Raw genomic sequence first — 60,948 nt, 5'->3', positions numbered from 1 at the left:
TTCCCACCCTACTCAAGATCAACAAACAATGAAATTGTTTTGGGCTCGGGTACAGAGTGGCTTAGAGACGGTTAAAAAAGACCAGACCTCAGATAAATAATAATTGCAGAATTTAGAAACATCAATGTATACTTGGTCACTAAGATCCCATCAACTAACTTAAATATATACATAAGTCCTTAAATATATAACATAAAAAGAAAGAGATTAAATTATATACTTAGCAAAGAGATTCAGCTTAGTATATACATAAGCACTAAAACAAAATCATAGGCACATCATATGAGCTAATAATGGCAAGATTACAACTCTAAGCCAAAAGTAATAAATTCCTCAGCATCAAATTCTGGCAATGCATCTAACATGGCCTTAAGATCTTCAACATTTTCATAAGTCCTTCCTAAGTATGTGACCTTGACAACTTTCAAGCCATGCCACCAACACTTAAAACTCCTTGAACAGCAATCGCACTTGCCCTTCTTGCTGCCCATCAGCATCTCATAGAAATACTGATGTTTTTGTGAAATAACCAATAATGTTAGAGGCTCCATAACATTTTATTTATGTTGACAAGTACTTGATATTATAAACGCTCAACAAATGAAACTATTGGAATGAATCTTAAAGTTGTAAATGGGAAAATAAAGCAGAAAATTGGGAGACAATGACATACCACAATAAATGCCTTCATCTTAAAATAGGACCGCAAGCTGAATGAGATACTTTCTGGAAAGCAGCTTGAAAGCAACCAATTCATAAAGGGGAAATAGGGAGCTTCATTATCCCAAAGAACACATAATTCCACACATTTAATACTTGGAGGAGAGGATGAAATTCGCAATATACCTAGGCTTTCTGAAATCTGCAGAATTCAGGGTACAAAAAGAAAAATAAATAACTAGATTAATTTGGCAAATATGCAAGCAGAAGTAACCAATCGAGTAGAAAGTGTATGCTTACTGAAAGTGGCTCAAAGATAAAAAGGGACAGCGATGCCAGAACCTTTTGGGGTTTGATGTTTTGGAAAAATTCCCTCAATCTAGAAATATGCCGATGATTAATGTGCATATGAGCATTGACTTCCAATTGATCAGAAATTCTCTGAAAAGATATAACAGGTTTGTCGATTCCCATATAGTCGCATGATAATAAATTAGGAGCATCAATGTTGACCTCCTTCAAGTTATCATAGAAATGTGATAACGTAAAGAACTTGAGTTGAGGACCTGAAATATTAATCCTCTCAGACGAACAGCAATTATGCAACATCAAACTTTCAAGGAAAGGATTCTTGTACAATAGTTCGAGTAACCACTTGTCTGGGCTCATCAAATGCCACAAGCTCAAGCATCTCAAATTTGTGCAACTATCTAAACTCAGTTTGAAAGACCCATCCGTAGCAAGAGCACGATAGGATAAGTCCTCAAGATTCGGAGCATCAATATATACCTCTTGTATTCCTTTAATATCAACTCCCTTCAGCTTTTGTAGACCATGCAAGCTTAACGATTTCACCCAAACGGTCCTAAAAGTATACAACTCAAAGTTAAGAGTTAAATGTTCAAGAGTTAAATGTTCAATCAGAGGACAATGCGAAATGAAATGCTCCATAATCCCTTCACCTCCAAAAAGTATACAACTCAAAGACAATGTTCTCATTGAGAAAAACTTGAGCGAATACTTTAGGAATGCTGGGTCAAGTCTGATTCCCCCAATCAACACCAACTTAGTAAGTGTCTTGGCTTCAGCAACGCAAAGCGGAAGGTTATACCACTTGTCCATACAGCCACTGGCGGCGAGGTGAAGCTCTAGTACTTCGACACCATTTTCAGCAGCCATCTGTATCCATTGATCAACATGGTGGGACACATGCATACGGTCTAATCTATATTGCAAATTGAGCTTAAGTTCTTTGACCGCTAAGCCTTGGTCACAGAGCCTCCTCAATCTTTTACCGACATAGCCAATGAATATATCTAATTTGCTAAGCCAAAGAGGATGTTCTATAGGTAATGTTCTTGCTAGACTAAAAAAATTCTCGCTGCAAGCAGACAATATGGGAAATGAAAACCATGTTTCGCTCCACGACTTTGACAAAACACTAGTCCTGGCAGCATCTTTGTCGGGCAACCTTCCGATGATGTCATGAAGTATAGCTTTTGGCAGAAAAGATATTCGGTCTATTTCCATTACTTTCTCCTAAGAGCAAGTGTAACATCAAAAAATTGAATAATCCGAAAAGGAAGCATTTGAAGTCTATATGGCATCGGGTAAGAATGGACGAGGTTTTCATATTAAAAAAATAATCAGAATTTTCCAAAATAAATAAAAAGTAATAAACATTAACATTAAGCACTACAAGATAAATTCCAGACACGAACAAAAGAAAGCGATGTTTGAAGACGTGCTAGCTGAAGCTATATTAAGTTATTAAGATTACAGGATTGAGGAAGGAGTATTTACCGAAAAAATGTTTCCCCTTCTTTGAATCTTTCACTGCCAGTGCTGTGTGTTAGGGTTTCTTTTAACTGTTGAGCAGTAACCACTAGTCCACTACTCTATGGAAATAAATCCTCTCAATTGTAAAAAAAATTGAGAATATAAAATACGATCTTTAACTTTTCATTGCTTTATTTTATATTCATTTTTTATTCTACTTATAAAATTATTGGTCAGAAATTACACTTTACTTTTTTAATTGTTAAAAAAAAATCTATTTTCTAACTGCGCAAGTGCAAATCAAGGGTTATGCAATATGCATTATGTGGTTATAGTTGTAGTTATTATTATTATTATTATTAGAGAAATATTAAGTTATCAGAATTCTGATAATAAATTCTTATAGTTATCTAACATTTTTCTTTTGAGAAAGTATAGGGAGCCAATGGCCTAAGCGTACAATGTGTACAATGGAGGTTTAAGAAGTATTAGAGATATGACCATTAGTGTTACATTGTCCTATTAGGTTACGCTTTTGGGATGAGTGGTTTCAGATATGGTACTAGAGTTCTAGATTCAAAAGGTCAAGAGTTCGATCCTTAGTGAACTCCAAAATTAGTTTAATTTTTTATTGAGATGTTTATTATCCTTGGTATCCAGATGGTTATCCTTGATATCGGATGGTTATTCTAGATAGTATGGTGATGTTCATTAAGCCATTGGCTCCCTAGCACTACCTTTTTCTTTTACTTAATATCATATGTGTTTTAAAAGCAGTTTGGTTAAGATTTAAAATTTAAAATATTTTATTATTCTTTTTAATAACAAATTAATTTTTAATGAATTCTTTTTTAGCATATTAACATAATCATTAAAAATGTAGGTTAAAGTTATTCTTAATTAAAGTTTTTAGATTTTATTCTACGAAAAACCCTCTAAAATAAAGTTTTTAGCTTTTAGATTTTTAATGTTTTTATAAAATTTTTAAAAAAATATATATACTTTACTTTTTTTATTATATATACATTATATTATTATAATAATTTATCTTTTACTTTATCAAATTTTTTATTTTAAGCCCTATTTTATTTTCTCTATTACTAAATATTGGTGTTTATAAACAAAGTTAATTATGACACCAAGAAAAAAAAACAAAGTTAATTATGTTGCTATAGAAAAAGTTCGAGTGTTACACTATAACATGTTTGATGTTCTTTATGATAAGTTTGATTATTCTAAATCTCACAAGTGATTATTTTATTCAAAAGTATAAAATAATATGTATAAAAATATTGTGTATATTAAAAGTCACTTATTACGGTATGTATTTGTATATATTTAAATGTGTTTTATATCATTTTTAATAAAATAATGAGCTCCTAAAATAATCAAATTTATCATAATACAATTATCGAATCGTTTGTAATATATTTACACTTTTTCATCAAATACCAGAGTTCAGAGCCGGTTAAAAAGGAGCCCAGATAAATAATAATTGCAGAATTTAGAAAATTCTAAGAAAAAACATCCACACCTAGCCACTCATAAATCACATCACTTAACTTGAGCAACTTGAGCAAAGAGATTTAGCTTCGTATACACATAAGCACTAAAATAAAAGCATAGGCACATGATACAAAGCAGCAACACCTAAGTTTTAATTCAAACGAGGAATGTCTATCATCTAATAATACAAGATTACAACTCTAAGGTAAAAGTGATAAATTCTTCCTCGGAATTATCAGATAGGGGCAATGCATTTAACATGGCCTTGAGATCTTCAATATTTGCGTAAGTCCTTTCTAAATGTGTGATCTTGGCAACTTTCAAGCCATGCCACCAACACTCAGGACCCCTTGAATAGCAATGGCACTCGCCCTTCTTGCTGCACATCAGCATCTCATAGAAATACTGTTGTTTTTGTGAAATAACTGACAAAGTTAGAGGCTCCATAACCTTTTCTTTATGTTGATAACTACTTGATATTGAACGCTCAACAAATGAAACACGCTATTCGAATTAAAGTAAAGTTGTAAATGAGAAAATAAAACAGAAAATTGGGAGACAATAACATACCACCATGAATGCCCTCGTATTAAAATTGCAATCCAAGCTGAATGAAATAGTTTTCGGGAAGCAACTTGAAAGCAACCAACTCAAAACGGGAAAATACTGAGTTTGCCTATGCGAAACAGAACATAATTGCATGTGTTTAATACTTGGTGGAGATGATGAACATGGCAATGTACCTAGGCTTTCTATAATCTGCATAATTCGGGGTGCAAAAAGACAAATAAATAAATAAATAAATATGGCAAAAATACAAGCAGAAGGAACCAATTAAGTAGAAAGTCTATACTTACTGAATATGGATGGAAGATAAAAAGGGACAGAGACGTCAAAACCTCTTGGGGTTCAATGTTTTGGATAAATTGCCTCAATCTATCAACATGCTGACGAGTCATGAGTATATGAGCATTGACTTCCAGTTGATTAGAAATTCCGCGAAAAGATATAACAGGTTCGTCCTTTCCACTATACTTGCATGATAATAAATTTGGAGCATCAATATTGATCTCTTTCAAGTTAGAGCAATTTGTTAACTTCAAGAACTTGAGTTGAGGACCTGAAATATTAGTCCTCTCACACAAAGAACAATGGTTCAATATCAAACTCTCAAGGAAAGGGATCTTGGGCAATTGTTCAAGTAACCACATGTCTGCTCTCTTCACAAACCATAAGCTCAACCATCTCAAATTTTTGTAACTACCTAAATTCAGCTTGAAAGATGTATCCAAAATAGCACCATTGTAGAATAACTTCTCAATATTCTGAGCATCAATATATACCTCTCCTATTCCTTGAACTTCAACTTGCTTCAGCTTTTGTAGACCATGCAAGCTTAACGATTTCACATAGTCGGCCCTAGAACCGGGTGGATCTCCTACACTTGAAGGTTTATATAGAAGACAAAGAATAAGAGTTAAATTTTCAACCAGAGGACAATGTGAAATGAAATGCTCCATAACCCTTTCATCTCCAACAAGTATACCACAAAAAAACAATGTTCTCACTGAGAAAAACTTGAGTGAATGGTTTAAGAATGCTGGGTCAAGTCTGATTCCCCCATTCAACACCAACTTAGTGAGTGACTTGGCTTCAGCGAGACAAAGTGGAAGGTTACAAAATTTGTCATTGCTACGAGTAAGGTAAAGCTGTAGTACTTCGACACCACTTTCACTTGCCATCTGTATCCATTTATCAATATGGTGGGACTGGGACACAAGCATACTAGCACATGTATCTTCCATACAGAGCTTAAGTTCTTTGACCGCTAAGCCTTGGTCATGGAGCCTCCTCAATCTTTTACTCACATACTCAATGAATATATCTAATTTGCTAAGCCAAAGAGGATCTTCTGGAGATAATGGTAATTCAGGCAAATTAAAAAAATCCTTGCTCCGAGCAGCCACGACGGGAAATGAAAACCATGTTTCACTCCACGACTTTGACAAAACACTAGTCTTAGCAGCATCTTTGTCTGGCAACCTTCCGAGGATGTCATGAAGTATAGTTTTTGGCAGCACAGATATTCGGTCCATTACTTTCTCCTAACAGCAACTATAACATCATAAAAATGCTAATCTGAAAAGGGAAGCATTTGAAGTCTATATGGCATCTGGCAGAAAGGACGAGATTTTTCATATTAAAAAAAAAAAAAAATTGCATATCTATGGTGTTTATCCGAATCCGATTCGAAAGTTGCGGATATGAATCCGACCCGCTTGGCTATCGGATCCGATCCGATTTGCACACTAATAGGATTGGATTGCATATGTAGTTATCTGCATATCCGATTCAGATATCGGCATATCGGCAAAAATAAATAACCAGTGTCTCTATAGGCATGATATATGATAGAATTCAATGCCGTTGTCTGATGGACAAGGCTTTGTTTTTGTTATTGTTGTTGTAGTATTTCAACTAATAATTATTATATATATTGTATTATTTTAATTTTATTATTTAAGAAAAAATATATTTAATTTATGTTAAGAGTAAACATATTTAAAAAAAAAATTATTAATATTTTTTTAATAAAAATAAGTTTTTAAAAATATCTTTGGGTTTTGTGGATATATCCCATATCCATTGGTTCGAATCCAAGCTTTAAAAACGGTAGATATTGAATCCAATCGAAAATTTTATTCTAGATTGAATCGAGATTTTGGCCATCCGATCCGCCTTTACCCCTATCCAGAATTTTCCAAAATAAATAGAAAGTAATCAACACTAACATTAAGGGCTAAAAACTAAATTGCAGAGACGAACGAAAGAAAACAATGTTTTAAGTTATTAAGATTATAGGTTTTGAGGAAGGAGCATTTACCGAAGAATCGTTTCTCCTTCTTTGAATCTGTCACTGCCAATACACTGAGTTAGGGTTTCTTCTAATTGGAGATCATCCCACTCCAAATCCTCTGCTGAGCAGCCCTAAGCCCCAACCCATTGAAGATTTTGAAGACAACATCCTCACTCCCCAGCAAACGCTAGCAGCAGCTTCATCATCTATGGAGGAACTAGCTCATCTTTCTTCTACATCAACTTTGTTGTCTCTCATGCATCTATGATTCTATGTTTATTACTTGGGTTGTATACTTGTATTCTTCCAACAATTGTGAGTTCCCCATTTTACCCCTTCTACGTTGTCCTATTTGGACCGGCCTTGTATTCATTTGCTTATTCAATGAATTTATCTTTGAAATAAAATAAAATAAATTTAATATTAAATTAATTTTTAAACAGTATTGTATTTTTTATGTTTTTTTTTTAAGTATATAAACATTTGTTTTTAAAATAAAAAATTGATAAAACAATTACATAAAAATTAATTATTATTAAATTATAATTTTTATTATGTATACGTTATCTTATTGTAATTTAAAAATAATTAAATACTTTTTACTTTATCAATTTTTTATTTTAATATTTATTTTATTTTTTCTATTACTAAATATTATTTAATTTTAAAAGTTTAGATAATTGTATAAATAATAAATTTAAAAATTAATTATTTTCGAAGGTAGCTTGCATGCTTTGCGTAATTCGAATCTAAAAGGGTTTGAAGTTTCAACTTTGAACTTAAAACTTCATGGTTGCAGTTGAGTTTGAAAGTTGGGCACGGATTCCATGTGCCGTGTGTGTTTGGTGTTTTGGTGTGCATAGCATTTAATTTTGGCATATTGGTGTGCCAAAGGACGAGAGTCGTTGGATCTTTCTTGTTTTTTTATTCGACGGTATAGCATTTAATTTTTTGTTGGTTTTTTTGTTAAATCCGAAAACTAATGGAGTTATATAAAAAAAAAATTATAAATTCTTAAGTTGAAATTGATTACCGTTAATGATGGTGTATTTTGTTAACTAAGACTATTTCTTCTTAATTACCAAATTGAAACAAAAAAGCACTCTCTCACCGCCGTATTTCAACGCACTCAGCTACCTCTACCAGGGGAGTGAGCTCACATTTCAGGTCGTTCCAACCCAAATAACGGTTAAATTCGGTTACATGTTCGAATCATCAAGCTTCTCGCAGGGAGTCGGGTCGACCCGAACGGACTTGCAGAGCGCATGCGCCATCCTATCAAGGTCGACTCTCAGAACGATGACTCAAACTCCGCAGCTGCCAGAGAAACATAACCGCCGTGAACAGCCACAAATTCGCCGTAACAGACCTGAACCTAGTCCACGTCAGCGGCGAGAAAACGCTTCCTCCAAATCCGCTCACGATCTCTGACATATCGCCAGCACCGATGCACGGTTCGTAGCTACACGTGGCATACCAGGAAATCCCGGTGCGTACTCTGAGGCTGCCGTTGGCAAAGCCTACCCTAACGGAAAAGCCATAGCTTGCGATCAGTTCGAGGTTGCTTTTCAAGCTATTGAGCTCTAGATTGCCGATCGCACCATTCTATCCATCGAAAACTTCTTCGACGGCTATGTATTGCGTGTTGAAAATACATTATCATTGTACGAAATTGTGAAAAAGACCCAACAAAAACATGTATTTTTATTTTTGTCCTTTTCTAACTGACCAGTACGTCAAACATCAAAATGGTGTTTCGGTGCGCATAGTCCTCCTGTGTACCAAATTCGTGTCCTTGAAAGTTTTCACACAGAAAACGAACTTCGGAATAGTATCGGATGGTTGGTTGCAGTATTATATTATTACACATTTATCCTTCGAATATTACATTTTGTCCTAGTCTTAGCAAATAGATACTCTTAATAGTTATAGTCGTATAAATTACATTAGTGGCATCTTATCGTACTTTATTCTTTTTAAGTGAAAAAAATTGAAAAGATCTAACTTTTAAAACCGCATTTGTTATAAGTATAGAATATTGAAATAAAAATATTAAGCAGTTACTTAGATAAAAATATTAAAAATATCTCATTTTTTAAAGAAATATTTTAAAAATTAAAATTTAATATATATAATTAATTGAACTGTATTATTTTTATTAAAATTAAGAGAAATTCTCCATATACAAGCGTTTTTTTATACAAGTCTTTACAAGTTATTATATTAACGCGCTTGAACGCACGTTCTTCTTCCTCTTCCTCTTCTTCTTTTTTTTTTCGTTTCTTACTTTCTCTTTCTCCTTCTTCAACCGTTACTGCACAATTTCACTGCACCGTCTTCTTCTTCTTGCTGCACATTCTTCTTCCTCTTCCTCCTCTTCTTCTTCTTCTTTTCTTTCGTTTTTTGCCTTCTCTTTCTCCTTCTTCATTTACGTGCTTTTCTCTTTGTTTTCTTTTTTCGTTATTCTTGATTTCCATTATTTTTTGATATCAAGCTCTGAAATCATTTTTGAAGAAGAAGAAGCAGCAGAATATGAGGAGGAGAAAGAGAAAGAGTTCTGAATTATGCATAAAGTGTCCTTTGGGTGTATTTTCTATAATCGTTTGGGTGTATTTTCTGTAATCGTTTGGGTGTATTTCTGAAGTTTCATTATTTTCAAAACGATTTCAAAGCTTGATTTCAGAAACCATGAAAATCGAAAAAAAGAAGTAAGAATACCAGTAATAAACGAGTAAAACAACTAATGAAAAGGCAAAGAGAATAACGAAGAAATATCGTTTGGGTGTATTTTCTATAATCGTTTGGGTGTATTTTCTATAATCGTTTGGGTGTATTTCTGAAGTTCTATTATTTTCAAAACGATTTCAAAGTTTGATTTCAGAAACCATGAAAATCGAAAAAAAAGAAGCAAGAATACCAGTAATAAATGCAAGTAAAACAACTAGTGAAAAGGCAAAGAGAATAACGAAGAAATATCGTTTGGGTGTATTTTCTATAATCGTTTGGGTGTATTTTCTATAATCGTTTGGGTGTATTTCTGTAATCGTTTGGGTGCATTTCTGAAGTTTCATTATCTTCAAAACGATTTCAAAGCTTGATTTCAGAAACCATGAAAATCGAAAAAAAAAACGAAGCAAGAATACCAGTAATAAACGCAAATAAAACAACTAATGAAAAGGCAAAGAGAATAACGAAGAAATACATGGAGGAGGAGGAAGAAGAAGAAGAAGGAGAAGAAGAGGAAGAGGAAGAGGAAGAGGAAGATGAGTTGTTCATAATTCACGGTGAGTGAAGAAGAAGAAGAAGAAGAAGAGGAAGAGGAAGAGGAAAAGGAAGATGAAGATGAGTTGTTCATAATTCACGGTGAGTGAAGAAGAAGAAAGGAAGAGGAAGATAAAGAGGAGTCGTTCATAATTCACGGTGAGTGTAGCGCTTTGGAAATTAAATAACGCATTAAAAGACTCTAATGTGTAGCAACTTGTAAAACTTGTAAGTCAAAAAGACTTGTATGTGTAGCAAGCCTCTAAAATTAAACTGAATAAATTAGTTTAGCAAAAAAATTAATAAATTAAATTTTGAATCGATATAAATTAATATTTTTTATAAAAAATTGCTATAATATCCTTAACTAAAATATCTCTATTATATAAAAATTTTGAAAACTCTAAGACGACAGAAAATAAAAGGATTATAATTTAGAATTTTTAAAATTAATATATATAATAAAAGTATTTTAGTCATTTTTTATAATAAGAGTATTGTAGTAATTTTATATAAAAAATAATATTAATTTGGACTGATTTAAAATTTGATTCACTATTTTTCAGTCAAATTAATTTGTCTAACTTAATTTTGACAAAAATAATACGATTTAATTAATTATATGTATTAAATTTTAATTATTAAAAATATCTTTAAAAAAACATTTTAGACGTCTTTATTGAAGTAACTCCCAAGATATTAAGACATAAAATCACATTTAACAGATAAAACATAAATAAAAATATTATATCTAAAAATATTAAATTAATGTATTTTGTATTTATTTTAACAAAAAAATACAAAATTATTAACAAAAGACACAATATATTTTTTATTTTTTTATTATTTTTATTAATTATATTTTTTTCTAAATTTTTTAAATAAAAATTAAATAAATTAAATTTTTATAATTTATTTTAATTTATCATCAAACAAAATACAAAAATCTATATTTTTTACACCTTATTCTCATTGTTATTTTATTATGTTTTCGTAACCAATCACAACCTAACTGATGGACCATGGTATCTTACTACCTTAACAGAAAGAAACAAAGTATGCAATAACCACAACACCGTCACTAACAACAATAATCTCTATCAGGTATTTATTTATACAATAATCTCTATCAGATATTTATTTATAAACATATCAATCTGACATCAAATAAGATTGTTTACTTTCTTTTTATTTTATTTCCCAAGTTTTTAATTAATAATAATATGCTTTACTTCTTTTTTTTTCGTTTGAATTTAATTTTAAATCTGTTTGTCCTCCTAAACTAATCTAGAGGAGAACCACATTTCAATTATTGAACATGCAAATTGTGTTTTTAGGATTTGAATATGCCATAGTTGTCATTTAAGTTCTGTATATTATGTTTTCGCGTATTATAACTTGATGTTAAATTTATTTGTTGAATTTACTAGTAAATTTGTTAAATTAATTGCATGTCTTATAATAAGTAAAAAAAATTGCCTACATTGATTGAATTTTATAATTTATTACATGTGTAATTAATCTATATTTTTTTAGAGTAATTCTTCGCATACAAGCGATTAAGGCTTGTAAGCCTTATAAGTTCAATTAAAACTAACGCTCAAAACGCGCTTCGAACCATTCTTTTTCCTCTTCGTCTTCTCCTTCTTCTTTTCTTTCGTTTATTGCCTTCTCTTTCTCCTTCTTCTTCTTCTTGCTATACGTTCTTCTTCCTCTTACTCTTCTTCTTCTCATTTTCTTTCGTTTCTGCACGTTCTTCTTCCTCGTCTTTCTCTTCTTCTTCATTTACGTTCTTTTCTCTCTGTTTTCTCTTTTTTTTCGATTTTTCATGGTGAAATCGTTTTTGAAGAAGAAGAAGCAGCAGAAGATGAGGAGGATAAAGAGAAAGAGTTCTGAATTATGCATAAGATGTACTTCAACGAATTTTGGGTGTATTTCTTTAAATCCTTTGGGTGTAATTTTGTAATCTTTTGGGTGTATTTTCTGTAATTCTTTAGGTGTATTTCTATAATCGTTTGGGTGAATTCCTATAACCGTTTGGGTGTATTTCTGTAATCCTTTGGGTGTATTTCTGTAATCATTTTGGGTGTACTTCTGTAATCGTTTGGGTGTATTTCTGAAGTTCCATTATCTTCAAAAGGATTACAGAAATACACCCAAATGATTACGAAAAATACACCCAAAGGATTTAAGAAATACACCCAAAATTCGTTGCATAATTCAGAACTCTTTCTCTTTCTCCTCATCTTCTGCTGCTTCTTCTTCTTCAAAACGATTTCAAAGCTTGATTTCAGAAACCATGAAAATCGAAAAAAAAAAAACGAAGAAGAAGAGGAAGAGGAAGAGGAAGAGGAAGAGGAAGAAGAAGAGGAGGAGGAGGAGGAGGAGGAGGAGGAGGAGGAGGAGGAGGAGGAGGAGGAGGAGGAGGAGGAGGAGGAGGAGGAGGAGGAGGAAGAGGAAGAAGAAGAAGAAGGAGAAGCGTTTTGAGTGTAGTGCTTTGAAAACAGGAAACGTTGAATAACGCATTAAAAGGCCTAGTATGTAAGTCAAAAAGACTTGTATGTGTAACACTCCTCATTTTTTTAAGTAAAAATTTACATATAATTATTTTTATGTAAAATTATCTGCATATGATTGTTCTTCTATTTCAGAATATACATATATTTTTAGTCTATTCCTCCTTTCTCCGAACTCCATATATTACAATTCTATGGGAAAAACTTTTACACATCACAACTTTAATCAATTATTTTTACACAATTTTTTCTCATTTTTTAATTTAGATATAGAAGGAGGAATGGTGTAGGACACAGTTATGGAGTGTATGGATGCTTTACGCAATTGTGGTGTCAAGAGCAAATCGGACCGTCCGATTTGTGTTTAAAAAATTAAAAAAAATTACACTACACAAATCGGACCGTCCAATTTGTATTTTAAACAATTAAAAAATTTTAATATTGAAATCGGACCATCCGATTTTTGTTTTCAAAATAAAAAAAAAAATTTAAAAGTACAAATCGGACCATCCGATTTTTCCTCCTACACAAATCGGACCATCTGATTTGTGTTCAAAATTTTTTTAACAAAGAAATCGCACAGTCCGATTTTTTCACTTTATAGTTCAAAAAAATTATCCCACATTCATGTCTAGCACCACCCACCTCCACACCTATACACAACACACAGAATCTGCATATCCAAAAAAATTAGCCACTTTTTCTTTAATCTTCAAATTCATTAAAGCCTTTCTACAATTCTCATATATCGAAATGTGCTTGCAAAAAAGTAATGGCCAAAACAGGTTATTCCGCTGAAAAAGGTTTTTCTCTTCTATGGAAAAAAACTTTTTTTAGATTTAAAGTTTCAGTAATTCCAATATCAGGAAAGAATAAAGAAAAGAGAAATCCAAGTTCTCATCGCAAACATAAACAACAGTACCATATAATTTTACTCCTATGTAAGAATGTCTTTCGGTTCATAACAGCACCTTCATCATTCTGGCCTAAAACTACCATAATTTCCTTTTAAAGCAGCAGAAGAATAATTTGGCAATACATAAAACATGGTCCTAAAATCAGTAACACTATCATCATTAGCCTTGTTGAATGAGCTTGTGACCTTGACATTCTTCAAACCATGCCACCAACACTTAAGTACCACTTGAACAGCAATAACACTTGCCCTCTCCTCTTCCCCTAAGTGCCTCGTAGAGAAACTATTGTTTTATCATAAACAAACAAATGAAACTCCGTTACGAGCTCCACGGATTTTAATTTTCCTAAAAGAGTTTAAATAAAAAAAAATCAATTTGTGTAGTTTGTTTTAAAATATAAAAATATTTACCATTTTAGGTATACTTTCTGTATTTCTATATTATTAGCAAAATAAATATAAAAATCTTGGTCATATTTTTCTGCAAGCTAAATGTGTAAATCAGATACATTTCACAATATTATGAAATTGAATACATTATTGATTTTCTTATGTTAACTTGCTATGTGTAAAATATTTGTGTATATTTTGTGGGCAAGCCAACAAAATACTATAATATACACCTAAACATAAATTCCTTAAATTTTCAATAAAAACGAAATAATGATTTTTTTTAATTTAAATAAAAAAAAAGCAAAGATTCTTATATCATATATACAAATGTAATGTACTCCGTCCTGTAACAAAAATTGTTTGCCAATGAATTATAACTCAAATAGTATAATCTTTCTATACTCACCTAAAAGGTTGCGAGTTTGAATCTCCTTATATTTGATAAAAAAAAAAAAACTTCACAATATAATATTAGATGTTAAAATAATTTTTTAAACAATTGATTTAAAAATTAATTATTTTTGTTAATGCGACGATACAATATCAGATGGCTATATAAAAAAGACTTTACATATATGTGCATGTGAATTAAAATTTTAAATTATTTTAAAATTTTATATACACTTTTGACATTCTAATTTCTCTAAAGAAATAACTCTTAAAGACCCCTTCCTGTTTTGTATTTACTATTACTACCTGTGTTATCTTCTTTTTTGGTTTTCTACTACTTGTGTTATATGTTTTGACTATTTTCGAGAAAAAAAAATGAAAAATGATTAAAAGTCTGAACTTATCCTACTAACTTCTAAATAAATAAAATTTTGAATTATTTTTCATTTTTATGTTTTTAAATAATAATAATAATAATAATAATAATAATAATAATACATATATTTGAATTTTGTATTCTTTTAAATACTAAGAGGATGAACTAAAACTCTAAATTATTTATTATTATTACTCAAAGTATATCTAACTCTTTTTAGATCATTTTGTCTTGCCCTCTCACCAATAACGACCACATTACTCAAGAACATTGAAATTCCGAAATTCAACTGGCCTTCTAATTTAGAGTTGTTAATGTACGAAAGCATGTCAAGATCACACAAGACACAACTGAAAAATCTTCGAAAGCAAGTATAAATTTAGATGTTTTTAATAAATTAATTAATCAAATGGTAATTTCCAAAAGCAGCATGCCAACTCAAGAATATTTAATCAAGTCTCAAGATCATCAATGAAATTGTTTTGTTCTCAAGTTCAGAGTTGCCTTTAAGAGCCGGTTAAAAAGGATCCCAGATAAATAATGATTGCAGAATTTAGAAATTTCTAAGAAAAAATATCCACAGTTATCCACTCATAGATCACATCACTTAACTTTAGCAAATAGATTCAGCTTCGTACACATAGGCACTAAAATAAAAGCACAGGCACATCATTGAAAGCAGCAACACCTAAGTTTTAATTCAAACAAGGAATGTCTATCATCTAATAATAGCAAGATTACAACTCTAAGGTAAAACTGATAAATCCTTCCTCGTAATTATCAGCGAAGGGCAATGCATTTAACATGGCCTTGAGATCTTCAACATTTTCATAAGTCCTTTCTAGATGTGTGATCTTGACAACTTTCAAGCCATGCCACCAACACTCAGGACCCCTTGAAAAGCAATAGCACTCGCCCTTCTTGCTTCCCATCAGCATCTCATAGAAATACTGTTGTTTTTATGAAATAACTGACAAAGTTAGAGGCTCCATAACCTTTTATTTATGTTGATAACTACTTAATATTATGAACGCTCAACAAATGAAACACGCTATTCGAAATTAAAGTAAAGCTGTAAATGAGAAAATAAAACAGAAAATTGGGACAATAACATACCACCATGAATTCCCTCATATTAAAACTATGATTCAAGCTGAATGAAACAGTTTCCGGGAAGCAACTTGAAAGCAACCAATTCATAAAGGGAAAATACTGAGTTTGCCTAGGCGAAACAGAGCATAATTGCATGTGTTTAATAGTTGGTGGAGATGATGAACCTGGCAATGTAGCCAGGCTTTCTATAATCTGCATAATTCGGGGTACAAAAAGACAAATAAATAAATAAATATATATGGCAAAAATGCAAGCAGAAGGAACCAATTAAGTAAAAAGTCTATACTTACTGAATCTGGCAGGATGATACAAAGGGACAGAGACATCAAAACCTCTTGGGGTTCAATGTTTTGGATAAATTGCCTCAATCTATCAACATCCTGATGATGATCCATGTGGATACGAGCATTGACTTCCAGTTGATTAGAAATTCTACGAAAAGATATAACAGGTTCGTCGTTTCCAAAATACTCACATGATAATAAATTTGGAGCATCAATATTGACCTCCTTCAAGTTAGGGCAATTTGATAACCTGAAGAACTTGAGTTGAGGACCTGAAATATTAATCCTCTCAGACAAAGAACAATCTTTCAACGTCAAACTCTCAAGGAAAGGAATCTTGGGCAATCGTTCAAGTAACCACATGTCTGCACTCCTCACAAAACGTAAGCTCAACCTTCTCAAATTTTTGTAACTACTTAAATTCAGTTTAGATGCATCCCAAATACTAGCAACATAGCGTAAGTTCTCAAGATTCGGAGCATCAATATATACCTCTTCTATTCCTTGAACATCAACTTGCTTCAGCTTTTGTAGACCATGCAAGCTTAACGATTTCACATAATGGGCCCTAGAACCGGGTGGATCTCCTACACTTGAAGGTTTATATGGAAGACAATCAATAAGAGTTAAATATTCAACCAGAGGACAATGTGAAATGAAATGCTCCATAGCCCTTTCATCTTCAACAAGCGTACCAGAAAAAAGCAATGTTCTCACCGAGAAAAACTTGAGTGAATGGTTTAAGAATGCTGGGTCAAGTCTGATTCCCCCAATCAAAACCAACGTAGTGAGTGACTTGGCTTCAACGAGACAAAGTGGAAGGTTATAAAATTTGTCCAGGCTAAGAGTGAGGTGAAGCGCCAGTACTTCGACACCACTTTCACTTGCCATCTGTATCCATTCATCAAGATGGTGGGACAGGGACACAAGCATCTTGTCAGATATATATTTCATATTGATCTTAAGTTCTTTGACCGCTAAGCCTTGGTCATGGAGCCTCCTCAATCTTTTACTCACATACCCAATGAATATATCTAATCTGCTAAGCCAAAGAGGATCTTCTTGAGATAATGGTAATTCAGGCAAATTAAAAAAACCCTCGCTCCAAGCAGCCACTACGGGAAATGAAAACCATGTTTGGCTCCACGACTTTGACAAAACACTAGTCTTAGCAGCATCTTTGTCTGGCAACCTTCCGAGGATGTCATGAAGTATAGTTTTTGGCAGAACAGATATTCGGTCCATTACTTTCTCCTAAGAGCATATAACATCATAAAAATGAAGTGTTTGCTATGGTGCCGAAGAAGTATTGCCTAATTACTAAAATAGGTAAAATAATTAATTTTAAATTTAAAAATATAAAAGTTAAAAAATTTTAAATATTTTAAAGTTCCTATAAAAAGTAATTTAGACAAAAGTTAGACACTAAACAAAAGGCACCGTTGGCCTAAAAATGAATATTCTGAAAAGGGAAGCATTTGAAGTCTATATGGCGTCTGCCAAAATAGGACGAAATTTTTCATATTACAACAAAAATAAAATTGTATCCAGAATTCTCAAAAATAAATAAAGAGTAATCAACGCTAACATTAAGGACTAAAAACTAAATTGCACAGACGAACGAAAGAAAACAATGTTTTAACTTTTAAGTTATTAAGATTTATAGGTTTGAGGAAGGAGCATTTACCGAAGAATCGTTTCCCCTTCTTTGAATCTGTTACTGCTTATGCACTGAGTTAGGGTTGCGTCTAATTGGAGATCATCCCACCCAAATCCTCTGTTGAGCAGCCCTAAGCCCCAATCACTTGCAGATTTTGAAGACAAAATCCTCACTCCTCAGCAAAAGCTGGCAGCTTCTTCATCATCTATGGAGGAAGTAGCTCATCTAAATATCTAATCATCTTTTCTTAGTTTTAGTCTTACTATTCCATACCAAATACAGTTATATTGAATGAATTTATCGTTTTAAAAAAATATTTAGTTTTTAAAATTTAAAATATTTAATTTGTAGTTATTTTATTTTTTAATTTTTAATATTAAATTAAATTTTCAAGAATATTATATTTTGGATAAAATATATTTTTTGTTCTTTAAATTTATTAAAAGTTTTAAAAATATTTTTAAATTATATTTGTTAAATTAAAACAAAATATCGTTTTAAAAAATATTTTTAAATTAAAATAAAATAAAATTTAGTAATATTTTTAATTATTTATTAAATTTTAGTGACAAAAAAATACTTTATTCATATTTTTTATTTTTTTTAAACGTATTATTTGTCTTTAAAAATATCGATTAAAATTATTATTAATAAAACTTCTAAAATTTTATACTACCAAAAATTCTTTAAATTAAAAAAATTAATAATTTTTTATTGTTTCTCACGGTATTTCCAGTTAAGAATAAAAATGGGTCGAGTCGAACCAAATTGAGATTTGGCATTGATGAGTGTAGTCCATGTTATAAATAGATGATCAAAGTTTAAAACTGTTATTTTTCGTAGGCTTTTTTTCAAACTTAAACTCTACCTATTTAAAATTTGAGAAATCCACGAGCTTATTTGAAAAGCTTATTTCATAAGTTAAACCTCAAAATAATTAACTTAAAAAATTTAAATTGACATTAAATATAATTTAAAATTTATAATTAATAATTTGTAAAGTATAATTCATTTATATATTATTCATTAGTGATATATCATAACTATATTTACAAGAAAATCATAAAAAAAATTTTAACAAAAAAGTTACAATTTTAACTAGTCTTAATTAATTTTTTTTGTTTTGTTTTGTGTTTAATATAAGTAAAACTAAAAATAATTTATTTTTACAAAAAAATATTTTGATGAGCCAGCCGAACATGGGTTTTTCTTAAAGCCTTTTTAAGTAAAAAGGCCACGAGTCAAACCTAAAATGAGCTGAGTCACGAGCTTCCGTAGGATAGCCAACTTCCACCCATACCCCTAACTCAATAGAATAATAACTAGTTTGTTGCGAATCGAAACTCCATTTAAGGGTTTATCATTTGCCAATAGGTTGCTGCATGCACAAAACAAAATTCGAATATCCAATAGGAAAAGTCTAGGGCCAGCAACTTTTATATTTTTTGGCGAGTACTTAACCATCAAAACAAAAGTGATAGATCTCCCACCATTAGATACCATTAGATGTAATCTTATACCATTAAAAACACTATGGATGACCAATTGATGGTTACAAAACACCAAAATTGCTGGCCTTCTAACATTTCTCTATCCAAATATTTGTTTAAGAAGACTAGTGAACCAGCTATTAGAGCAATCTAATTTGACTAAAAAATCTCCCACTTTAATAGACTAAATCTCCAAAGTAGTATCCCAATACCTTACACCAATTTTATTCTTGAGATTTTAATTGTACTAATTTAATCTTTCAGATTAAGCTTCTAGGTACATACAAGTCCTTTACTCTATTTTTGACATAAATCAGCAAACAAATTGCTAATGTGACATGGCCACTACCATGCTGTTAGTTATTATGGCTAGGTAATGTGGCTAACAATGTATAATTTTTCAATTTAGTCATTGTCTCCATTTTTAAACGGTAGAGCTTCTTCTTCTTCTTATTTTCATTCTGCTTCTCTTCTTTTTCTTAATTGTTTGGTAATCGGTCTTCCAAAGTCTCGCATATGCTCAATCAAACTCCATGTCACTGAACACAAACACCCTCTCAATCATCTGATCTTCTTTCAATTTTTCATTCACAGCCACCTCCAAAATTTGATTAAGCACCTTCTGAAAATCTGTGTTCATCCCCCACTCCATGTACCTAATAAAATTGATCTTGGAATGAAGATCATTGCCTTCGATCAGATGAAGCTGAGGATTTGCACTGAACGTTCCAACAGTCCCAATGGTTCTGAAACCTCCATGGGAACCCCACGCATGAGTCTCAATGTGATAACCTTTTCCTTCCCTGACTTCACGTCCACAAGGTAGTTTATGAACCTCTCTCTGTCATGCTTCAAGAACTTCTCCTTATAGAGCTTCATGGCGACAGAAGCGCCGCTGTTGTACGGAACCAAATCCTAGTGTTTCGCAGTCATGTAACCTTCTAGAAGTTCAAGAATCTTCTTAAGAGAGACAAGAATCTCCTTTCTCAATCGATTACTATTTCTGTAAGCATAATGCGCCTCCTCGATTCCTTCATACTCGATGCAAGGGAAAATTCTCCTCTCAATGGGTTCACAAAGAAGTGTGAATCGATCAAAGGAAGCATCAAGAAAGGGACTCCACTTTCGCAGTCGCTGATATCCTTTCATTTCCCCAAATGTCTTCTTTTTCATGCTCTCCTTATTACTGACATTCTTCAAATTTCTTCTGGTGATGGATTAGACACCGAAGTAGAAGATGAAAAAGACGACAAGCAGAACAAAAAGGAGAAGAAGAAGCTCTAGGGTTTAAAAATGAAGACTGAGACTAAATTGAAAAATTATACATTGTCAGCTAAGTTAGCTAGCCATAATAACTAATAGCATGGTAGTGGTTATGCCACATTAGCAGTCTGCTTGCTGACTTACATTGAAAATAGGCTGAAAAATTTGTATGTAGCCCAAAACTCAATCTAAAAGATCAAATTAGTGCAATTAGAATTTTAAGGGTAAAATTATTGCAAGAGCCGAATCTAGAAACTATTTTAAAGATTTATTCCACTCTAATAGCTAGAATTCGGTAAAATTGTCAACCTTTTTTAATTTTTTTGGCAATATAATCCCTTTTAATTTTATTTACATTTTTTTTATAATGAAACGGGACTAAAAATGTCTAAAAAATGAAGATCTAAATACAAATTATATGAAATAAAGTAACAGAAAAGCTCTGTATACAAGTCATTAGGGCTGGTATGCTTTACAAGTTCATTAAACAATAAAATCAAAATACGCGCTGCTCCACGTACGTTGATTACACGCGCTATATAACATCCCGCGTATATCTAATACCAAATTTAAAATATTTGTTTCCTTCTTCGTTTTCGTTATTTTGAGATTTGGTTGTTCTTCTTCTCGCGCGTCTTCCCTCCTTCTTCTCCATCGTTCTTTTCCTCTCCTTTTCTCACTGGTATGTTCTTCGTTTACATTACCTTTTTCTCTCTCTGCAACTCGAGCTTCGTTTTCTATTTTGATTTGTTGTTTTCTGAAATCAAAGTTTGAACCCGTTTTGAAGATAATGGATCATTCAACCTCAGATTGTCAGCTGAATCCAGGCGAAGTGAATTATGAATTTGAATCTAACGAAGTTTCTGAGGTTTGATTTACATAGGATTAGTATGAATTTTCTTTCAGTAATTTGTATAGCATTGTGTAGTTGAAAAATTGCTGAACATTGACTGTGAAAGTAACACGTTAACATGAATCTGTCGATTCAATGTATTAGTTGTGATTAATTACCTGGAATTTATAGCAGACGCTCGGGTGTAGATCAATTATTCTTTGGGTGTATTTTAGCTAGAAGTGTGGGTGTATCTACACTTTACTAGTTTTTTGTTATTTTAATTGAGTTGTTGTTGTTCAGGTGTATTATATCAAACATGATTGGGTGTGTTTTTAGTTTTTGACATGGTGTATTCTGCAGCCTGTGTATTTACAGTTTATGACTTTAAAGGTCATTCTGTAGTTGAGTTGTTGCGGTTCGGGTGTATCATATTAGACATTATTGGGTGTATTTGAATCATATCTATGGGTGTATTCACAGTTCTGACACGGTGTATTATGCAGCCTCTCTCGGTTGTTGATGACGAGCTTGTTCCGAAGGTCGGAATGACCTTTACCACCCTTGAAGATGCTGGAAAATTTTACAGGAACTACGCCAAGGCTGCAGGTTTCTCTACAAGAGTTCGGTGCACAAATAGGAAGGGAAACGAGATTAAGAATCAACTAATTACATGTAGCAGAGAGGGAAAATGGAAATCTAAAATATCTCCGACCGGGAAGACCAATCCAACAGCCGGTTTAAACTGTCCTGCAAGAATTTATATACACACATTGAAGGATGTCGGTGCTTGGATCATTTCAAAGGTTGTGCTGGATCATTCACACCCCTGCTGTCCAAGCAAAGCAGAGATGCTCAAACAGCACAGGGAACTAAGCATGTCCATTCGTCGTACGATAGAGAATAACGAGGAGGCCGGTATCAGACCAAGCAAAACCTACCAATCATTTGTTGCGGCTGCCGGGGGTCACCGCGAGTTAAATTTTATCGAAAAGGACGTGAGGAATTACATTACCAGGAAAATGCGGAATATTTTCGAACAAGAAGATGCAAAGGAATTCGGGAAATATTTCTTAAGAATGAAAGAGAAGAATCCGAATTTCTTTTTTGAGCTCGAACTCGAGGAGGATCAATCGATTAAGCTGGCTTTTTGGGCCGATGCAAGAAGCAGAGCCGCCTTTGAGTATTTCGGAGACGTCATTTCATTCGACACCACCTACAATACAAACAGGTAACAAACTGTCCCTGTTTATGATGCTAAATTAATTTATTTTTACGAATCCGCAGCAGAGGTGTATATTGGCTGTTTCATTGGGTGTATTCGAAGCATTTGTTGCGGTGTACCTAATGATTTTGCATTCTGGACCATGGTAATTTGTTTCAGGTATAATTTGGTCTGTGGTTCTTTTGTCGGGGTGAATCACCACGGTTAGTCAACACTTCTCGGATGCTCTTTGATGAAGAACGAAGAAATTGAATCATTCAAATGGTTATTTCAATGCTGGCTTCGTTGCATGGGAGGAAACGCTCCGAAAGGGTTTCTCACCGATCAGTGCGCATCAATGAAAAGGGCTTTAGAGGCCTGTATGCCAACAACAGTTCACCGCTGGTGTATTTGGCACATCATGAAGAAGATTCCAAGCAAATTAAACGGGTACAAGGGACATGCCGATATCGAACAAGAAATGAGCCATGTTGTTTGGAACTCTCATAGCAAAGACTCATTTGATAGGAATTGGAACAATTTTCTGCTGAATTTTGGTCTTGCGGACAACAAGTGGCTTTCAGGTAATGTGTTTTTAAAATCTGCAGCAGAGGTGTAAATTGTATGTTCTCTCGGGTGTATTTTACAGTCTGTGTTTGGGTGTATTATGCAGATCTGTACGAAGACCGTCACATATGGGTTCCTATCTATCTGGATCACCACTTCTGGGCAGGGATGAGAAGCACACAAAGGAGCGAGAGCATGCATTCATTTTTTAACAAGTGCATCACCCGGAACAGCTCGCTTATTCAGTTCGTCAAACAATACGATAATTGCCTCGGAAGCAGGGAGCAAGCAGAGAGAGAATCAGATGCTGCAGATTTTCATACGGTCATACCGTGTGCAACCAAATCCTCCATTGAAGCTCAGTTTTAAGATGCGTACACTCATGCAAAGTTTAGGAAAGTCCAAGCGCAATTCAGAGGAAAGGCGAATTGCATCACCAGATTAAAGAATTCCGCTCTAGGCTATTCAATATACGAAGTCGGAGAACAAGTTTCCAGCTCAATATTCAACAAGTTCGCGGTTACCTACGACTCAGTTGCAGCCGAGGTGAAATGCCAATGCTTATTATTCGAGTCGAGAGGGATACTGTGCCGTCACGCACTAAGCGTGTTAAGCTTTGAACAAGTAAGCCAAGTGTCCCCTAGATATATACTGGAACGATGGAGCAAGAAGGTAAAGAGGCCACACACACACATCAAGAGCAGTCACGACGAGCCACTAATGGAGCCAAGAAGCAAGAGGTTCGACCAATTGGTTTTTCGTTCACAAAATATTTGCGAATTTACCTCCGAATCGGAGGAGCTGACTGCAATTCTGTACCGTGCGTACGATAACGTCATGGCCGAGATGGAAGCATTAAAAGCCAAAAGGAAGGGGACATCTTCTTTATCCCACGAAGACGCCAACTTGGAATCCGTTAACGAGCTTCAAAGCCCGCCAAGGATTCGAACAAGAGGACGTCCAAAAAACAGGCTAGGTTCAAAGCTGGAGAAACAGATTGCAAATGCCACAAAGAAGAAGAAGACGAAAGTTTTAAGCGAGGTAAAAGTAATGTTCTTTAAATTTGTGGCGATTGAGTTTATTTTTCTCGTTAATAGTTTAGCTAATGTGTGAGTGTTATATTTAGATAAACCTGTTTGATGCTGCATTAGCGGCGCATTCAAATTCCAGCCAATATCAAGGACACGTTATGAATTATCAGTTCAGGGTACCAGCAGCAGGGGATAACTCTTTGGGTGTATAGTTTTATAGAATATGAGTGTAAAAGCACTGTTTCTTTTGGGTGTATTTTTGTTAATTCACAATTTACATATAGACACATATATAGATACATATAGAACAAAAGCTGTAAAAATTCGCAGGTTATGGGTGTATATTTCATTTGATGTTTTTCTTCATATTTTAGTACATGTAATTCATACATTTTGAATACAGCACAGACAGTTGGGTGTATATTTTATGCAATCTTGGGTGTATTATTAGACTTGCGTTGGGTGTAACATTTTATAATTTGCGTTTATATATGCCTTGATTTTTTGCTTCATATTTTACCACCTGTAATACAGTTTTTGAATACATCACAGACAATTTACCAGCACAGATAGTTTAACTATGGGAAAAAATATACATGGAATAGAAGTTGTTGATAAATGGCAAATATTTACATCATTTGTTCAATTTACATACTACCCAACAGTTGGATTACCCAGTTTCTATATCAGCAGAATTAATCTGACAAAACGGACTCAATAATACAGAGGATGGCTTCGACAGCCTTATAGCACTACTCTCTCTAATTGCCCGATCTCTCTGTTTATTCATCTCACTGAATAGTATCCGAGAAGCATACTCCACTCTATAGTGGTCCACCTCCTCCTACAATTAAAAAGTATATTCTGTTTAAACAGCAATATTAATTCAGTAAAGTAATACAGAGTTATATAGTTCTAAAGACAGTTATCTGTGGCCAATTATCTCATTCATACTTCCCCTTTTTGATGTTTTCCGGCTCAATTAACTCAAGCCACTTCATAACGTAGATAGCGCAGTCATAGCTAAAAACGAAGAAAATAAATTACAAATCTCATTTAGGAAAGTTTAATGTTCAGAGTCACAAATTCATACCTTGTTTTTTGGCCTGATATTTCAACATATGATGCTTTAATTTTCTTCTCGTTCTCCCCTTTCTGCAGAGGTTCTCCGCCGGCATATGTTATCAATCTTGAAAATACATATCCCTTAAATACCAAAACAAATCAGAAAATACACCCGAATGAATGGACAAGATACACCCAACTGAATGGACAATATACACCCAACACAACTAATGAAATACACCTATCTATTAAAGTAAAGAAGACAGAGGCAACTTACAATGAATTTATTAATGTCCTTTCTCTCATCGCTTGGAGCTTTTTTGTGTAGCGGGTCAAGTATTTGACATTTCTGTTTTGTTGTATTTATCAGCCATAACCACCAATGCCCCGAGTGGCAAACAGGAGCAAAAATCTGAAGGATTGCCACATTTCAACAGTGTGTTATTTTATTTGGCATATAAGTAAATAAGCGTACTAACAAATTTAGCAAACGAAAACTTACATATGGATGCGAAGTTAATTTTTTTCTATCTATGAAGGGAATGAAACTCGGGTAGGCTTCCACCCTGAATTCCTTTTTCGTTTTCGGTGATATGAATTCCCCCTTTGGGTGATCCAAAAGTGCCATGCTCTGCAAGAATTGCGAAACAAGAAATGAAATACTGAAAATACACAACTTACACCCAATCGAACCTAAAAAATACACCCAAATCAATACAGAAAATACACCCAAAGTTCGTAGAAGTAACACTTACCACAATATCGGGGGGGGGGGGGGGGAGACAGTATATTTGTTCCTGAAACCTCTTTTCATTTTTCTGGTTTAGGATGAGGCAGATGGCAGATACAATCTAGAAATATATGCCGACATCAATTTTACATTAATAAACATTGCAGTTGACTTTGGTGTAAAAACATTAATGTTAGTCTAATATTACCTAAGATTCTATATCACTTTTTGCCTGGAGGGATACAAGGTGCATTCTCATCAAAATGTATTCTCCTTGGCCAATCAGAGTGCACATCTCCTCATACTCGTTAGTATTGCCATCTGCGTCTTCCTTCAGTCTCGTCCCCCAGATGTAGCACTTTTGTTTCATATCATCTGGAATTTGATTTATTCCCCCAGGAGTTTCAAACTTTGCAGAACTTTCTCCCCTAGTCCCCCTCTGAATTTCTGGACTTTCGTCTTTTCCCTTCGCCGCATTGCTTGCTAATTTTTGGACCAAATTGTCTAATTGTTCTAGCATACTTGCAGTTTCTGGAGATTTTTCCCTTTCTGTCTCCTGCGTTGACGCCCCCTCCTGGCTTGAATCAATTAATCCAAGGCTGAATGATGGCATCCCTGGATCTGTTTTAGGAACATAGGTTGTTGTCCGTGCCATCATCAACAGGGCAGCAGCGTCTTCTGCGGCTGGATGACTGCATCATGATGTATAAGAATAAGAGTAAGAAGAAGAATATACGGATGATAAGCAAAGATTGATTTTAGTCTGATGAACTTACATTTTAGTTGGAGCTGGGGGAAGCGTGGGTGTGGTTTCTTGAAGTTGTTTGGGGGGTTCAGGAGTGCTGCACAGTTACACAAAATTAATCATGGCGTAAAAAAAATTGATCAGGAACAATATACACCCAAACTGTTAGCAAATATACACCCAAACCCTAAACAAATATACACCCAATACTATTTCTTACGTTTCTGTAGTCCCTTCAATCCGTAGCATAGGGGTTGGTTCGAAATCTGTCTCAGTGGTTGTTTGGGATGCCGGCACAAAAACCTGGATCGGGACTCTAAACAAGAAGAAAAATGAAAGGTTAACAACGTATTTGAAAATAATAAAGTTATAAGGTTGAAATATTCTTGGGAAAACTCACACTGCAAGCGCTTCCAACGGTGTTTGTTCCCTCACAACCATTATATTCGAATCAGTCGGACTCAACCTAAAATACACCCAAAGAAGGTCAAAAAATACACCCGAACAATTCAAAAAGAAGACAGGCTTTGTTTTTTGAGAACTTACATACTTGCAGTTTTTGCTTTTTTTTTACTGCCTTTTTTTTCTTGAATAAAATAATAAAGGGCTTTTTTTTCTAAAAAAAATATATACATAATTAGAAGTAGAAGGTAATAGAAGAACAAAAGTAACGGTTATTTGAAAGAGAAATTACATGCTCTGTGACGGCTGGTTTACACTACTCTGTTCTGTGCGTCCTTGAGAGGAAGGATCATCACTTCCCAAGTTCACAGCCGGTAGTCTAAACAGATTTCATGTTATTCAGACAAAATAAGATACAGGTATAAAATACACCCAAATGAATGCACAAGATACAACCAACCGAATGGACAATATATACCCAACAAAACAAACGAAATATCCCAACTTAGTAAACAACATACACCCAACTTGATCCACAAAATACACCCAAATGGTTCCACAAAATACATCCAAATCATGATAACAAGATTTTATTAAATAATAAAGCTTCTTACGTTTCAAAGGACACATAGCGACCTTCTGTCGATCGCAGGTCAGCTTGGTTCTCCCTGCGAAACAAGATACAATTATTAGCAAACAAAAGATACCAAAATCTCAAATACACAGCCCAGCAAGACATACCCCTCTGCAGCAGATTTATCAACCTTTTCCCTTAGCCATTCATCGAGTTCGTCACTTGATATTTCATATCTCTCACTACATTCATAAAATAAGATGTTAACAAAAATAATTACGATGATAGACCGTAATATAGCTTACGAGGTACTATACCCGTCAAAGTCTTGATCTTCTTCAGGAGGTGAATCCTCCACAACAACTTTTTTCTTTTTTTGTTGTGTTTTGGGTGGAAAAAAAAGAGTACCAATCAGAAATAAAAAATTAATTTTATCACAGAATATTATCTAAAGAATTGCTTACTTTTTTGGTGTTGTTTTTGTTTTTTTCTTTTTCTTCTCCTTCTCCGCAGGTGATGATTCTTCGCTCCTATAAGTTAATAATAGACACTTCAGTTAATACACGAAATCTTTATAATGAAGCCAAAAGGAAGGAGTAATAATTTCAGGACATTACTCATCACTTGGTTCAGATTCAGATTCTGAATCAGAATCTGACTCCTCTTGCCTCTGCTTTCTTTTTCTGGAGTCCATTCTGGAAGGCAAACAATCATCATTTAGAACATACTAAAAATACACCCAAATGAATTCAGGAGATACACCCAATTGAATATACAATATACACCCAATGCAGCAAAGGAAACACACCCTGCTTAATAAACTACATACACCCAACGTGATCAAACAAAATACACTCAACTCGAAAAAGAAATTACACCCAAGTATGGTACTTACTTTTTCCCCTTTTTGCTGGGGTGTTTTCTTTCTGAATCCTCTGAGTCTTCTTGAGCCTCAGACTCAGAGGTAGAAGTGTCACTGTCAGTAGTTTCTGTCTCCGAAGACGATGTTGGACTCGTCTTCCTTTTTTTTGTTTTTTTTATTTCTTGTTTTTTTTTTCTTTTTTTTCTTTTTTCTTTCATTTTTTCTCTTGTCTCTGCCATCTTCACAATCCCCTGAAACATGAGATATTTTAGTTAGCAGCATTCAGGTAAATAAAATACACCAACTTATTATGTTTACTTACCAAAATTTCCTCTCTTTCTGCAGTCATTCTTTCCACCAACTGCTCCTTAGTCCAGTTGGCAATCCAGGGCTTTGGTGGTCTTTCAGCCCTGTTCTTGCCTTTGTTTTTTGAAAGATGAAAGTAGATTATCATCAGGGCGAAGAGGCAGCCATTAATTGCCTTCTTCTTCTTCTCCTGGTAGTCTGTGATGCCCTTTACCATGAAGGTCAAAACATGCCCCCCCAGTTTCTCTCCGATATGCCGTCCATCTTAAAAATTGGGGCCAGGTGCACGAGCGATATTTTGTTTATCGTCGTTGGCAAAAGGAACGCCATCTGTATGTAGAGGATGAATATCCTCTTGAACATCAGGCGTTCCTCTTCGTTGCCAACGCCGATTTCCATCATTTCATCGGTAAGACTTTTGAGGGTCTTACCCTGGAATCTTCTATAAATTATTTTGTCATCATCAGAAAGTTTCTTATACTCAACTTTCTCAGGAAATAGATCTCCTACAAAAAGGAAGACAACAAAGTATTCAAGTCGGTTCAAATACACCCAAGCATCAACTTAAATTCACCCAAGCAACAACTTAATATACACCTATAATTTTAAGCTAGTTACCTGTTGCATTGATGCCAAGCGCATGACCTATTTTTTGGGGTTATTTGGAAAGAACCATATCCTGTCTTTAGTATGTTCTCCCCAAGTTTGAAGTTGTTTGCCAGCTCCCTTAAGAGTTGGTGATCCACCCTTAGTGGTGGGATGTGATCAACCCACCAAATCCGAGATCCCTCACAAGCGCCTTCTTCTCCTCAGTCATGTTTCTGAACTTATCACTCAGGAGATGTGTGGCACACTTAAGGTCTTTTGTTTGGTTTCTTGCTGCCATTTTCTCTGAAACGAAAAATACACCCAAAGATATCAGTAAGATACACCCATTAATAACAATAAGATACACCCATTGATAACAGTAAGATACACCCATTAAGATACACCCATATATATGAGTCAAATACACCCAAAGATATCAGCAAGATACACCCATTGATAACAGTGAGATACACCCATAGATATTATTCAGATGCATGCATATAGATATTAGTCAGATATCACTCAACCATGCTTCAATATCAAGCCACATTACAAGGTTAAGCAGTATACACCCCCAATCTACGGAATAAACCCCCAAAAATCAACAACAATAGCAGGAGAAGTTAGAACAACAACGTAGAACGACGTAAAACTTAGAAGAACGACGTAGAACTTAGAACAGTGTAACAAAGAAGCAAGAATAATAGTAAACCCTAGAAGAACGACGTAGAAGAAAAGTAAAATATACAGGAATTTTAATGAACTTACGTTGAGTATTGTTGCTTTGTTTTCTCTTCAGATTCTTCACGGAGAGTTTGATGGTATTTTGATGGAGGTTTCGAACAACGATTTGTATATTTTGAACTTTGATTTTCCCTCGAAAATGGGAGGGTTTCCTTGTTTTCAAAGCGCTTTGAGAAGTGGAAGAAGTGGAAGAGTCTGCCATACGTAACCGTTTGAGTGTTGAGCGCGTGATTTTGACGTGCCATGTTATCTCTCTTCATGCGCGTGAGTTCTATTTAGGCTGGGCCAACTTGTAAGCTTGTAAACTTGTATGTGTAGCAGGCCCGAGTAACGGATCCTCTTTTATTATTACTGAGGATACTAATTAATTTTAGAAGAGATAAATCCTAAAACACAAAATCAACAGCTAAACTTAAACTTTTTTTTTACTAAAGAATGAGCACATCTACTGTGTTTTTTATAAATTTGTACAAAAAGAACTCCAATCCTTCCTTTTTCACTCATTCATTTTTCTAATTATATTTGCACCTATTATTCTATTTTGCTAACAAGAGCATTAATACACCATTTTTTGGTAATTTATACATTTTTTATTAGGTCCAATGTTTGTTATTGTTTTGGTCAATAGCCCAATCTTTCTTAAATCGGGCTTCGCCATCTCATTCAGACCCAATTGTTGTTTCTACATATTTTCAACTAGTCTACGTCTAGGGTTTCGCCACTTCCTCCATAAACAAGAACAAAGAGAGAGAAGCGGAAAAGCGGAGAAGAAAGATGGTGAAGTTCTTGAAACCAAACAAAGCGGTTATCGTGCTGCAAGGCCGATATGCGGGTCGGAAAGCCGTCATAATACGCGCCTTCGACGATGGCACCCGCGACCGCCCCTACGGCCACTGCCTCGTCGCCGGGATCAAGAAGTACCCTTCCAAGGTTGTGAAGAGGGACTCCGCCAAGAAGACGGCGAAGAAGTCGCGCGTCAAGGCGTTCGTTAAGATGGTTAACTACCAACACGTGATGCCCACGCGCTACACGCTTGACGTGGATTTGAAGGACGCCGTCACAGTCGAGTCTCTTCAGGCGAAGGACAAGAAGGTTGCGGCGCTTAAAGAGACCAAGAAGAGGCTCGAGGAGAGGTTCAAGACTGGCAAAAATCGTTGGTTCTTCACCAAGCTCAGATTCTAAGCATTTCAAAAAACGGTGTCGTTTTCCATTTTACTTATCTCTGAGAATTTCTTACTATTAGTTTTGGGAATTTTTGTGCTGTGAGCTTATTCAGGATCTGTTTGGATTTTAATAGTTTCATTTTTTATATTATGTTTTCCAAAGGATGTGTTTCATCAAATTCTACATTTTGGGTCATATGCTAGTAGATAACTGTGCCTATTGTCTGTTGAATCTAATTTGTCTTAAGTATCTAATTTAGTTTAATCTGATAAAAATAGCATAGTAATAAATTGAGTAAACGTGTCACTGATTTTGTTAATATTAATGTTTGATTTTCTGGGTTTTTGGCTTCGGTTTCATATGGCACTGGGTTTGTTATGATATGATGAAGTCACGAGTTTTACAAATTTTGTACACAAAAGATTGTTAAGCCTAGTTGGTCTGAATACCATTAAGAAAATGGAGAAATGATATTTGAATCCGTAGGAGTAAACAAACACCCTAAATATAGATAGAAAAAGAATTGTAAAGAAAGAAAGAAAATAGATCGTGGCTCCATGTTTTTGAACACATTGAAGATTCATTCATTTGGGGTCACATGCTATAGTGCTATACCATGCTATTCAATCATGTTTCTCTTTCAGTTCTCATTTTAACCATCCAGTTCTTCATATGGGAAACCATGCCATCTAAATTCACATGGCCCCAGGCCTTGTAGCTTGGACTTTTGTTTTCTTTTTCACTTGATCTTTTATATCTTAGCTTGTTATGTTAACAATTATTACAATTTACATACTTTAGCTTTACGGGTCTATTATCACTTGATTGCAATAGGAAAAAGATAGGATGCAAATGAATTTAATTTCGTTTATTATGATGTTGATTTGATGTTTGCTATTTGGAATAAAACACTAAATTACAGAATTGAATTTAATTTATATAAAAAGAATTTAATTATATGAATCGGAATGCCTATAATTGGAATTGGCTTCTCCTTTTTCTCTTCCCCACCCGGCAACCCCACCCAGTTGCAAGACTTGAATTCTTGTATAATTTCAAAACAGAATTTTAATTGGCTATTGTAAGAAAGATTCAAATTTATGTCATTATTTAGCGTAAAATCCAAAGAATTCAATTCTATAATGTTCCGAACGCTCAATTCGAAATACAGCCTCCTGGTTAAAATTATTCATTTCTCAATTCTAGAATCATCCAAAGAGGGCAAATTATTTTTAGCTTCAAACATTCAATATTTCAATGTATTTACTATTTACAACGTTTGTTTTTTTAATATTTTTTAATAAGAATATAAAATAATATTAAGCAATTGGCAATCTGATTGGTTTGGGTTGCCATAAGGAAAAGTATGAAACCAAGAGGTGATCAATCAAAAAGTAAACAATTTAACTAATTTATAATTATATTTAATTAATTTTATTTATTTTTAACTTATAATATTTGATATTAATTGCTTCTCACCCCAAATTAAAATTTTGAATGATACGTTGGAGAATTAGGAGCGAAGATCACGAAACACTAAACATTTACATTTGCAATACAAAAATTTAAAAGATATATAAAAAAACATATATTTAGTATGAAAAAGAAACATTCTGATACTTATCAGAAGAAACATCTTAATGCCTAAGATAAACACCATCCACAGATTTTGGATGTTACCTTCTTTGGTTCCTAGCATTGTTGGTTGCCATAATGGCATAGCATAAATGCCTAAGATAAACACCATCCACAGATTTTGGATGTTACCTTCTTTGGTTCCTAGCATTGTTGGTTGCCATAATGGCATAGCATTTTTGACTTGCAAATCATACCTTGGAGATCTACTAAACTAGAACACATTAGAGTGTACACAAATGACATACAACTAAGTGAATTCAAATTTATTTTAAATTTGCAAAAGATAGAAAATTGAGTGGTATTATTTTGAATTATAATAATGATAATATGTTTAATAATACTATTATCTATTTACCTTTAACTTTTATTATATACTTAATATTTAATAATACTATTATCTTGGAAATGGAGAATGAGCGAGATAAAAAGTTATTTTTTGCAAGTTCATATTGGCTAGAGACCGTTAAAAAGGACCACAGAATTTAAAAAATTTTAAGAAAAAAGATTCAAACTTAACCACTAAAATAAAAGTATAGGCACATCATAGAAACGAGGAATGCCCATCAGCTAATAATAGCAAGATTACAACTCTAAGGTAAAAGTGATAAATTCTTCATCGTAATTACGAGATAAGGGCAATGCATTTAACATGGCCTTGAGATCTTCAACATTTTCATAAATCCTTTCTAGATGTGTGATCTTGACAACTTTCAAGCCATGCCACCAACACTCAGGACCCCTTGAATAGCAATAGCACTCGCCCTTCTTGCTTCCCATCAGCATCTCATAGAAATACTGTTGTTTTTATGAAATAACTGACAAAGTTAGAGGCTCCGTAACCTTTTATTTATTTATAACTGAAAGTTGTAAATGAGAAAATAAAACAGAAAATTGGGAGACAATAACATACCACCATGAATGCCCTCAAATTAAAACTGTAATGCAAGCTGAATGAAATAGTTTCCGGGAAGCAACTTGAAAGCAACCAATTCATAACCGGAAAAAAGCAAGTTTGCCTATCCGAGACAGCAGATAATTGCATGTGTTTAATACTTGGTGGAGATGATGAACCTTGCAATATATCTACGCTTTCTATAATCTGCATAATTCGGGGTACAAAAAGACAAATAAATAAATATATATGGCAAAAATGCAAGCAGAAGGAACCAATTAAGTAGAAAGTCTATACTTACAGGATATGGTTGGATGATAAAAACGGACAGAGACGTCAAAACCTCTTGGGGCTCAATGTTTTGGATAAATTGCCTCAATCTATCAACATCCTGATGATTCAAGTGGATATGAGCACTGACATCCAGTTGATTAGAAATTCCACGAAAAGATATAACAGGTTCGTCTTTTCCACTATACTCACATGATAATAAATTTGGAGCATCAATATTGATCTCTTTCAAGTTAGAGCAATTTGTTAACTCCAAGAACTTGAGTTGAGAACCTGAAATATTAATCCTCTCACACAAAGAACAATGTTTCAATATCAAATTCTCAAGGAATGGAATCTTGGGCAATTGTTCAAGTAACCACATCTCTACTCTCACACAAAATAAGCTCAACCATCTCAACTTTTTGTAACTATCTAAATTCAGCTTGAAAGATGCATCCACAATACCAGCAAGATAGCATAAATTCTCAAGATTCGGAGCATCAATATATACGTCTTCTATTCCTTGAACTTCAACTCGCTTCAGCTTTTGTAGACCATGCAAGCTTAACGATTTCACATAATTGGCCCTAGAACCGGGTGGATCTGCTACACTTAAAGGTTTATATAGAAGACAATGAGTAAGACTTAAATGTTCAACTAGAGGACAATGTGAAATGAAATGCTCCATAACCCTTTCATCTCCAATAAGTATACTATGAAAAAGCAATTTTCTCACTGAGAAAAACTTGAGTGAATGGTTTAAGAATGCTGGGTCAAGTCTGATTCCCCCAGTCAACACCAACTTAGTGAGTGACTTGGCTTCAGTGAGACAAAGTGGAAGGTTATATAATTTGTCCAGGCTAAGAGCGAGGTTAAGCTCTAGTACTTCGATACCACTTTCACTTGCCATCTGTATCCATTCATCAACATGGTGGAACCGTGACACAAGCATCTTATTAGATATATATTGCGTATTGAGCTTAAGTTTTTTGACTGCTAATCCTTGGTTACGGAGCCGCCTCAATCTTTTACTCACATACTCAATGAATGTATCTAATTTGCTAAGCAAACGAGCACCTTCTGGATATAATGGTGATTCATGCAAATTAATAAAATCCTTGTCGCAAGCAGACAATATGGGAAATGAAAACCATGTTTCTCTCCACGACTTTGACAAAACACTAGTCCTTGCAGCATCTTTGTCTGGCAACCTTCCGAGGATGTCATGAAGTATAAATTTTGGCATAACAGATATTCGGTCCATTTCTTTCTCTTCAAACTATCGTGTTCCTAAGAGCAAGTATAACATCATAAAAATGAATAATCTGAGAAGGGACGCATTTAAAGTCAGATATCGCATCAAGTAATCAAGTCTTTCTTATAAACCAATTCTAACAAAGTTAAACAATAAGATTTGGAGCAATGCTATTCATAATTAGTTTTTATTGATGTTCGACTAACTTAGTTGGACTTAATTAACAAAATATTTAGATATGTAGCATTATTTTTTTTCGGAAAAAAAAAAAGTAAACATTAACATCAAGGACTAAATGATAAATTCCTCAAACGAAAGAAAGAAAGAAAGCGATGTTTGAAGACGTGCTAGCAGAAGCTATATTAAGTTATTAAGATTATAGGTTTGAGGAAGAAGCATTTACCGAAGAAACGTTTCCCCTTCTTTGAATCTATCACTGCTAATGCTCTGAGTTAGGGTTTCTTTTAATTGGAGATCATCCCACCCCAAATCCTCTGTTGACTTGTTGAGCAGCCCTAAGCCCCAATCCCTTGCAGATTTTGAAGACAAAACCCTCACTCCTCAGCAAACGCGCAGCAGCTTCATCATCTGTGGAGGAACTAGCTCATCTTTCTTCTACATCAACCTTGGTAGAAAATTAAATTTTGATGTAAATTTTTATAGTCATTATTAAAAAATTAAATTTTTGTTAAGTAAATTTATTTACGGTGAATGACAACATTTTTTAAAATTAAAAATTAAAAATTAAATTTTGTTTTGAATTTTTTATATTTTTAAGTATTTATTCAAACATTACAATAAAAATGAGATCAAATAAATAAATTGTTTATTACATATAATTTTTTTTATTATTTATAAAATATATAATATTTATTAATTCTTCTATTGTATTTTTAAATTATTCAAAAATAATTTTATCATTAACATTTTTTAAAAACCTTCTATCAGCAATAGTGATAGTAAACCCCTTATCTCTTATTAGGTTGTAATTTTTCAACAACTGGAAGTTCCCTATTTTACCCGAATTAAATCGTGAAATTGCATTTAAAGTGGTTTTTTAAATTACAGTTTAACTAGGTATTTTTTAAAAGTGGTACAATATTCAATTTTTTATTATAATAATTTTAAAAAAATAAAACAAACACATTTAAAAATTTTAAATATATTCAAAATACAAATTAAATAAAACTAAAATTTTAATTTTAATTTTAATTTTAAATTTCTGTTTCAAATTTAATATATTTAATTATTAATATATTACAATTTAAATACACATCCAAAAATAAAATTAGTTAGAATTTAAATTTTAGTAATTCTGCTTGTAAAATTCTAAAAAAATTTGGTTGAGTTCATTCGTGAAAATATGTTATCTTTCTTTTTTCACTTAATAAAAAGTTCTATTTTTTAAAATTTATGTATAATATTGAAAGTGTCTGTATTTTTTAAGAGTTGCAATGTTAATCTAATTACAACTCTATTACAAAAACTAAATAAGATCAACCTTGTTCCAATTAAATAAGAATAGAATTTTTATATTTATTTTTAAATATAATTAAAAATGTTGAACATGATATTTTTTAACAAATTATATAAACACATGTGTAAAAAATAATGATAGTTTTCACCAATGTAGAATGAGAGAGTACTTTAGTTGGAAGGTGGTGATACGTCTTCACCAATGAAGACGAGAGGAAGAATTCAACAGGAAAGAATCTTTTTGGTTTTGGATTCACTAATGCAGGGTGAATGTCCCATAGAATAAGGAATAAAAAACTTTATTTGTTATTGAAGTTACGTAAAAAAAGCAAAGTTACAGTAACTAACTATGATATAAAGTGAGTGAATTTTAAAATTTAAATTAAATTCATTTATAGATATAGTCACCAAAAATTCATTTATAGATATGTATCTATAAAATAAGGACATGTTTCAATAAAAAAATAATTAAATATTATTTAAATCTGATTAAAAATTAATTAAAGATTGATTAGTGTTGTACAACTATCATTTTTCTTTAAATTAATAGTCATCAAAATTTGTCATCTAAGTTACATTCCTCAAACATATTTACGACGTTTGTTTCTTTAATATTTTTTAATCATTTCTAATAAGAATATAAAATAATATTAAGCAATTGGCAATCTGATTGGTTTGGGTTCCCTGAATGGCATAACAATTTTGACTTGCAAATCATACCTTGGAGGGCTACTAAACTAGAACACATTATATCATACACAAATGGCATACAATAAAGTGAATTCAGATTTATTTTAAATTTGCCCAGAGATATAAAATTGAGTGGCATTGTTTTAAAATCATCCGTTATAATGAATTCAATAGGAGTTACATATTTTCCTAAGTTTTCATCCACTTATTGTATTCATTGTTTAAGAATTTTTCTTCCTGTTATTCAATAGGAGTTACATATCTTTTACAATCCTTGCTTTAGAATTCATGATTTTATTATCATGTGTTAATGTTGTTCATCATGAAGATGAAATCAATTATGATAACAAAAAGTATCTAATTTCTAAAGTAATCCATTCTTAAATCTTAACACTACATAAAACAAACAAACTAGAAGGGAAACTGTTTTTGTCAAAAAATTTGGGCATGTATAAATTTTTGGTGAGAACATTGTGGGCTTGCATCCTGAATACACTGAGCCCAGTCTTTCGACACAGGCCCAATCATACTAGATTTTATATTCATCTAGATCTAGGGTTTAACACGCCTCGCTCCTCTTCCTCCATAACCAAGAACACGCAGCGGAAGCAGAAGAAGGAAGATGGTGAAGTTCTTGAAACCAAACAAAGCGGTTATCGTGCTGCAAGGCCGTTACGCGGGTCGCAAAGCCGTCATCATACGCGCCTTCGACGATGGCACCCGCGACCGCCCCTACGGCCACTGCCTCGTCGCCGGGATCAAGAAGTACCCTTCGAAGGTTGTGAAGAGGGACTCCGCCAAGAAGACGGCGAAGAAGTCGCGCGTCAAGGCGTTCGTTAAGATGGTTAACTACCAGCACGTGATGCCCACGCGCTACACGCTTGACGTGGATTTGAAGGACGCCGTTACGGTCGAGTCGCTTCAGTCGAAGGACAAGAAGGTTGCGGCGCTTAAAGAGACCAAGAAGAGGCTCGAGGAGAGGTTCAAGACCGGCAAGAATCGTTGGTTCTTCACCAAGCTCAGATTCTAAGCATTTCAAAAAATGGTGCCCTTTTTTTTTTCATTTTACATTTCTAAAGATGTTTAATTATTAGTTTTGGTGCTTATATGTGTTCTGAGTTTATTCAGGATCTGTTTGGATTGTTATAGTTTCATTTTCGGGATTATGTTTTCCAAACGCTGCGTTTTACCAAATGCTACATTTTGGATTATATGCTAGTAGATAAATGTTGTTGTTGAATCTAATTTAATTTAATCCGATAAAAATAACTTATAGCTAGAGTAAATGTGGCAGCAATTTTGTTAAGATTAATATTGATTTTCTGAGTTTTTGCCTTTGGTTTCATATGGTACTGGGTTTAACCTTTTTATAATACAGTGTTGTAGCATGCCTTTAAGAATTTTCAGATCACATGTTCAGCAAAGAGCTATGATTTTGTGAATGATGACTTTTAAGAGTTAAGACCGTGGTAGATGAATTGCCAAATTTTGGTGTTGTTACTTAGAATGCTATTCAGTGTAGTAGTATATATTTCATCTTGTGGAAAGAATAACATGGCTGTTGAAATACCTTGTTATGGCCTTATGGGGCACTTTCGATGAGTGAATGTTTTCTATGTTGAAAATTTTGTTCAGTACGACAGTACCATCCATTATACCCTTCCTTTCAATGTTGCAAATTGTAAGACAGAATATACTTCAATTCTAAATATGACATCACAATGAAACTTAGAGCTGCAAGACCTCAAATGCCTTAAACCTTTCTGATGAAGTCATATCACCACTGGGTTTCTCGCCTGAGCCGTAAGATGAAATAAGTGTTTGGTATAGCATGAATACTGTTTGGGTGAGAACAATAATTTCAATGTTTGTCAATAGAGAAGCTTTAGTTAGCTTGCTTCCTTGAATGAGGAAACCGGTTATTAATTGGTAACAAAAATAATAAATCAATTTTAAACTAATTTTAAAATAAAAATTGATTTAAAAAAACAACAATTGTTTTTTCATTTAAAGATGGAATAAAAAACCAATTTTTCATTTAGAATTGATATTTTCATTTAAAAAGTCAACTTTATTTAAAATCAATTTTAATTTATAAATATATCTTTTATAAATATTTAATTTAAATTTTAAATATAAAATGTTTAATTTGTTGTGCATTTTTATCTTATTTATATACTATTATTATTTAGTAAGTATTTTGTAAATATAAAATGAAATTCATTTATTTATTTGTTTTATCAAACTAAAATTATTTTTATTTTTAATAATAAAATTTTAAAATTGTTTTTAAAAACTAAATAAACCAAACCAATCAAAAGCGCAGTAGTTTGGATATGACTTGATTGAATTTAAAAATCAAATCAAACTGATCCAATCCAAGGTGCAAAAAATTATATACCTCAAATCGATTTTTTTTTTTCAAAACCAATTTAAAACGCATCGTGAACACCTAGTTGGAGAATTAATCTAGGATTGAATTTCAAAATTAATCTCATATGCTATTTAATATAGTAATTAAATTTAAACAAAAAAAGATTTGATATGTAATAAACTAATAACATTGCATGATAACTTAGCTAACTAAATCGAAACCGTACTATAATTGGAAAGAATATATATAATTCAAATGTAATATAATATTATTATTTATTATTAAATTTAAATTTTACATATAAAATGTTTAATTTGTTACGCGTTTTTATCTTATTTATGTACTATTATTAGTTAGTAAGTATTTTGTAAAAATAAAACGAGATTTACTTATTTATTTGTTTTATCAAATTAAAATTATTTTTATTTTTGATAATAAAATTTTAATTTTTTTTAAAACTAAATAAACTAAACCAATCGAAAGCGCAATAGTTTGGATCAGACTTAATTAAATTTGAAATAAAATAAAACGGATCCAATCAAGGTGCAACAAATTATATACTTCAAATTGTATGGATTTTTTTTCTAAGACCAATTTAAATTACATCGTAAACATCCTAGTTGGAGAATCAATCTAGGATTGAATTTCAAATTAATCTCATATGCAATTTAATATAGTAATTAAATTAAAAAAAAAAAGATTTGATATGTAATAACATAGCATGATAACTTAGTTAACTAAATCGAAACTGTACTATAATTGGAAAGAATATATATAATTCAAATTAAAATTGAGGAGAACTAAAAAGGCAACAATATCATATCCTAGATAATCCTCTTTATATAAGAACATACAATTTGTCAAAAGTCAACACAAGAAAAAACATAGAATTTGTCAATACATAGTTTTGATTACCAAGAGCTGAAACATGGTGGCATCATCAGACAATACTAGTAGCCACGGTAGAGATTGTGGAAAGCTTCTTGCCCCATCATCAAAGTCATGTAAGCTACTAAAAAAATATCCGCAAAATAAGAGACGGTTACAGTGTAAGTTTTGCAACAAGAAATTCTCCAATAGCCAAGCTTTGGGAGGGCATCAGAATGCACACAAATTGGAGAGAGCCGCCGTGAAGAGAGACAACATTCTCGCCATGGCATCTGCTTATATCAACTACTTACCACCATCTCAGTCTAATATGCAAAATTATTATTCAAATTTTTCTGCTTTTAGTCATAGTAGTAGAACATTAGGGATGCAACAACCACCACAAGCAATGATTCATAATAGGTCTTCAATTGCACTTGGGCCTGGGTACCTTCATAATGTATTGTTGGAAAATCAAATCATGAATCCTCAACGTAGCAGGCATCATTCGCCGCCGGGACCGGCGTTGCCGCCGCAGGACAGAGAAGTATTGCCGCAAAAAGAATTATTGACAATGAATTTGTTACCACAACAGTCACGGTTGAGTTTAGGTGAAAACATGAATCCAAACCAAACAAATAAACAACAACAACAACCAGGTAATGTCGCAGCATTGCATGAATTACAATTATATAGCTTTTAATTCTATCATCATCGTCTTTAAGCATATGTTTTTTAATACATGATTCAAATGTTAGTGTTTTAAGTATTATTTAAAGGTTATTATTTGATATTTTTAGAATATTTAATTTAAGGGTAACATACATGTTTTTTTTTGAAGTTTATAACTTTATTTAAAATTTTTTTTATGTTTAATTTTATTCAATTTTGTTTCTAACGTTTTTGATTTATTCAATTGTATTATTAATGTTTTTCGATTTGTTTTAAAATTATTTGTAAATATTTTTGATTTTGTCTCCAATATTTTAGATGGAAATAACATCTAAAATAATTTTGATACAAATAGAAAATGTGAGGGACAAAATTAAGTAATATTAGAAGTTACGGAGTATTTTTTGAAAAAAAAATTATAAACTTTAAAGATAGAAAATATACTTTACTCTTAATTTAATTTAATGTATTTTGATTTTTTTATTTAATTATTAGATTAGATTTTATCTAATTAAGTTTAGAATTTTTATTATTTTAATTTAACAAAAGATTATAAATACCTCATAGATTATTGTAGTTTTCGTATAAAGAGAGATTAGAGAAGTACCAAAATATTTTTTATTTTCGTTGATGAAATCATGATGTATGGTACGGAGTGTTGGGCGGTTAAAGGGGAGCATGAACATAAGTTGAGTGTGGCAGAGATGAAGATGTTGAGATGGATGAGTGATCATACGCGATTGGATAAAATAAGGAATGAAGATATAAGGGAGAGAGTTGGAGTAGCACCCATTATAGAAAAGATGGTTGAATCGCGTCTCAGGTGGTTTGGACATGTGAGAAGAAGATCGATAGAACATCCAGTCAGGAGGGTGGATGAGATGGAAGATGGACAAAGGGCGAAAAGCAGAGGAAGACTTAAGAAGACCATCCATGAGGTGGTCAAACGAGATCTACATGTAAACGGTCTCTTTGTAGACATGATACATGAAAGAGCATAATGATGTCGTTTGATTCATGTAGCCGACCCCACTTAATATGATAAGGCTTTGTTGTTGTTGTTTGTTGATGAAATCATGACGTGAACAAGTTATGTTAGGTCGAGCGAGTCCCTTAGATAGAAAATCGAAAAATTTCTCTGATTCAAATTTTTAAATTATAGTGTGAATAAATTAGATTGAGTAGTCTTTTTTTTATAGCATTAAAAAATTGAATAAAAATAAAATAATTCTTTTTATATTCTATTTTAACTTTTTTTTTGTTTTTTATTTTATATTTTAATTTATTTTTTTTTATTTCAATTATTGTTGCCTCTTGTTTATCATTAGTCTTATTTTTTATATTTTTTTAACAGGTTTAGGGAATAACAAACCTCAAGGAGAGATCGATTTGACGCTCAAGCTCTAAAAGAATGTATACTCATCTTCTAATGTAGGGATAATATAAATAGATTAAAATATTATCCGATTTTATTAACATGTACTAGGATTAGTATAGTTTCTATGGACAAGTATTCGAGTTAATTAATAATATATTTATTTATTTTATTTATTATATTAATCATAATGATTGGTGATTTAGTGTGATAAAACCCATTTTTTAGATTATTAAAATTAATTTATGAATTATAATTTTTTTAAAATGATAGTACTCAGTCAATCAAAATAAGACATGATTTGATAAAAGATTTTTGGAAGGACAATTGTGCTTGCAAATATATCATTTATACTTGATATATAAATTAAAAATCATGTATTTTATGTTTGTAATTTTAAAAAGTTAGAAGCTTTTAAAAATCAACAAAGCTCTATATCTAATTAAAATATTTAAATAAATTTAACTTATAACAATTTTATAAATATATATATTTTTTATTTCTTCGCCTCTTCTTCTTCTTCTCTTCTTCTTTTTCTTGTTCTTTTTCTCTCTCAATATTGAATCTTTTTCTTTTTTTTTTTTTATTTTTTTATCGTCACTATCGATAATATTTTGCTAATATTTTTATTAGTTCTAATTTTCTCTCTGATGTCATCATTAAATAATTTTGGTTTATTTTTTAGTTTATTTCGGTTCATTTATATTAATTGAGATTCACTTAATGCTGTTGATAAGTACTGATTAAATTTTTTATTTTTTATATAGTTTCAGTTAATTTCTTAGTTTAATTGGGGTTATTTGGATCCAAAAATAAATTCGATGTGTTTTTGTTAATAATTGAGTCTTTTTAACTGTTTGGTCAAATCTGAACTAATTTTGATTCATTTGTGTGTTAATTGTGGTTCACTTGTTGATAAATATTTACCAAATTTTTTAGCAGAAAGAATAAAATTATTCATTTCATTTTATTCAATTACAATTACAGGATTTCACCCCATTCCATTCAATTATTTCAATTTTGAACAAGTAGTAAAAAAATGTAATCATCAACAAAAACACATCCAATTCATTATTGTATCCAAATAAAACCAATTAAATTAAAAAATGAACTGAAATTACTTCAGGAATAAAAAATTTATTCAGTACTTATCAGCAGCATCAGATAAACCTCAGTTAACATACAAATGAATCGAAATTAGTTCAATTTTACACAAGTAGTCAAAAAGACTCCATTATTAACAAAAATACATCTAATTTATTTTTAGATCCAAATGAACCTCAATTAAAAAACGAAAATAAAGAAAGAGAAATGCGAAAAAAATAAAAAATAACGCAAAAAAAAAAATCTAAAGAATTTGCATTAGTGAAGCGGACTGGTGTATCGAAAGTAGTTTTTGTTGAATTTGAACCATGCCGTCTGCTTATAGGAACTACTTACCACCCATCTCAGTCTAATATGCAAAATTATTATTCAGGTTTTTTTGCTTTTAGTCATAACTAGAATGGGACCCACGCGATGCGCGGGACAGTAAATTAATGATAGTATATAATAAATATTAAAAATTGTTATGTTTTGTAGAAATAAATTAAATATGTGTAAATTGAAGTTAAATTTAAAAGGTGTTTTATTTTAAATAATTTGTAGTACAAAAGATTTGAATATTGGAGTTATACAAAGTGATATTTTTATTTAGTGATTTGATTTTTGTATTTGTTTTAGTTGATGGACTTAGTCATCTTATGTGGCGCTCGTCCTCCTTTTTTTGTTGGTTGTTAGAGTTGCTGTTTTCTTCTTTTTGTCGTAGGTTCTTGTGAAGACATGTTCTTTATGAATTGTTGAGTTTGATGCACTTTCTATTGTGTTATTTTGTTCCATCTTTATATGTATGTTCTTTTTTGGAAGATGTGTCTTGAATTTGTATAGTTTTCTTTCTCCTTAATCTTTTGATGGGATGGTGCTTCAATGTCATTATTTTTCTAATATGTTATTAGATTTGAAGCAGTTGTGCCCAATAAGTTTTTTGCGTCATCATCAAATAGTACAAAAGTTGTTGTAACACTTTGATCTAAAACCTTTAATTGAATTCTGAATCTAAAATAAGTATTGGGTTAGCAACTAATAATTTGATAGATGAGATTATGAAAAGTATATAGAGTTATCTTATTGTTGGATATTGTGGTGTTTGATTACATGTGCCACAAATGTAGTTGTTTCTTTTTTTTATATGCTTTCTTCTAACACTTTTTACATTTAACATAGTTTCATCCTAATTTGTCATCAATTTCGTTTATAGTTGCTAAAACTGTGAAGATCTTTTCCTATTCCAATATTCAATTTATGTTATCATTAGGTATATGGTATTTGAGTAAGTATGAATGTATGATGCATGTTGTGATTTTTTTTGTCATACCTAATCATCACATTCTCTCATTGCATGGCCATTAGATCTTGGATAGTTATTCGATTTCTAATCGTTCTACTCTAAAAGAATGATGCTCTATTGAGTAAGTTTGAAATGTGCGGTTCGAAAATAAATTTTTTGTGCTAAATTTGATGTTATGTGAATGAATAGTGATAAGAGACTTATATATGTAGTTTAAATGACATAGAATTTAAATACTTATAACGTAAAATTTATTATGATTAATAATATTATTATGACATTTGTAATATGGATATTTATTACCTTTAGTGAGTTATTTATAAAAATTAATAAATTAATTGTTGTGGTTATAAATTTATTGTATTATTTATAACGGTAAGATATAATAAATATAGGAATATGAATTCAATGTATTTGTAGGTTACAAATTTATTGGATTCTATTTTTTAGTTTTTTATTTGTATATTTTATTTTTTTGCTGATTTAAAAATAATAGTTATGATTTAACAAGAATTAAGTGGTTAATTATAAAATTGCGCATCCAAACCAAATAAGTAAACAACAACAATCAGGTAATGTTGTAGCATTGCATGAATTACAATTATATAACTTTTAATTTTATCATCTCAATTCATCATGTTTTTTTTTGCCAGCTGGATTGGACAACCCTTAATCCTAGGTACACAATACACATTCACACATTTATCATATACTTACTAATTTTTTCTTCTCGGTTGCAGCTGATAAGACTCGAATCCGAGACCTTTGAGATGAGGAAGGGCGAAATGCCGTGTGAATTATGGCTCATTGGCGTCAATTCATCATGTTCAAGTACATGTTTCTTGACATGTGATTTAAATATTTGTAATAGGGAGAGTTCAAGTATTATTTTAAGATTATTAGTTGATATTTTTAAAATAGAGGAGTATTGAAAGTTAGTAGTTTTTATAATTTGTAGTCATTAATTAATTATTATTAATTTAAAATTATTCACTTTTTTTTATTGGCTAAATACTGACTAATTTTTAATAAAAGTGCTTATATCTAGACTTTCTTTTTATGATATTTAATTTTAGGGTAAAGTATATTTTTTTCGTTAAAACTTTATAATTTTTTTCAAAAGTATTCTTGATGTTTAATTTTATTCAATTTTGTCTCTAATGTTTTCGATTTATTCAATTGTATCGTTAACATTTTCAATTTTATCCCCAATATTTTAAATGGAGATAACATTTAGAATAATTTTGATACATACAGAAAATGTGAGGGACAAAACTAAGTAACATTAAAAGTCATGATTATTTTTTACCAAAAAAATTACAAACTTTTATTATTAATTTAATTTGATGTATTTTAATTTTTTTATTTAATTACTAGATTAGATTTTATGTCAGTAAATTTAAGATTTTTATTATTTTAATCTTATAAGAGATTATAAATATCTCCTGAATTATTGTAATTGTTGTATAGAAAAATTAGAAGAATACTAAAGTACTTCTTGGTTTCGTTGATAAAATTATGACGTAGACAATGAAATTAAATTGAATGAGTATCTTCTCGTGTTGTATGGAGAAATTGGATAGAAGGTTGAGGAGTCAAGTTGCTTAGAATTTTTAAAATATAGAGTCAATAAATTAAATTAAAAAGTCTTTAATTATATGATAATAAGAAATTAGATAAAAAATAGAATAATTTTTTTTATATTCAATTTTTACTTTTTTTATTTTTTATTTTTAATTCAAGTATATTATCTCTTGTTTATCATTAGTTTTCATTTTTGTTATATTTTTTTAACAGATTTAGGGCAAGGTTGCGAAAACCGAACCGGTCATTAAACCGGTCAAGTAACTGGTTTAATGGTTCAATGGTTCAACCGGGATCGAACCGTGGTTAGACCGGTTTAATTAAATATACAATAAAATTATTAAAAATTTAATATATAATTAAAATAATTAACATAAATAATAATTAGCATAAATAATTAAATATTAAAAAAATTTAATTTCTAATTAATTCTCAGATTCTAATAAAATGATCAATATAAATACCCAGAATAATCACTCCCAATCCAAATACATACAACTATACAAGCCAGAAAATCCAAAAGCATAAGAAAATTCAGCAACTCAACCATAAGAAATTGAAATTCAGATACACTCACAATTCAAGTTCAGCAAATCACACCCCCAATAACCCTAACTTAGAAAAAAAACACAAAAGAACAGCAACTCAATCATCAGAGAACAGCAACTCAATAATCACAGTAACTCATAATCAATAAAACAAAATGAACAAACATAAATGGAAGCAAACATAGATTTCAGTCGTGCATACTCATAATCATAAACATTATTCGGTTCTAGAATCATACAAAAACAAAAACTCAGAATAATAAAACCCAGAGATAGAGACAGAGAGGTTGGAACAAAACTCAACTGCTAGCAAAGGAGAAACGGTGAGACAGAAACAGAGACGAGGGAGGAATGGCGAGACAGAGACAGAGACCAAGACGATGGAGGAACGAAACTCATTTGCCGGGGAGGGTAGAACGGCGAGATAGAGACGAGGACATGATTCAAACTGACAGCTCCTCGATCTGCAAGTCTACAACCACGACGACGATGTAGAGAAGAGTAGAAGATGGCAACGAGCTTCGACATGCAAGTACAGAGGCGACGGCGTGGAGGAGAAGAAGATCGACGGCCAAGGACTTCGATCTGACCTTCTGTCCGTCACTGCTGGCGCGACGGCACCCTTTGGCTGACGAAAAGAGTTCGGCGGCGACGGAGGCGGTGGCTGCTGCTGCTGGTTGCTGAGAGATAGAGGGATAGTGGGTTAGGGTTCCGTTTAAGTGCGAGGGAAGGTAAGAATGGTGGTCAGCTTTCCGGACGATGGGTCGCCAGAGACTGCTGTTGTTGGCTGAGAGCGAGACGAGGAGGAGACGAGGAGGCAGGGGCTGCTGGCGCCTGGCTGAGAGAGAGAGGGGAAAGTAGCACCGTAGTGGGTTAGGGATTTGGGTGAGTGAGACTGATGAGAGGGAGGGAGAAGGGATGCCGTGGTGGTTGCTGGGAGCTGATGTTGGCGGCGGTGTTTCTCTCAAAGGTTAGGCTGAGGCAAATTAGGGATTTGGTTGAATGTGAGAGTGAGACAGAAGGGAGAGGGTCGGGTGTTTTGGGGGGGTGGGGTTTTAACGTTTTTTTTTTTTTTGTGAGAGAACCGGTTTTTGACCCGGCCGGTTCATCCGGTTCATCGGTTAACCACCGGTTCAACCGGTTTTTAAACCGGTTTTTTGCAAGACGGTTTTACATGTCAACCGGACCGGCTATAAGACCGGTTCCCGGTTAATCCGGTCGAACCGGCCGGTCCGGTCCGGTTTTCAGAACCATGATTTAGGGAATAACAAACCTCAAGGAGAGATTTTATTAATATAAATAGATTAATAAAAGAATGTGTTCATACCCTGGCCCAATGTTAAGGGCCCATGTCCAACCAAAAGGCCTGATCCAATAGATTAAGCCTTTCTAAGCACCGACCTTCACATAAGAAGTCGGTGTTCACCACGACTTGCTTTAAATAAGTCGGGCATGAGATTAGCTGGCAGATAAACACTCATTTAAATGAGTAACCGCCCCTAAAATCTCTCTAACCACTTCACAAAGCCATATCTTAACCTCCCTAAGATAATGGGACGGTTAACATCCTAAAGATACGGCACTACTCCAACGGTGGTTATTGGCTCACCACTATAAGTACACTGACACTCCTCAGGTATCTCTAAGCCCAATACTCTCTAGACCTGCTCACACCCTTGCTAACTTAGGCATCGGAGTGTCTTTGCAGGTACCACCCCCCATTCACTTGCGAGCACAAGTCGGACGGAACCTCCCGAGCTGCATACTCAGACGGAAACTTCCTCCTCCACACATCTGGGCCAGTTAACACCATCCGTCCCATCCATCTCCGGTTACCCACCGTAACATTGGCGCCGTTGCCGGGGACCCGAGAGATCATCCATTGATGGCGGATAGATCCCACGAAGAAGTCCATGCGGAAACAGATTCCGAAGAAGAGAATCTGGACGCAGGTAATAACAATGCGGACTTGACCCTCCATCAAGAAATTAACGATCAGCAAAGAGAGGGCACCTCCGGGGTAAAAAACCCGAAGGCAAACCCCTCAGACGAGCGAGAATCAGAAAAAGGCGGACCATCCCACATAACTGAGCTAATGGGGTTAGTCCACAGCCGTCTGGAGCAGTTAGAACAAGAGCGGAGAAACAAAGGGAAACAGAGAAGTACCTAAAAGAGGAGATGGAACGGCGGAAAGAGTTAGAAAGGAAACTCTCAAAGCTGGAATCCTCCCTCAAGAGTCACAACTCCCGCGACGATCAAGAAGAGTCACTCTTAGGTGAAGAAGATCCTTTTAGCGAGGACATAATGAGGGCAAAAGTTCCGAGAAACTTCAAAAGCCCTGATATGGACCTCTACGATGGAACTACGGATCCAAAGCATCACCTAAGCAACTTCAAAAGTCGGATGTACCTAGCTGATGCTTCCGACGCTACTCGATGCAAGGCTTTTCCGACCACCTTATCAAAAGCTGCGATGAAGTGGTTCGACAGCCTTCCCCCAAGATCGATCACAAGCTTTGAAGACCTCTCAAGGAAGTTTTTGATGAGGTTCTCAATTCAAAAAGACAAGGTGAAACATGCACCGAGCCTCCTGGGAGTAAAGCAGGAGGTCGGAGAATCTTTACGAGCCTATATGGAAAGATTCAACAAAGCATGTTTGGAGATCCAGGACCTGCCCACAGAGGCAGTCATAATGGGGCTAGTCAATGGACTCAGAGAAGGTCCCTTCTCACAGTCCATATCTAAAAGACACCCCGTTTCCCTAAGTGATGTACAAGAGAGGGCTGAAAAGTACATCAACATGGAGGAAAACGCCAAACTGAGAGACCTGAGCGGACGACCTGGGCTCCCTCCCTCAACAAAAGAGAGGGAAAGGGAAACCAAGAAAAGAGAAGAGCTCAGTCTCGAAAGGCCAAGGAAATATCACTCTTATACTCCCCTGAAAGTTTCTATAGTGGATGTATATAGAGAGATTTGCAATACTGAAAGACTGCCGCCCCCTAGACCCATTAAAAATAAAAAAGGGGGAAGCCGCAGCGACTACTGCGAGTACCATAAAATATATGGTCACTCCACTAACGACTATTACGACCTTAAGAATGTGATAGAAAAGCTGGCTAGAGAAGGTCGGCTTGATAGATATCTCATAGAGAGGTCGGACGGTCACGGAAAGAGAAAGCGAGATGATATGGACAGAAGAGACCCACCACCGCAAACCCCAGAAAGACATATCCATATGATCTCAGGGGGATTTGCGGGAGGAGGACTCACCAAATCCTCTCGCAAAAGACATCTCAAGAGAGTCTACCAGGTCGGGGAAGAGTCATCCGACCTCCCCACCATTTCATTCACAAAAGAAGATGGGCAAGGAATAATCCCTGGACACGATGATCCAGTGGTAATAACTATGATCCTAGTAAACGCCCATCTCCACAGAACCCTAGTAGACCAAGGAAGCTCGGCGGACATTCTCTTCAAGCCTGCTTTCGACAAGCTAGGGTTAGATGAGAAAGAGCTAAGAGCCTACCCCGACACCCTATATGGATTAGGGGACACGCCAATAAAACCACTAGAATTTTTACCCCTTCACACTACTTTTGGAAAAGGGGAAAAATCAAAAACTCTGAGCATAGACTTCATAGTCATCGATGTGGGGTCAGCTTATAATGCTCTAATCGGCAGAGCTACCCTCAATCGACTCGGAGCAGTGGTATCTACCCCTCACCTCTGCATGAAATTCCCGACCTCAGCAGGAATAGCAACGGTAAGGGGAGATCAAAAACTAGCAAGGAAGTGCTACAACGAAAGCCTAAACCTAAGGGGAAAGGGCAAAGAAGTCAACACAATAGAACTCGGCGGTGCAAAGGCCAAAGAAGAGCTGCGACCACAACCGGGAGGAAAAACCGAGGAGATACAGGTTGGTGAAGAGGAAGGGAAAAACACTCACATAGGAGCCAACCTAGGGGAAACTCTAAAACAAGGGTTGACTAAGCTCCTAAGAGATAATTCCGATCTCTTCGCCTGGAAGGCCTCCGACATGCCTGGGATTGACCCCGAGCTCATGTCCCACAAGCTCTCGGTTTATCCAGGATCCCGACCTGTACAGCAAAGAAGACGCAAGCTCGGCCCAGAACGAGCCCTAATAGTAGAAGAGCAAGTACAGGCGCTCCTGGAAGCTGGCTTTATTAGAGAGGTCAAGTACCCAACATGGCTAGCCAATGTAGTGCTAGTCAAAAAACAGAATGGTAAATGGAGAATGTGCGTCGACTATACCGACCTAAATAAGGCATGTCCTAAGGACCCTTATCCCCTACCAAGTATTGATACCCTAGTGGACTCCAGCTCGGGGTACCAATACTTATCATTCATGGACGCCTACTCGGGATATAATCAAATTCCGATGTATGGGCCCGACCAAGAAAAAACATCATTCATCACACCCCGAGCCAACTACTGCTATGTGGTCATGCCATTCGGATTAAAGAATGCAGGAGCCACATATCAAAGGTTGATGAATAAAGTGTTTTCCTCCCACTTAGGGACCCTGATGGAAGTATATGTCGACGACATGCTAGTAAAAACCCAGAAAGAGGTCGACCTCTTATCTGACCTCTCACAAGTCTTTGACACCATAAGGCTGCATGGGATGAGATTAAACCCGGCAAAATGCGCCTTCGCGGTGGAGGCAGGAAAATTTCTAGGATTTATGCTAACACAAAGAGGGATTGAGGCCAATCCCGACAAATGTAGAGCCATCCTAGAAATGAAAAGCCCGACCTGTTTGAGAGAAGTCCAACAGCTCAATGGCCGACTTGCAGCCCTCTCCAGATTCTTAGCAGGATCGGCACTAAAATCCCTTCCATTATTTTCCTTATTAAGAAAGGGATGCGAATTCGAATGGACTCCGGAATGTGAGGAGGCGTTCCAAGAGTTCAAAAAGTTTCTAAGCCAACCTCCTATCTTAACCCGACCAGTACCAGGGAAAGACCTCGTCTTGTACTTATCCGTAGCAAATAGAGCTGTCTCGTCAGCCCTTATAAAAGAAGACGAGGTCGGACAGCACCCGGTCTATTTCATCAGTAAGGTCCTACAAGGCCCTGAACTAAGGTACCACAAACTTGAAAAGTTTGCCTACTCCTTAGTGATAGCCTCACGAAGGCTACGACCTTACTTTCAGGCTCACACAATAAGAGTCCGCACAAACCAACCCATGAAGCAAATCCTCCAAAAGACGGATGTTGCAGGGAGAATGGTTCAATGGGCAATAGAGCTCTCCGAATTCGATCTAAAATATGAAACTCGGACAGCAATTAAAGCTCAATGTCTCGCCGACTTCGTAGCAGAATACGCAGGAGAACAAGAGGAAAAGCCGACTACATGGGAACTCTATGTAGACGGATCCTCCAACAAAATGGGAAGCGGCGCAGGCATAATATTGGTAGATGAAAGAGGAACCCAGATTGAAGTTTCTCTAAAATTTGAATTCCCAGCCTCAAATAATCAGGCAGAATATGAAGCCTTGATTGCTGGGCTAAAATTAGCAGAAGAAGTCGGTGCTACAAAGGTGATGATATACAGCGACTCGCAAGTGGTGACCTCCCAAATAAGTGGAGAGTATCAGGCAAAGGACCCAAACATGAAGAGGTACTTGGAAAAAACTTTGGAGCACCTTGGGCGCTTTGTAGAAACCGAGGTAAAACACATAACTCGGGATCTAAACAGCAGAGCAGATGCCCTATCCAAGTTAGCAAGCACCAAACCAGGAGGGAACAATAGAAGCCTGATCCAAGAAACCCTCCAGGAACCCTCAGTAATAAAAGATAAGCAAGAGGTACTTGAAGTAGTCGGTTTGAACCTCGGATGGATGAATCCTTTAGTTGAATATCTAAAATTCGATATCCTCCCTAAGGAGGAAAAGGAAGCCAAAAGAATCCGAAGGGAAGCACAGCATTACACTTTGGTGAAAAACGCCCTTTACCGAAGAGGGATATCGACACCATTGTTAAAATGCGTACCGACCTCAAGAACCACCGAGGTATTTGAGGAAGTACATAGCGGGATTTGCGGAAATCATCTCGGAGCAAGGTCACTAGCCAGAAAAGTTATCCGAGCTGGATTCTACTGGCCGACCTTGCAGAAAGATGCCACAGAATTTGTGAAAAAATGTCAACCGTGTCAGATGCATGCAAATTTCCACGTGGCTCCACCAGAAGAGCTCATTAGTATCACTTCTCCATGGCCTTTTGCAAAATGGGGAATGGATTTGTTAGGTCCTTTTCCCCAAGCGCCAGGACAAGTCAAATACTTAATCGTGGGAATAGATTACTTCACAAAATGGATAGAAGCAGAACCACTGGCCACCATCACCGCTCAAAGAAGTCGGAGATTCCTCTACAAAAACATCATCACAAGATATGGGATACCTTACTCCATCACTACGGATAATGGAACCCAATTCACCGATGCTACCTTTAGAAGCCTAGTAGCCAGTATGAAAATCAAGCATCAGTTTACCTCGGTAGAACACCCACAAGCCAATGGGCAAGCCGAGGCAGCTAACAAAGTCATACTGGCGGGGCTAAAGAAGAGATTGCAAGAAGCAAAAGGGGCTTGGGCTGAAGAGCTCCCTCAAGTGCTATGGGCCTACAGAACAACACCCCAATCCGCCACGGGAGAAACACCTTTCCGACTAGTCTATGGCGTGGAAGCCATGATTCCAATAGAAATCAATGAGCAAAGCCCAAGGGTAATTCTCCATGATGAGGTCGGAAATATACAGGGACACAAAGAAGAGCTCGACTTACTCCCCGAAGTCCGAGAAGGTGCCCAGATAAGAGAAGCTGCGTTGAAACAAAGAATGACTACAAGGTACAACAAAAAAGTCATTCGAAGAACGTTTGCTCCAGATGATTTGGTCTTAATCAGAAACGACATTGGAGTCAACAAATCGGGAGAAGGAAAGCTCGCCGCAAATTGGAAGGGACCATACAAAGTCAATGAAGTCCTAGGAAAAGGTTATTATAAAGTAACCGACCTAAACGGCACTGAGCTACCGAGGTCGTGGCATGCTTGTAATATGAAAAGGTACTACAGTTAAAAGCGAACTCTACTCCCTGATGTACTCTTTTCCCAACTTCATGATTTTTTCCCAAAAAGGGTTTTTTCTGGAGAAGGGTTTTTTAACGAGGCATCATAGTAGAGACTAAGGGAAAAATAGGCTATCAAGACCCTTAGTAGCAAAAGAAGGTACCTCCCCAATTAATAAAGATCTTTTTCATTCATAATATCTCTTATAATATCCTTCTTTATTTTTCTAAGTCTTTCTACGAAACGCGCCGACTTAAGCTCGACAAAACGTGAAAATCCCATGAACCGACCTAGATGGTCGTCAGGATAAAACGACGAGGTACAAGTCGGTGTAAAGAGGTTATATGAGTCGATCGTAAAAACTCGGAAACAAATCCGGCTCATAAGTCGGAACAATATTCCGAGTAGGAAAGCTCGGAAACATTCCGATCCCTAAATCGGAGCGTAGAACCGAATAGAAGAAAAACGCATCGCAAAAATAACCTAAGTCATAGGAACTCGCTAAAACAAAAGTTGAGTACGAGGAATAGCAAAAAGAGATATGAAAACCTAGGAAGAAGTTTAAAGGATGCCCCAAAAAATCCTTAAACGAAAAACTCCGAAAGACAAACGAGTCAAAAGGTTTTCAAGAAAAAGTCAAAGGGAATTCAGAAAATTAGAAAAGCATACACGCAAAAGGTAACTTAAACCCTTATCCAAAAAAGGGTATTTATTATTCTAAAACCCTTATTCAAAAAGGGCACTCACCAAAATATTTTGTTAACGGCCTTAAAAGGCCAAAAGAAATTGTTCAGACTACACAACCAAGAACAAACATAAATAAAGAGTTTAAAAATGGGGGGCCCACAGGCCGGACCCCCAAAATAGCCAAAGATCATTTTTTCAAGGCAGACGGGTCACCACTACCAGAATCGGGAGGAGCACCAGAAGCATCCATGGGAGATGAAGGGATCGGAAGAACATCTGAAGAACTCGGAGCGTCCTTAGGTCGTGGAGGGGACTCAATAATCCTCTGCCCACGAGTCTTCAATTCCGACTCAGAAACAACTACGGGGGCAGGAGGATCCACGATGGCACCATCAATAACGACCTTGTCAGGATGTAAAGGAGAAAGATCCAAGTCGGGAGCAATGACCCTGACTTGCTCCAAGAAAATCCTCCAAGACTCCTCGGCGCCATCAGCAATTGAGTCCTCCAACTCATCGTATGCCTTCCGAGAGTTCAACAGATCGTTCTTCACAGACACAAGGTCCTTGAATAAGCTTTGATAACTGGCCTGCGCCGTTTTTCTCAGCTCCACCTCCATGTTGTACTGGGCCTGCAAAGCCTTCCCCTTCTCCCGAAAGGTATCTCTCTCCTCCCTCAGCTTGGCAATTTCTTTCTTCAATTCTCCCTCATGCTCCTGATATGAGCGAAGCCTCCCCTCCAGCTCCTCGACCTTCGAGGTCGTCCCTAAAGAGCTGAGGGGAGCCTTCTCAAAAATATCCAAGAGCTTGCCACATACCCCCGCCGCCTTGAGACTTTCCTCGACCATAGTGGTAAGGTGACCCCGAACAGACATATCATCCATGCCTATACGAACATGGGGATAGATATTCTTCCGGACAAACTCAAGGGCATCCGCCCTAGCCTCAGGAGCACCAGACTCTAAAGTCTTGCGCTTCTTCGGATCAGGGGAAGGTCGGACGACGGGGAGCGACTGAGGGGGAGCTGAAGAAGAAAGTACAATAGGCTTGGAAGAAGTCCCAATGTTGCGAGGGGGAGGAGGAGGAGAGATAACCCTGGCGCCACCAGACCGAGCGCGAGATTTAGCTTTAGCCTCCTGGACCCTCTGAAAAGATTCTTGAGCGTTTGTCTTTGCCATTTCTGGAAAAAGAAAAACAACAGTTAAAGAATCAAACAAGTCGGAATGATCAGTTAACAAGTCGGAAACTTAGCAGATCAGAAAAAACTACCTAGCTGTGATTGAAGAAAAGTCGGAGACCCTTGGAGAAATTTTTTAGTATCCAAATAGGGGGCCCTCCCCCACACTTCTCGGAGGAACCCCACGACAGCAGCCTCTACCTCATCCAGGTCATCCAGACCATATTTCTCACAAGGGGAGGCCTCCAGCCAGTATAAAGGAAAGCGAGGAAAAGAATTATCATCCAGAAAAAAGGGGTGATGACCCTCTACAGCTTGCACTTTGAAAAAGAAATTTTTAAAGTCATGAAATGATTCATCAAAAAGGGTAAAAATCCTCCGACCTTGTATGGCTCGGAAGGAAACCCATTGTTGTTTATTATTCAACCCACTAAAAGGCTTGGTCATATGAAAAAGATGGAAAAAGATTTTCAGAGAAGTCGGGAAATCCAGAGCATGGCTAATAAATTGGTAAATTTTCAAGAAACCCCAGGAGTTGGGGTGAAGTTGGGTAGGTGCAACCCGACAATGCTGCAAAACCGACATCTCGAAATCTGAAAAGGGCAGAAAGACGCCCAGACGGGTGATCATGCACTCATACATAAAGAAGAAATGGGGAACCGTTTCGTTGGCTCTCCCATGACAGACTCGGTCCTCTGAACTAGGAATAAGTAACTGTTACGGCCCGGCCCAGAATCAGCTTTGGGCCGACCCGATCCAAGCCATACCCGACCCGGACACGCGCCCTCCAACCGACCCGGACACGCGTCCTGTACGGTTCACACACGGCTGCAGGACAGCGTCCTCGGAAATATGGGCCTGTCCCATAAGGGGCCCACTACTGACATGTATATAAGGGGAAGATTGGCTCTTCCCCCGAGGTACGTCACATCTTTTCAACCCTATACTTTGCCCGCCTGCACATTGCTGACTTGAGCGTCGGAGTGTCTTTGCAGGTGGCACCCCCCCTCATCATCTCTCCAAGACAAGTGCTCGACTATTCGTCTACCCGCAAAACAGCGCGACCCCAGTTAAGGCGTCCTCACCCTTACATCCTTTGTCCACCCGACCTGTTCGGAACCCGAGGAACGAACATTGGCGCCGTCTATGGGGAGGACGTCTTTTCCTGAATGGAAGTCGCGCCAGGTCCCGGCGACCGAGCTCGAGCAGCCGGAGCGGAGGGGGCAGCCTCCGTCGCCTCGCAAAGGGGAGGCCGGAGATCCCCCCAACAACACACGAGAACCCGACCATTCGGGAGAACGGGCGGCGATAGCGCCATAATAATGCAGGAGCTACGCCACAGGGTCCAGAACCTAGAACGACAGCTGGCCAACCGGGAGAGGGATGGATGGTCTACCGACCCAAGCTACACCCCGTCTCCTGGGGGCGAGGAGGAAGATAGCTCTCACCGAAGCCGCTCACGGCATATATCTGCATCCCGGATGGAAGCAGAGGGCACGCAAGAGGAATCACCCATTCCGAGAAGACGGAATGACACAGTCATCTATTCTCGCGGCAGACAATCTCGCCGAACGGCGAGAGGTCGTGAGGACGGAGAAGGGAAATCCGAGAGAACACGACAACCTGTGATAATGGGTGTCACGCCGTTCCACCGATCTATCCTCGAGGTCCGGTTGCCGAAACACTTCGACAAACCAACGGACATGAGATATGACGGAACTCAAGACCCTCTAGAACATCTCACGGCCTTCGAGGCTAGGATGAACCTAGAGGGAGTAGGCGACGAAGTAAGGTGCCGCGCCTTCCCGGTAACCTTAGCAGGACCAGCGATCAGATGGTTTAATGGCCTCCCCCAAGGTTCCATCTACAGTTTCTCAGACATCAGCCGCGCATTTCTGGCTCAATTCACAACGCGAATAGCGAAGGCCAAGCATCCTATCAACCTCCTCGGGGTAACCCAGAGACAGGGAGAGCCGACCAGGAGATACTTAGATCGGTTCAACGACGAATGCTTGGAAATAGACGGCTTGACCGACTCGGTGGCCAGTCTCTGCCTGACGAACGGCCTCCTCAACGAGAACTTCCGGAAACACCTTACCACGAAGCCGGTTTGGACGATGCATGAAATCCAAACGGTGGCCAAAGAGTACATAAACGACGAGGAGGTCAGCCGAGTCGTGGCTGCCAATAAGCGGCAGTCCGGTTACGGCCAGGCTCGGCAGTCCGGTGGCGACGGGGAGAGAGCAAAAGAAAAGGTTAGGGAGGAGGCATCAAACAAAGCTCCTAGGCCGTTCCCTCGAGTCGGGAAGTTTACTAACTACACTCCACTCACCCTCCCCATTGTGGAAGTCTATCAACAAATAGCTGAGAAGGGAATTCTTCCGAAGCCCCGACCACTAAAGGATCGCACAGGCGGAAACAAGAACCTTTATTGTGACTACCATAAGGGATATGGCCATCAAACACAGGACTGTTTCGACCTGAAGGATGCATTGGAACAGGCGATAAGGGAAGGAAAGCTAGCAGCGTTCTCCCACCTCATCAGGGAGCCGAGAAGGCGTTATCGTGATCAGGACGAGGAAGACAAGACACGCTCGGCCAAACGGCGGCCGGAGCCCGAAGACAGAGACCACGGCCTCACGGTAATAAACGTGGTAACGGCAAAAAACGCTGCACCAAAATCCCGGTCGGCACACAAGAAAGACGCCAAGGTTCTGGCGATCTCATCTCCACCTGTGCAGAGTACCAAAAAACCTCCGTCCATTTCTTTCGGCCCAGAAGATCAATGGTTCAGCGACGCCCCGAAAAACCCTCCCATGGTCATAACGGCCAGAGTGGGAACCGGCCTCGTCAAACGGATCCTTGTCGACACTGGGGCTGATTCAAACATCATGTTCCGCAATGTGTTCGACGCACTGGGGCTGAAGGATGCCGACCTGACGACCCACCAGCACGGGGTTATCGGGTTAGGCGACCACTTTATCAAACCAGACGGAGTCATTTTCCTACCAATCTCGGTAGGACAGATGCACGGCCGAAGATCGGCGATGGCCGAATTCGTGATCCTCCGAGACTCCACAGCCTACAACATCATCTTGGGAAGAAAAACAATCAATGATGTTGAAGCCATAATCAACACCAAGCTACTAGTTATGAAGTTTGTCACCGATGATGGATCCATAGGGACCATAAGAGGAGACCTCGAGACGGCGGTCGCTTGTGACAACGCCAGCCTTTCCCTCAGAAAGAAGTCCAAGGAAGCATCTGGCGTATTCCTAGCCGACCTCGATGCCAGAGTAGAGGACAACCCGAGGCCGGAACCAGAAGGGGACCTGGAGAAATTTAGCATCGGTGACGAAGGGGAAAAGTTCACATTCGTTAACAAGAACCTCCCACATGAGTTGAAGGAGCCTTTGATTGAAATGATAAGGGCCAACAAAGACCTGTTCGCATGGACGCCAGTCGACATGCCGGGCATTGATCCACAAATCATCTCACATCACCTAGCCGTCAAGCCGGAAGCACGCCCAGTGGCTCAACGAAGGAGAAAGATGTCGGCGGAAAGAGCAGAGGAGGTAGCCAAGCAAACGGCCGGCCTCCTAGAAGCAGGCTTCATACGAGAAGTGGACTACTCGACGTGGCTCTCAAATGTGGTATTGGTGAAAAAACACAATGGCAGATGGAGAATGTGCGTGGACTACTCTGACCTTAACAAAGCATGCCCCAAAGATTGCTTCCCCCTCCCCAACATAGATGCACTCGTCGATGCCGCGGCAGGGTACCGATATCTGAGTTTCATGGACGCCTACTCCGGTTACAATCAGATACCGATGCACCGACCAGACGAAGACAAAACGGCGTTCATAACGCCAGGAGGAACTTTCTGCTACAAGGTAATGCCGTTTGGCTTGAAAAATGCAGGGGCGACATATCAGAGGCTGATGAACAGGATATTCCGCGACCTCATAGGGAAAACGGTCGAAGTTTACGTGGACGACATCCTGGCAAAAACAACACGACCTGACGACCTCCTAAACGACCTGGCAAGTGTGTTTGCGTCCCTCCGTCAACATGGTATGAGGCTGAACCCCCTCAAGTGCGCCTTCGCCATGGAAGCCGGCAAGTTCCTGGGATTTATGATAACTCAGAGGGGGGTAGAAGCCAACCCGGAGAAATGCCAAGCAATACTTCAGATGAAGAGCCCGGGCTGTGTCAAGGACGTCCAGAGGTTGGCAGGGCGATTGACATCACTTTCCCGGTTTCTCGGGGCCTCGGCGACAAAGGCCCTGCCATTCTTCAACCTCATGAAGAAAGGGATGGCGTTCGAGTGGACACCCGCGTGCGAAGAAGCCTTTCAACACTTCAAGGAAATCCTAGCGGCACCTCCCGTTCTCGGGAAGCCAGGGGACGGGGAACCACTGTACCTGTACCTCGCTATAACAAGCGAAGCCCTGGCCGCAGTACTAGTGCGGGAGGACGGGAGGACCCAACAACCAGTCTACTTCATAAGCAGGGCCCTACAAGGAGCAGAGTTAAGATATAGCAAGTTGGAAAAGCTAGCCTTAGCACTCCTAACTTCCTCGAGAAGGTTAAAACAGTATTTCCAAAGTCACCAAGTGGTCGTCAGAACGGACCAAGGGATCCGGCAAGTTCTCCAAAAACCCGACCTGGCGGGAAGAATGATGACTTGGT

The 60,948-nt window shown here is 35.8% G+C and overlaps 7 protein-coding genes across 11 annotated transcripts; 3 read left to right on the top strand and 4 right to left on the bottom strand.

Annotated features, from left to right (window-relative positions):
- Positions 1 to 262: 262 nt before the first annotated feature.
- Positions 263 to 2,547, bottom strand: LOC130951874 (F-box/FBD/LRR-repeat protein At5g22660-like). The gene is made up of 4 exons (XM_057880624.1): positions 2,464 to 2,547; positions 961 to 2,199; positions 674 to 862; positions 263 to 509 (listed from the first exon to the last, which is right to left on the bottom strand). The coding sequence occupies exons 2-4, from the start codon at positions 2,188 to 2,190 to the stop codon at positions 303 to 305; spliced, it is 1,626 nt and encodes a 541-aa protein (XP_057736607.1). The 5' UTR covers positions 2,191 to 2,199; positions 2,464 to 2,547; the 3' UTR covers positions 263 to 302.
- A 1,375-nt stretch (positions 2,548 to 3,922) lies between these two features.
- Positions 3,923 to 7,091, bottom strand: LOC130950464 (F-box/FBD/LRR-repeat protein At2g26030-like). 4 transcript variants are annotated; one of them, XM_057878959.1, is made up of 4 exons: positions 6,830 to 7,091; positions 4,803 to 6,060; positions 4,516 to 4,621; positions 3,923 to 4,350 (listed from the first exon to the last, which is right to left on the bottom strand). In XM_057878959.1, exons 2-3 carry the CDS (start codon positions 6,039 to 6,041, stop codon positions 4,535 to 4,537), a joined length of 1,326 nt encoding a protein of 441 aa, XP_057734942.1. In that variant the 5' UTR covers positions 6,042 to 6,060; positions 6,830 to 7,091; the 3' UTR covers positions 3,923 to 4,350; positions 4,516 to 4,534. The 4 variants fall into 4 exon arrangements, with proteins under 4 accessions (XP_057734942.1, XP_057734940.1, XP_057734941.1 ...); XM_057878957.1 differs by having other exon boundaries at positions 4,516 to 4,704; positions 4,803 to 6,084; positions 6,830 to 7,084; XM_057878958.1 differs by having other exon boundaries at positions 4,516 to 4,704; positions 4,803 to 6,050; positions 6,830 to 7,084.
- An 8,097-nt stretch (positions 7,092 to 15,188) lies between these two features.
- LOC130947373 (F-box/LRR-repeat protein 13-like) lies at positions 15,189 to 17,968 on the bottom strand. The gene is made up of 4 exons (XM_057876059.1): positions 17,739 to 17,968; positions 16,058 to 17,305; positions 15,771 to 15,959; positions 15,189 to 15,604 (listed from the first exon to the last, which is right to left on the bottom strand). The coding sequence occupies exons 2-4, from the start codon at positions 17,294 to 17,296 to the stop codon at positions 15,392 to 15,394; spliced, it is 1,641 nt and encodes a 546-aa protein (XP_057732042.1). The 5' UTR covers positions 17,297 to 17,305; positions 17,739 to 17,968; the 3' UTR covers positions 15,189 to 15,391.
- Positions 17,969 to 30,797: 12,829 nt separating this feature from the next.
- On the top strand, positions 30,798 to 31,603 carry LOC130948599 (60S ribosomal protein L27-like). Its single transcript, XM_057877391.1, has one exon. It carries the CDS (start codon positions 30,889 to 30,891, stop codon positions 31,294 to 31,296), a length of 408 nt encoding a protein of 135 aa, XP_057733374.1. The 5' UTR covers positions 30,798 to 30,888; the 3' UTR covers positions 31,297 to 31,603.
- A 1,795-nt stretch (positions 31,604 to 33,398) lies between these two features.
- On the bottom strand, positions 33,399 to 35,947 carry LOC130948597 (putative F-box protein At1g49610). Of its 2 annotated transcripts, none has more exons than XM_057877388.1 (4): positions 35,740 to 35,947; positions 34,110 to 35,371; positions 33,827 to 34,015; positions 33,399 to 33,711 (listed from the first exon to the last, which is right to left on the bottom strand). In XM_057877388.1, exons 2-4 carry the CDS (start codon positions 35,343 to 35,345, stop codon positions 33,499 to 33,501), a joined length of 1,638 nt encoding a protein of 545 aa, XP_057733371.1. In that variant the 5' UTR covers positions 35,346 to 35,371; positions 35,740 to 35,947; the 3' UTR covers positions 33,399 to 33,498. The 2 variants fall into 2 exon arrangements, with proteins under 2 accessions (XP_057733371.1, XP_057733372.1); XM_057877389.1 differs by having other exon boundaries at positions 34,110 to 35,360.
- Positions 35,948 to 38,057: 2,110 nt separating this feature from the next.
- Positions 38,058 to 38,752, top strand: LOC130948596 (60S ribosomal protein L27-like). The gene has a single exon (XM_057877387.1). The coding sequence runs from the start codon at positions 38,125 to 38,127 to the stop codon at positions 38,530 to 38,532; it is 408 nt and encodes a 135-aa protein (XP_057733370.1). The 5' UTR covers positions 38,058 to 38,124; the 3' UTR covers positions 38,533 to 38,752.
- A 2,052-nt stretch (positions 38,753 to 40,804) lies between these two features.
- Positions 40,805 to 42,822, top strand: LOC130948920 (zinc finger protein 1-like). The gene is made up of 2 exons (XM_057877781.1): positions 40,805 to 41,402; positions 42,770 to 42,822. The coding sequence occupies exons 1-2, from the start codon at positions 40,805 to 40,807 to the stop codon at positions 42,820 to 42,822; spliced, it is 651 nt and encodes a 216-aa protein (XP_057733764.1).
- The last annotated feature ends 18,126 nt before the right edge of the window (positions 42,823 to 60,948 follow it).

Source organism: Arachis stenosperma, chromosome 9 (assembly GCF_014773155.1).
Source record: "Arachis stenosperma cultivar V10309 chromosome 9, arast.V10309.gnm1.PFL2, whole genome shotgun sequence".
Taxonomy (NCBI): Eukaryota; Viridiplantae; Streptophyta; class Magnoliopsida; order Fabales; family Fabaceae; genus Arachis; species Arachis stenosperma.
Note: the sequence above shows the minus strand (reverse complement) of the source record. Positions and strands in the feature narration are given on the sequence as shown.

What these genes read in the sequence shown, in the direction of transcription:
- LOC130947373 (XM_057876059.1), bottom strand. Translation starts at nt 17,296, where the DNA reads ATGGACCGAATATCTGTTCTGCCAAAAACTATACTTCATGACATCCTC. An exon ending in GTATCATCCTGCCAGATTCA is followed by an intron (nt 15,960 to 16,057) that starts GTAAGTATAGAC and finishes CGAATTATGCAG; the next exon opens with ATTATAGAAAGCCTGGCTAC. An exon ending in ATATGAGGGAATTCATGGTG is followed by an intron (nt 15,605 to 15,770) that starts GTATGTTATTGT and finishes TAAAAACAACAG; the next exon opens with TATTTCTATGAGATGCTGAT.
- LOC130950464 (XM_057878957.1), bottom strand. Translation starts at nt 6,041, where the DNA reads ATGGACCGAATATCTGTGCTGCCAAAAACTATACTTCATGACATCCTC. An exon ending in TTATCTTCCATCCATATTCA is followed by an intron (nt 4,705 to 4,802) that starts GTAAGTATAGAC and finishes CGAATTATGCAG; the next exon opens with ATTATAGAAAGCCTAGGTAC. An exon ending in ATACGAGGGCATTCATGGTG is followed by an intron (nt 4,351 to 4,515) that starts GTATGTTATTGT and finishes CAAAAACAACAG; the next exon opens with TATTTCTATGAGATGCTGAT.
- LOC130951874 (XM_057880624.1), bottom strand. Translation starts at nt 2,190, where the DNA reads ATGGAAATAGACCGAATATCTTTTCTGCCAAAAGCTATACTTCATGAC. An exon ending in TTATCTTTGAGCCACTTTCA is followed by an intron (nt 863 to 960) that starts GTAAGCATACAC and finishes TGAATTCTGCAG; the next exon opens with ATTTCAGAAAGCCTAGGTAT. An exon ending in AGATGAAGGCATTTATTGTG is followed by an intron (nt 510 to 673) that starts GTATGTCATTGT and finishes CAAAAACATCAG; the next exon opens with TATTTCTATGAGATGCTGAT.
- LOC130948597 (XM_057877388.1), bottom strand. Translation starts at nt 35,345, where the DNA reads ATGGACCGAATATCTGTTATGCCAAAATTTATACTTCATGACATCCTC. An exon ending in TTATCATCCAACCATATCCT is followed by an intron (nt 34,016 to 34,109) that starts GTAAGTATAGAC and finishes CGAATTATGCAG; the next exon opens with ATTATAGAAAGCGTAGATAT. An exon ending in ATTTGAGGGCATTCATGGTG is followed by an intron (nt 33,712 to 33,826) that starts GTATGTTATTGT and finishes TAAAAACAACAG; the next exon opens with TATTTCTATGAGATGCTGAT.
- LOC130948596 (XM_057877387.1), top strand. Translation starts at nt 38,125, where the DNA reads ATGGTGAAGTTCTTGAAACCAAACAAAGCGGTTATCGTGCTGCAAGGC.
- LOC130948920 (XM_057877781.1), top strand. Translation starts at nt 40,805, where the DNA reads ATGGTGGCATCATCAGACAATACTAGTAGCCACGGTAGAGATTGTGGA. An exon ending in TAAACAACAACAACAACCAG is followed by an intron (nt 41,403 to 42,769) that starts GTAATGTCGCAG and finishes TTTTTTTAACAG; the next exon opens with GTTTAGGGAATAACAAACCT.
- LOC130948599 (XM_057877391.1), top strand. Translation starts at nt 30,889, where the DNA reads ATGGTGAAGTTCTTGAAACCAAACAAAGCGGTTATCGTGCTGCAAGGC.